The sequence below is a fragment of the Indicator indicator genome, chromosome 15 (assembly GCF_027791375.1).
Source record: "Indicator indicator isolate 239-I01 chromosome 15, UM_Iind_1.1, whole genome shotgun sequence".
Lineage (NCBI taxonomy): Eukaryota > Metazoa > Chordata > Aves > Piciformes > Indicatoridae > Indicator > Indicator indicator.
The window spans coordinates 22810120-22881544 of NC_072024.1; positions in this window are offsets into that span (position 1 = coordinate 22810120).

Below are 71425 nucleotides of genomic sequence, written 5' to 3' on the forward strand. Positions count from 1 at the left end.
CTCAGCCCTGTTCTCCAGACCCTTCCCCAGCTTGGTTGCCCTTTCCTTACTCTGAGTGGTTAGGGTTTGGTATTATCAGCATCTCCAGGAATAATACTTTTACTTGTTTCTAAAGATAGGTGATGGTGGATGACACCTACAAGAAAAACCTAATTCTCATCACCATCTCCATCCGTGCTTCCAAAATCTGTGCAGGACCAGTGACTGCATGGGCTAAAAGAACATGTGATAGCATCATCAGCAATAAGTGAGATGCTCTGGGGTGGTTTGTGGGTGGGTTGGGCTTTGGTTTTGGTTTTTAAATCATTCCTGCAGCATTACCCATGCAAAAGGGATTATCTATTAAACAGTGCAGAGATCTTTTCAGCTCATGTCCTGATACAAGAATAAGAATCCCAGCATGGTGTGGGTGGGAAGGGACCTCTGGGGATCATCCAGTCCAACCCCCTGCTAAAGCAGGGCACCCACAGCAGCTTGCCCAGGAGCACAATGTCCAGAGGGGTTTGGAATCTCTCCAGAGAAGGAGACTCCACAACCTCTCTGGGCAGCCTGCTCCAGGGCCCCAGCACCCTCACACCAAAAAACTTTCTCCTCCTGTTCAGATGGAACCTCCTGGGTTCCAGTTTGTGCTCATTGTCCGTTGTCCTGTCCCTGGGCACCACTGACAAGAGTCTGGCCCCAGCCTCTTGCCCCCTACCCTTTAGCTCTTGCTGAGCATTGCTCAGATCCCCTCTGGGGCTGCTCTTCTTCAGGCTCAACAACCCCAGGGCTCTCAGCCTGTCACAGAATCCTGGAATCCCAGCATGGTGAGGGGTTGGAAGGGACCTCTGGAGGTCCTCTAGTCCCAACCCCCTACTAAAGCAGGGTCACCTAGATCAGGTTTCAAATCCAGCCCCCTCATCATCTGATGAGTTGAGTTTGTCCACTGATTCCCAAGGAGATCTGGACAAACCAAGGTATCCCTCCACTAAACACACATTAATTCCATAGGGAATGGCAGGTCCAAATTTGGGACCCAGAACTGACAGACCACCTGCAAAGACAAAATCATCTAGCTCCAGAAAATTCTGAATGCTATGCAAATCACATCATGAGTTAATAGCAACGACTCCAGTTGTAGCTAATGAGCAAAGACTTCAGTATTTCAGTTCCATGATTACATCCAAGATGTAAATAAATGCTGCTTATTCTGAAAGGGGCTACAGGAGAGCTGGGGAGGGACATCTGACAAGGGCTTGGAGTGCCAGGATGAGGGACAATGGCTTTGAGCTGGGAGAGGGGAGGTTGAGGCTGAAGATTAGGAAGAAATTCTTTCCAGCGAGGGTGGGGAGATACTGGAACAGGTTACCCAGGGAGGTTGTGGATGCTTCCTCCCTGGAAGTGTTCAAGACTAGGCTGGGTAAGGCCTTGAGCAAGCTGGGCTGGTGGGAGGCAACTGGATGATTTTTAAGGGTCCCTGCCAATGCAAACCACTCTGTGATTCTGTGATTCTGGTGTAAATAGGAAGAAGACACTGCTGCAAAATGCTCCTTGAAAATGCTCTTTGAGAGGCCTTCTCAGACAGAACAGCATCCAAAAAGCTTCAGGAGGGCAGAGATGACCATGCAGGATTTGCCCAAGCAGGTCCTAATCTCCTCATAGAATTATACAATGGTTTGGGTTGAAAAGGATCCCAACCCCCCTGCCATGGGCAAGGACACCTCCCCACCAGCCCAGGCTGCTCAAGTCCCCATCCAGCCTGGCCTTGAACACCTTCAGGGAGGAGGCATCCACAGCTCATGGCTGCTGGTCCCTGTGCACACACAGATGTGAGGACCTGGTGATTCATCCAAACCTGTCCCTCACCATGGGCTGCCTCTGCCAATCCCAGCTCCTTTGCTCTGTGATTATGGAGGAGGCAACAGAAGGGATCACAGGATGGAACCACAGCACCATTGCACTATCCATGGCTGGAGGAAACCTCTGAGTTCAGCCAGCCCAACCGTTGCCTACAGCTCACAATCCCACTGCTACTGCTAAGCCACTACCTCTCCTCCACGTCCCTCAGCACCTCATTCAAGATATCAAGGGGGAGCCTGACTGATCAAGCATTTTGTCCTGTCAAGAAAGCCCTTTTCAGGACTAGAAGAGCTGTACTGTGTCCATTTCTGGAGCCTCTATTTCAAGAAGGATCTGGAGGTGCTGGAACATGTCCAGAGAAGGGCCACGAGGATAATCAGAGGGCTGGAGCTGCTCTGCTCTGAGGACAGACTGAGAGAGTTGGGGTTGTGCAGTCTGGAGAGGAGAAGGCTCCCAGGAGACCTTCTTGTGACCTTCCAGTATCTGAAGGGGGCTCCAAGAAAGCTGGGGAGGGACTTTTGAGGGTGTCAGGGAGTGATAGGAGTGGGGGGAATGGAGCAAAACTAGAAATGGGTAAATTCAGATTGGATGTTAGGAAGAAGTTCTTCCCCAGGAGGGTGGTGAGACACTGGAACAGAGACTTTTCAAACCCACCTGGATGGATTCCTGTGCAGACTACCCTGGGTGATGCTGCTCTGGTAGGGGGGTTGGACCTGATGATCTCTTCAGGTCCCTTCCAACCTCTGATATGTTGTGAGACTGTGAGGTGGTGGAAGCCTCATCCCTGGAGGTTTTTGCAACCAGGCTGGATGTGGCTGTGAGCAACCTGCTGTAGTGTGAGGTGTCCCTGCCCATGGCAGGGGGGTTGGAACTGGATGATCCCTGAGGTCCCTTCCAACCCTGACAATTCCATGACTCCCCTCCAGCCTGCCTGTCCCTTTCGTCCTAGCGGTTCCAGTGCCTCCCTGTGCCGGCAGTGACACCTCCCTGCCTGCAACTCGGCACAGACTAGCATATCAAATGATCTCACTGTTTTGAAGCCTTGCTTGCTGTCTCTGTAGGACAAGTGAAGAAGAGCCCCAGCTCTGCAGGGGCCGTTTGGCACCGTGCCTGTCTTCCACACGCATTTTCCACTCCCTCCATCAATCAGAAGCTGTTGTGGCCATCCCGGCGACAATCTTCTCCCACAGGGACAGGGCTGGCCAAGGAATCCCAGCCAAGCCCCCAGCCAGTGGGGTGGTAACAAGGGCTGTTTGGAGACAGTTGCTGGTTTATTATTCCTCCTTGGGTGTGGCCATGAAAACTTTAGTTATCTCTTCCCCTTGAACTGAGACAACAGATTCCATTCAGAGGACATCACTGCATCCACCCAGCCACGCTGCGTGTGGGACCTGGCTCTGCAAGGCACAACGCCCCAGACAGGCTTCCTTTGCTGGGGTTTTTGTCTCCTGTTGCACCCCTGGACATCTTTATTAGCTGTGACCTGCTTGTGAGCACACAATCACAGAATTGTCAGGGCTGGAAGGGACCACAATTATCTTCCTGCTTTTATTGCCACGCATTCCCTTTGTCACTAGCAAAACATGCACTGTTCATACAGAGTCATAGAATTGTCAGGGTTGGAAGGGACCTCAAGGCTCATCCAGTTCCAATGCCCCTGCCATGGCCAGGGACACCTCACACTCCAGCAGGTTGCTCACAGCCACATCCAGCCTGGCCTTAAAATCCTCCAGGGATGAGGCTTCCATCACCTCCCTGGGCAACCTCTGCCAGTCTCTCACCACCCTCATGGGGAACAACTTCTTCCTAACATCTGATCTGAATTTCCCCATTTCTAGTTTTGCTCCATTCCCCCCACTCCTATCACTCCCTGACACCCTCAAAAGTCCCTCCACAGCTTTCTTGGATCCCCTTTCACATCCTGCAAGGCCACAAGAAGGTCTCCTGGGAGCCTTCTCTTCTCCAGACTGCACAACCCCAACTCTCTCAGTCTGTCCTCACAGCAGAGCAGCTCCAGCCCTCTGCTCATCCTCACGGCCCTTCTCTGGTCACATTCCAAGCACCTCCAGATCCTTCAGAGGCTCCAGAACTGGACCCAGAGCTCCAGATGGGGTCTTGGCAGAGTGGAGCAGAGGGGGAGAATCACCTCCTTTGACCTGCTTCCACCACCTCCCTGGGCAGCCTGTTGCAGTGTCTCACCACCCTCATGGGGAAGAACTTCTTCCTAACATCCTGATGGAGTTTTTCAACCACTACAAGAAAGCTGGGGAGGGACTTTTTAGGGTGTCAGGCAGGGATAGGACTGGGGGGAAAGGAGCAAAACTGGAAGTGGGTAGATTCAGATTGGATGTTAGGAAGATGCATTCCCCTGGAGCTATCCCCTCCCTGCTGAGGGGTTACGATACTGCTACCCTCCACAAAAGGCAGCCCAAAGGCAGCCCAGAGCTGCAGATGTGGTGAGCTGTGCATGGGAGACAAAACAATTGGAAGAACTGATCAAGATCTCTAGAACACAATTCACTAGAAGTTGTTGGTCAGAGCCTTCAGTCTGGCCACCTCCAAGCACATACCACACATTTCAGTGACAATAATAGGATTCTCCCAATGATTTTGACTGCTAGGAGATCCCCCAGCAGCCACTCTCCAACTGTGTGATGTTGTACTTCAGGAAGTACTTCAGAAAACTTAAACAAATCATAGTGGAGGGCAGGGTAGGGAGATAATGGACAGAAAAAAATTGGAAGGTTTTAAACTATTGTCTAATTTTTGCCATAGATTCATAGAATGGTTTGGGTTGGAAGGGACTTCAAAGATGATCCAGTTCCAAACCCATGGCAGGGACACCTCCCACCAGCCCAGGTCACTCAAGGCTTCATCCAACCTGGCCTGGAACACCTCCAGGGAGGGGGCAGCCACAACCTCCCTGGGCAACCTGTTCCAGTGTCTTACCACCCTTCACTGGCAAGAATTTCTTCCCAATCTTCCCTCTTCTAGCATAAATCTGCCCTTTTCCCAGCTTTCACACTGGAGACAAAGCTGCTGCAGGCAAAGATGTTACAGAGGACACAAACCAGCCTAGGTATTTAAAATTTCCTAAGTAAGAGAAGCTCTGTGTTTAAGGGAATGTTGTTGAAGGTTCTTTTTTGAAACAGAAATGCAAATGCAGAGAGGTCTCATCAGATACAACTGCTGAGTGACAAACTGAGGAGAAGAGATCTAATATCTAAGGAGAAACAACATGTTAAAGAAAAAGAAAGGCAAAAAAAGAGAAAAGACAGGGGAAAGATTCACAGAATCACAGAACATTAAAGGTTGGAAGGGACCTCTAGAGATCATTGAGTCCACCCCCTCTGCCAGAGCAGCATCACCCAGGGTAGTCTGCACAGGAATGCATCCAGGTGGGGTTTGAAAGTCTCCAGAGAAGGAGACTCCTTGTTTTTTCTTTGGTTTTGTTTTTGCTTTTTCCCCTCTGCCAGTTTAATTGCTTCCAGGAAGCACTGGTGGGAAAAGAAGGCCAACACCAAGCTCCAAATTTAGGGTTCAGATCTCATGGAGGGGCACCTGAGACTGATGGACCTGGGGAGCTTTAGTTCCCCCACAGCTTTTCTTACCTACGGCTGTGAATGGGACCTGCTTTAGCAGAGGGGTTGGACTGGATGATCTCCAGAAATCCCTTCCAACCCCAGCAGCCTGGGATTCTGTGGCAAAAAGGTGGGTGTAACACTCCTCAGGGCCTTATTCTGCTCTGCCCCAGGCTCACTGTGCTCTCAGTGGAACCATTTCTTGCGGTGCTGTGGTTCAGCACCCAGCATCAGCAACTGGGAAACTACCAGAGCTATGGTTCCTTTACAAGGTGTGGGTGCTGCATTACTTTTAAAAGCTATTAATAGCAGGGCAGCACTTATTTGGGAGTCTCACATTCTATTATTCTCCCCCTCTCCTGAGATCCACTCCTATTCGGCACTAAAGGCTGCAGGATAAGCAGAGGCTCTGCTGGTACAGCCATGGAGAGACGCAAGGAACATCCAGCCCCTGGCAAGGGAGCTGCTGTGAAGCTGCTCAGAGGAGCCCAGCACCCAGGACACCTTATCTGATCTGCTTTGTGATAAAGCCCTGGGCATTGCTTTGCACATCACAGCCAAGATAATCTTCCTGCTGGAACTGTGCAGAGGCTCAGTCTAAATTAGGTCAGTGTAACACTCCTGTGATGCTGCAGCCTCGCCGGTGCAGAAGGCAATTTGCTTATTTCCCTGAAGCTTCTAGGATCCTAGGATCACCTGAGAGAAGGAGAGGAAATGGCCTGATATTGGGCAAGGGAAGGGTTAGGTTGGAGATGAGGAAAAATTTCTTTGCTGCAAGAGTGCTCAGGAGTTGGAAGAGGCTGTCCAGGGAGGTGGTGGAGTCCCCATCTCTGGAGGTGTTCAAGAAACCTGTGGCCATGGCACTTGGGGACATGGTTTGGTGGCTATGGTGGGGCTGGGTTGAGGGTTGGACTCAGTAATCTTAGAGGGCTTTTCCAACTCTATGGTTGTATAAAATTATCAGGAAAGAGAATTTAACAGCATTTCTATTATTAAGCAGACTACATTTATAGGTCATCTGACAAAAGGGGAATGTAAGCATGCTGGAGCTAGTGTGGGTTTGCTTGTCAGGACAGTTCCAGACCTATTTTTAACTTAGGTAGCATTTCCTTGCCACAACAGCTATTCCCAATTAAGGACTGAAAGGAGCCTTACAAATAGATGGGGAGGGTGGGGGGTAAAATTTGTAGATTGAGAAGCATTCTGGCTTTTGAGACAACTTGAGGTGTCCTTAAATCTTATGTTTGCACCAAGTCCACAAGTAGATAGGAGAAACAAAATATTTTCACCACACTTTTTCCCCCCCTGAGCCTTCACTGTATTTTCTTTCTTCCTTTCCCTTTTAAACCTCCTTTTCTGCTTCTCCACAAACATTCCTAGGAGCCTGCAAACCACCCCCCACCATTTCCTGGGAGTTCACAGCAGTGCCACCCACCTGGCAGTCCCTCTGCAGAACAGTCAGCCTGGATCTGGCATTCTGAGAAAGGGAATCCCAACAAGCTGGCAAGTTTGTGCTGCTTGGGAGAGGCCCCTCCAGCACCCTTCCAGCTGCAGCTCCTGACAGGCTCCTCATATGTCTCCAGGTCTCCACTGTGCTCCCAGACTCCCTCTTCTGTGACTTAATCTTGGAAGGCTATCAAAGGAAAGGCAGAAAGCTTCCAATCCCCCTCTGCAGGGCACAGAGCCAAGGGCACCATTAAAATGTGACTGCTCCAGGGGCTGCCCATCAGTTCCATCTCAAGACAGGAGAGAGCAGCCATGGAAAGAAAAGCCTGGCAGACAGTGTGCTCTCCCAGGGCACAGCTAAAGGGCAGGTCCCAGCAGCTCTGTGGCTGAGAGACTCCCAGCCCTGATACCTTGGTTCTTCAAAAGCCCAGCATCAATCTCTGCAGCTCTGTTTAGCTGAAGGTTAACATCTGTATGAGTGTGAAGAATGGAGAACTTGAGGCCTCACAGATGGTTGCTGGGTGAGAGGGAAGAGGGTGAGGCAAAGGAAGGTTTTGGGAAGGTTAGAGACTTGGCTAAGAGAAGACAGAGGCAAAAAAAAGGCAAAAAGAGGCAAATAGGCAAAGAAGTGTCTCCAGCCTGGAAACAAAGTTATCAGTCCTAGCAGCCCTCTGTATTTATACATCTCCATTTATCCCTGCGCAGGATTCATGCTCAGCAATGCCTAGACCCACAGCACACCTCGGAGAACCCAGGGGATGGACAGTCAGGGGGTCCTGTAAGATGGAGAAACAGCCCAGGAATTTGAGAGAGACCAGAGAGATGAGTGTGAGGCAGGTGAAGAGTGTACCAGGTGAACAGTGTACTCTGAATGCCTGCAGGAAGCCTCTTTCAGGTACAAAGCAGCACTAATGACCTTCCAAGGAAGGCTTCATCCAGATGAGCAGCTATTTGGAGTCACCTCATTTAGATGTCTCAGCTTGAAATCACCTTGCTGTCCTAAGAGCAGACAAGTCCTCTGATTGTTCCTAAGGCATTCTGCCATTTCATTTATTTATTTGAGGGTTTCACAGCATCCCAGCATGGTGGGGAGTTGGAAGGGACCTCTGGGGATCACCCAGTCCAACCCCCCCTGCTAAGGCAGAGGCACCCACAGTGGCTTGCCCAGGATCACAATGTCATAGAATCACAGAATGGACAAACACATCCAGAAGGGCCTTGGAAGTCTCCAGAGAAGGAGACTCCACAACCTCTCTGGGCAGCCTGTTCCAGTGCTCTGTGACCCTTACAGTAAAGAAGTTCCCCCTTGTGTTGAGGTGGAACCTCCTGTGCTGCAGCTTACATCCATTGCTCCCTGTCCTATCCCAGGGAGCAAGTGAGCAGAGCCTGTCCCCTCCCTCCCAACCCCCAGCCCTCAGATATTTATAAACATTTATTAAATCCCCTCTCAGTCTTTTTTTCCCCCCCCCAGACTAAACAGCCCCAGGTCCCTCAGCCTCTCCTCCCCAGGCAGTGCTCCAGTCCCCTGATCATCCTCATAGTCCTCCACTGGACTCTCTCCAGCAGGTTCCTGTCCCTCCTAAACTGGGGAGCCCAAAACTGAAGGCAGTACTCAAGATGAGGTCTCAGCAGGGCAGAGTAGAGGGGGAGGAGAACCTCCCTGGACCTGCTGGCCACACTCTTCTTAATCCACCCCAGGATCCCATTGGCCTTCTTGGCCACAAGGACACATTGCTGTCCCATGGAGAACTTGTTATGTACCAGGACTCCCAGGTCCCTCTCCACAGGGCTGCTCTCCAGCAGATCACCTCCTAACCTGTACCTCTTAAGCTTTTTTATGCTCAGTGCAGGAATACTGCAACCTGCACTATTTGCAGGCTGTGCTTCAAGAGGATTTTGAAGGATAAGGAGAAGGAGAGAATTCCAGGCTTGGAGCCGCTCTGCGGTTGCAGACACTGCCAACACCAACCTCTGGAGAGAGGGAGCTGCACTGTAGGCATATGACTCAGCCCTGCTCTGGATGAAGTCACTGTCAAGTGAAAGCAAACTGTTTGTTTCCAACAATACATGTGGTGAACTCCGGAGGCGAGGTCAGGCAGCGCCTCAGGAATTTTTCCCACCCGCTCCGCGATCGTCTGGTTCGAGATGTCGCAAAGGAGCTCCTCACTTGAATGAGAGGAAGAAGAAAAGCAACCCAACTGACATCACTGTCTGCAAGGGAGCAACAGGGAGGTGGTGGAAGCCTCATCCCTGCAGGTGTTTAAGGCCAGGCTGGATGAGGCTCTGTCCAGCCTGATCTAGTGTGAGGTGTCCCTGCCCATGGCAGGGGGCTTGGAACTGGATGATCCTTGTGGTCCCTTCCAGCCCTGACAGTTCTGTGATTCTGTAACAGACCTTCCCTGCTCCCAGCAACTAGAATGTGAGGATGTTTTCCCCCTGCTCCCTGTTACCTCAGATTTGTAGCCGGCTGCTTCCAGGAGTACAGGACTGTGTGTAACATGCTACCTACTTTGTCCTTTATTCATAGAATCAGGGAATGCTTCGGGTTGGAAGGGACTTAAAGATCATCCAGTTCCAACCCCCTCCCACCAGCCCAGGTTGCTCAAGGCCTCATCCAGCTTGCCCTTGAACACCTCCAGGGAGGGGACCTCCACAACCTCTCTGGGTGACCTGTTTCAGTGTCTCACCACCTTCACTGGAAAGAATTTCTTCCTAATCCACTCTCAATCTCCCCTCTTCCAGCTTAAAACCATTTGCTCTCACACTAACATAAGAAGCCCTTGTCAAAAGTCTGTTTTTACTGAATGTAAGAGTAGCACTTCCTGTCACTCTGCAGTAACACATGGCCATTGAGTCTTTTATGCTGCATTCTACATGAAGGAAACAGCTCAGTGCTTATTAGCAAGCACCTTCCCTGGCACATCTGAACCCACCTCACATCATCCTAGAAGCAGAGCCCCTGCTGTTAGCACCAGGAGTGAGGAACAAAGACCATCAAAGCAGCACAGCCTTTCCCACAAAGAGTTAACCCAGGGGACAGTCCTGCCATAGATCAGGGCAAGCACCCGCGCTGGCTTTGAGACTGCATCTAAATGAAGGCTGGCAATTCCTTTAATGGCTTCAAAAGCCACAGATTTGTCTTGGATAAGAGAGAGGGGGGAAGCAGATGAGCAGGAGGGAGCTGCAGGTGCCCCGCAGAGTGCGATATTGGAGTGGCTCTAAGTAGCTCCTGCCCTGTCCTTACTTTGTGATATTCTCCTAGGGCAGCAATGAACTGCTCCCAAGCAGCAAATCCATGGAAGCACTGTCATTTAGAATCATTCCTGAAACATCCCTGAATCATGTGCCAAAAGACAGACCTATTCTTGCCCAGTTTAAGCATATGATTCAGTCTGTCCTGAATCACACTGCTGGAATTGTTAGTCCCACCCGGAGACCAGCAGAAACAATTCCAACTAATTCCTGGTTCAGAAAAACCCAAACCCCAAGCATCTCTCATTTATCTTATGCCATCCAAGGGCGGGCTGGAAGCAGAAGCTTGTTAGAAACGGCCCTGACTGTTCTGTGAAGGGCTCAGGCCTCCTTTAGAGAGACCACATTGCTGAGAGGAAAATGAAAAGTGAGAAGAAATCATTCAAAAACTGATTTGTCACCCAATTGGAGCCCAACAAACAAACTTGGCACCTTCTGTATGATTTTTCAAATACTCTCAGGAAGAATGTCTGGGAGGAAAAAAATCCCACCCCCCAGATTACAGTTGCCTCCACTGCACAGTCACCAATGTGCTCCCCTTCTGCTTTATCTCTAATGCAATGCTAATGGCAACGATTTCTGCCTGGGCTATTACACACCAGCTGGCAGGAGCACAGCAGGATGTGCCCACAGGTTGCAGGACATCTTCACTTGCACGTGCTAAACCTGAAGCCACAGCACTCTGTAATCATCCACTGAGCAAAGCATGAGGCACTCAGCATCCAAACCCCACTGAGACCCAGTAATCTGCTCACAGAATCATAAAGGCTGGAAAAGACCTCTAAGATCACCCCACCCAACTTTCTACCCAACACCTCCAAGACCACCAGACCATGTCCCAGAGTGTCTCCAAGCACACCTCCAGGGATAGTGACTCCACCACTTCCCTGGGCAGCCTGTTCCAACGCCTGAGCACTCATTTTGCTCTTTAATCTGTTATAGAAATACATCTCTACACTCAGCATTTGTGTTCCAAGGATACCAAAAACTAACAGTGACCCCCTCAGGCTGTTCTTCTCCAGGCTCACTAGCCCCAGGGCTCTCAGCCTTTCCTCCTCACAGAGATGCTCCAGGCCCCTCAACATCTTTGTAGTGTCCCCTGGATTCTCTCCAGTAGTTCCCTGTCTCTCTGGGGAGCCCAGAACTGGACCCAGTACTCCAGATGCAGCCTCACTAGGGCAGAGTAGAAAAGAAAAGAATCTCCCTTGACCTGCTGGCCACACTCCATGCAGCCCAGTGTGCTCACAGAGGACTGCAAAGTGTGCAGAAGGCCTCAGCTCTGTGCTGAGTGTGTGCCCTTAGCTGGGCATCTCTTTAGGCATGTCACCTGCACAGCTCACAGTTTGGGAATTGGGTTTGCACCTGCAATTCCTGAACACATTTGAAAACTAGCACCTAAACCACCCTAGTCTTCCTCTGTCCCACCATCCAGAACCATCACTTTCTTGCAGTGCCCCAAACTGGCACTACAGCTACCAGCAGGGTGTGGCACAGACTCATTGCCACTGTCTCCAAACCTGCTCCCAGTCCCACAGCTCTGGGGAACACCAACAAGCCACCACTTTGGTCTGCCTGAGCCTCTCACTCTAACCTTGCTCTCAAAATTCCCCAAATTCCCAGTTCCCAAAACAGCAACACAGTCTGATGGCCCTGCCCTGCCACTCAGCTCTGTAGGTTTGGGGTGCACATGCTGAGTGCACTGCACAGAGCCAGAGAACTGTTTTAGCTGGAAGAGACCTTTCAGGTCATTCAGACCAACCATTAACCCAGCACTGCCAGCTCACCACTAAACTGTGTCCCTCAGCACCACATCTGCATGGCTCTGAAACCCCTCCAGGAATGGAGACTCCACCACTGCCCTGGGCAGCCTGGGCCAGGGCTTGACAATGCATTTGGGGAAGAAGTTGTTCCTCAAGTCCAACCTAAACCTTCCCTGGTGCTGCTTGAGGCCATTTCCTCTTGCCCTGTAACTTGTTTCTTGAGAGAAGAGAACAACTCCCACATCACTCCAGCCCCCTTTCAGGGAGTTGTAGATAGCAATGAGGTCTCCCTTCAGCCTTCCTTTCTCCAGCCTGAACATCCCCAGTTTCCTCAGCCACTCCTCACAAGACCTTTCCTTCAGACCCTTCATGACCTTTGCTGCCCTTCCTTCTCTGGACCTTCTCCAGCACCTCAATGTCCTTCTCCTAGTGAGGGCTCCCAAATTGAACCCAGTACTCCAGATGTGGCCTCACCAGTGCAGAGTACAGGGAGACACTCCCTGCCCTAGTCCTGGTGGCCATACCATTGCTGATCCAAGCCAAGATGCCATCACATAACCAGCACATCAGCAAACACCCCAATGCCAGAAAGCTGTGAGACATAACACACCCTGCATGGACTTCTCCTGAAGTCCATGGATTTCAACACAGATGCAGAGTTCCAAGGAAGTGGCCCCACTGCAAGGCATGGATGAGAACTGTGCAGGTCAAGCAGAGACAGGGTCTCCCCAGTCCTCCTGAGGAACAAACCACAGCTCGATTTCTGACTGTGGAGCAGCCAACCACAGAGCAACAAGAAACACTTACCAGCATGCTGAGGCCTGGCTGCAGCTGAAAATAAAAGCCCTGCTCTGCCCACAGCCCACAAAAGGAAGAGAGCAGTCACACTTCTTGTCACGTAGGGCTTGCTGAGCACTGCTGGGGTGGCAGAGCACGAGGAGCGATGAGCAGAGCTCCCGTGGCCAGGCAGTGAGCCTCTGAGTCACCCCACAGGACACATGGCTGAACTGGGAGGTGGGCAGCAGCCACTCCACAGCATTGCTGGGTCTCCTCTGAAGAGTCTTCTGCTGCCACAGCACTACCTGTGCGTGGGGGAGGTGAAGGGGCACTGCATCCCCCATCACTTACTACTTCACCTCTGCACCTGGAGCCACGGCTGGTCACAAAGGACAGTGGTGGCAGGAGGGGATGTCACACAGGGATGTCTGAAGTTTGCTCTTGCCTACATTTCCTGGCACATCTTCCCCTGCATCATCATCAACAGCCAGCAGTGTGCTCAGGTGGCCAAGAAGGCCAACAGCATCCCAGCCTCTATCAGGAATAGTGGAAGCAGCAGGAGCAGGGAAGTGATTGCCCTCCTTCACTCAGCACTGGTGAGGCCATGCCTTAAGTACTGAGTTCAGTTTTGGGACAATATCTCCAAGAAGGACATTGAGGTGCTGGAGCTTGCCAGAGGAGGGCAACAAAGATGGTGAAGGGTCTGGAAAACAGGGCTGGGGAAGAGCAGCTGAGGGAGCTGGAGGTGTTTAGTTTGGAGAAGAGAAGGCTGAGTGGAGACCTCATTGCTCTCTACAGCTCCCTGAAAGGAGGCTGGAGCCAGGTGGGGGTGGTCTCTTCTCCCAAGTAATGAGTAACAGGACAAGAGGAAATGGCCTCCAGCTGCACCATGGGAGGTTTAGGTTGGACATTAGAAGAAACTTCTTGCCTGAAAAGGCTCTCAAAGCCTGGCACAGGCTGCCCAGGGAGGTGGTTGAATGCCCATCCCTGGAGGTGTTTCAAAGAGGCAGAGCTGTGGTGCTGAGGGCCATGGTTTAGCCCCAGCCTTGGTAGAGCTAGAGAATGGTTGGGCTGGATGATATCAAAAGTCACATCAGAGTGTAACAGAAGGGAGGCAACAACCTTGAGCTCAATAAGACAATTCCTGAAGTAAGACCCATGTAATAGAGACAGTGCTTGAGTCCTGATTTGGTTATCTCCATTTCATACAAAAATATAAGCAAGAAATACACCTAAGGACACACAACCCCCTTCCCCACAGCCCCTTGGCTGTTTTCCAAAAGGATTTAAACAATAAATAAAACTACTAATAAAAAATAACTGAAAGTAAGTCCCAAGAAAGAGTTTTGTTTTGTTTCGTTTTTTTTTTTTTCTTTTCAACATGAGCTTCCTTGCATTTCAATTTGTTATTCTGGACCATTTGCTTTTCACCCTCCTTTGTCACTGAACCAAGGATGGTGGAGTCACCATCCCTGGAAGTGTTCAAGAGGGGGCTGGACATGGCACTTGGTGACATGGTTTAGTAGTCATGAGGTCTTGGGTGACAGGCTAGACTTTAATGATCCTTGAGGTCTTTTCCAACCTTGTTGATTCTGCGATCTCTTGGGTTTTAAAACCTGAGAAAGCTGTAACTTTCCTTCCATTTCTAGTCAATGAGAGCAAAGTGGCTCTGATATTGAAGTGCTCCAGCCCTCTTTGCACTCCTGCTCACAGCCACACACCGCTGGAGAAGGGCTCAAGTACCCCCGGGTTTTGATGACAAAAAAATTAACTCTCGGGAAGGCACTGAATGGCCAGTCCTTAGCTAGGGGAGAGGTTTTCCATTGGGAGATGTGGAGTAACTCCACAGCAACTCCTTCACCACAAAGCTGGGATTGGGCCAGGAATCCAGGGCATAAAGCTCCACTTCAGTTGTATTTATTTGTGTCTAAACAGCCTGGTGTCGTTTCCATTATTCGCTGCGGTTTCTCAGCAAGGAAGGGACATCACAATGGGCCGGGAAGAGGTTGGACATTTTTTGGCTTGGAAATGAAATCTGTGAAAGGCTGCAAGAGGAGGAGAATAAAGCTATCTTTTGAAACTTCAGAAGGCAGTGGTCACAGCTGAGGGTCCTGCATTACTCACTGCCAGGAAGTGTGGGGCACCCCCTAAAACCTTGAGAAGGGCTGGAAGCGTTCCCTTCCCCAGCCTTCAGTCACCGCCTGAAAAACTCAGCTGTAATTAGCATGGAGGACAAAGCACTTTCTGTAGGCTGACAATAGGTAGCCAGACCACAAAGTCTACATGGCAAGAGCAGAATCAAGGATCCCAGGGGTTTTGTTAGCCAGCGAAGAGACCCCCACTTTCTTTCCCCACCCCTGAGAAAATCCAAACAGAGGACAACTCCCCCTGCTCCGCAGTGCAAAGCACACAGCGAGGGGAGAGAAGCTGAGATGAAACAGCATCGGGGCAAGTTCAGGGCCATGTGGGGTGGGATGGAATTGCTTCTTTTGCTGTTCCATTAAATCAGGGGCTGAATGCCCCTGCTGCCCTGCCCCATTCTCTGGGCTCACTATTCACCATCAATCAAACCTCAGCCCTGCCCAAGCCTGCTGCCCGTTGCTTCCAGCGATTGCGATGTGCACTTGGTGCCGGGTGGGAGCTGAAAGAGGAACTATTGTATGACTAAATATCTCAAGGGGGAAGGAGAGAAAAAAAAAAAAAAGAAATCTTCTCCCTGTGACACAAATGTCTGTGCTGAATCTCGTGGTGCTGCTTGCAGTCTGTATGCTACAGAACAGCACCCACTGCACCCCACAGGAGAGCAGCAGGGGAAGAAAAGTATTAACTGAGCCTTAGGTGAGACACTGGAACAGGTTGCCCAAGGAAGTTGTGGATACCCAATCCCTACAGGTGTTCAAGGCCAGGCTGGAGAAGGCCTTGAGCAGCCTGGGTCAGTGGAAGGTGTCCCTGCCCAAGGCAGGGGGGTTGGAACTGGATGGTCTTTAAGGTCCCTTTCAACCCAAACCATTCTGTGATTCTATGACGTGACTCATAGCAAACATTCAGACCAAACAGCATCATCACCTTCCACATCTGCACACAGAGAGGCACAAGTGGCTGATAAGGAAAGCGATCCAAAAGCAGCTTTGCAAGCTTTGTTCCAAGTTCTCATTCATTCCCCACCCTCTCCCCTTCCCCTCCATGCAGACCGCAAGCGCCAGGAGCGCTCCCAGCGACACTGCAGGCAGGCAGCCGGCTCTGGAGAGCCTTCCAGCCTGCCTGCTTCCTTACCTTTTATAGAATCCGTGGAGAGGCTGGAGGCACAAAAACTGCCAGTAATCCAAGCAGAAGGCCTTTAACTTCAGCATTCTCAAGCACTGCTCCTGCAGCAGCTGCAGGCTGCGGCGGGGGGGTTGACACCACGAGAAGCCTTTTTGTTAGGAGTGGAAGGACCGGAACCCAGCCGGGCACGCTGCTCTCCTAACTGCTGCAGCATGAAGTGCTCCCAGTGGCTCCCAGCACGGGCAGCTCCCCGTGCACATGGCACAGCACCTGCCCCGGTGCCTGGATCCCGCTGCAATTCCGAGCGGAGCCGCACAAAGGACGCAGCTTCATGTGCGCCCTCCCGATCCCGGCAGCAGGCTGTCCTTCCAAAACTCCGGGAGAACTGGGATCACACAGAAATCCCACTCCTCCTTTGGGCTGCTTGAGGCCATTCTAAAAGCCCTCTGCTCGCACTAGATATTCCGGGGAAGGTTTTGGAAGGACCTTTGGAAAGCATCCTTAGAGCTGACGGGACTCGGGAAAACACCAGCGATTATCCCAATGGGATGTGACACCGAGTGCCCCGCAGTCACAGCAGGGCTGTGATCCCATCACATGGCAACTGCAGCCTTTCTTCCCAGCTTTCCCCCCCCACCCCTCCTTTTCTCAACTAGAGCAGCTCACAACTCTGCTGATCGGCTCCTCCCGTGCAAATCCCACCGGCTTCCATTGTCTGCCAGCACCTCTGGAAGCTGGGGGCTGCTTATGACAGGGGAGGGGAAAGAGACCAACAGCAGCAGCGTGGACCCTCCCTGCTCACAAACCAGATTATGCTTATCTTATTCCCAGCACACTCCACCAGTTAGCGCTGAGAAAAGGAAAACTAATCACCGGAGCCACATGGTGCTCAGCGGGGCAGCCCCCGCCGCGCCGCCGGCCACCGCCGTGTGCCTGCAGCTCCCACGGGACACGCCGCGGGGGGGGCTTCCACACAGGACACGTCGGTGCCATCACCTTTGCTCCCTGGGTAGACAGTGGGCAGCGATGCTCTAGGCACCCCAGCGGCACGGCTGAGGGTTGGGAGTGGCGATGGGGCCAGGGCTGGGCTCTGGAGCGGGGATGGGCTTGGGAGAAGGGATGGGGCTCAGCTCAGGAGCAGGGATGAAGTCTGGGAGAAGGGATGGGGTCTGGGGCTGGGCTCAGAAGCAGGGATGGGGTTTGTGGCTCAAGACTGGGCTCAGGAACAGGCATGGGGTTTGAGTTTCAGGGCTGGGGTCAGGAGAAGGGATGGGCTTTGGGGTTCAAGAGCAGTGATGGGGTTCAAGGTTCAAGGCTGGGCTTGGGAGCAGGGATGGGATTTGGAAGAATGGATGGGGTTTGAGTTTTGGGGCTGGGCTAGGGGGCAGGGAGAGGGTTTAGGGGGCAGGGATGGGGTTGGAGGTCTGAAGATGGGCTCAGGAGCAGGGATAGGGTTTGCGGTTCAAGGGACAGGAATGGGGTTTGAGTTTCAGGGCTGGGACCAAGAGCAGTGATGGGGTTTGGCTGCAGAGATGGAGTTGGGATTCAGGGATGGGGTTTTGGGGTCTGAGGACAGGTTTGGGAACAGGGAGGGAGGTTTGTCATCTGAGGCTGGGCTCAGGAGCAGGGATGGGGATTGGGGCTGGGCTTGGGAAAAGGAAAGAGGTTTGAGCTTGAGCTCAGGAGCAGATATGGGGTTTGGAGTCTAGGGCTGAGTGGAGGAGCAGGGGTGGGGCTTGAGGTTTGGGGCTGGGCTCAGGAGCAGGGGTTAGGCAGCAGGAATAGGGTTCTGAGGTTGGCGCCAGGCTCAGGAGCAGGCATGGGGTCCAGGAGCAGGGCCAGGGTGCAAGGATGGGGTTTGGGACTAGGAGCAGGGCTGGGGCAGCACCAGCTTTCTAGGCATGCCAAGTGTCCAGCCAAAGCCCCTGGCATTACACAGGGCACACAAAGCAATTAGTGAGGAGCTGCTCTGAAGGCAATGTCAAAATTAGCATAATTTACTACTTAAAAGCTCTGGCTAGACACAATAAAAGCAGATTGCTTTTATTATGAAGAGACAGGAGCCTAGATTTCATTTTTATCTTTTATGAAAGACACCGGCCCAGTTCTCCCACCCTTCTGTTTCTCCTCCTCTTATTGTTTCCTTTCTACACCAACATGCAAGGTGACTTTTAAGGGGCTCCCCTCAGCTCATAGCTTAGCCTGAGCAAAACTTAACAGCATAAAACTCCTATTTTGCATGAAAAGTTCCTGACACAAGGGAAGACTTCCATAGTATTTGGTTGTTTGGGGTTTTTTTTTTTTTTGCAATTTTGGTTGTTGTTAAACTCCAAGAAGTGTCCTAGTGGAGCCTGAGCAATTTTTGTGGCCACTTTGCTGTTCAGTTTACTTTCCAGGAGCTACAGTTTGGATATTATTCATTCTGTGGAGTTTTGGGGAATCACTAGGATGCATTAGATGTATATAAGGAGATCTATATGAGGACAGACTGAGAGAGTTAGGGCTGTTCAGTCTGGAGAAGAGAAGGCTCCCAGGAGACCTTCTTGTGGACTTGCAGTATCTGAAGGGGGCTCCAAGAAAGCTGGGGAGGGACTTTTTAGGCTGTCAGGGAGTGACAGGACTGGGGGGAATGGATCCAAGCTAGAGGAGGGGAGAGTTAGATTGGATGTTAGGCAGAAGTTCTTCCCCATGAGAGTGGTGAGAGACTGGCAGAGGTTGCCCAGGGAGGTGGTGGAAGCCTCATGCCTGGAGGTTTTTGCAGCCAGGCTGGATGTGGCTGTGAGCAACCTGCTGGAGTGTGAGGTGTCCCTGGCCATGGCAGGGGGGTTGGAACTGGCTGAGCCTTGAGGTCCCTTCCAACCCTGACAATTCTATGATTCTATATATCCTAAAACATATAGGATACAGCTTGCAACAGTATCAAAAAGGTATTGGAAAATAAAGAGTTCATCAGATCCACCAACAAAACCAAACTCAGAACCTGTAAAAAAATACTTGAAAGCAAAGATTCTGGCACCTGGGCAGGTGGGGCTTTGGATAAAAAAGAAATAATTTTTAACACTGCTTAAAACCCATGAAAAGGAAACCATACTCCTAAAGCTGAGCTGGAGGCTCTCATCCCTATGGACATATCTTGTTCCCAAGTGCCTGGATAATGAGCTATATTTAGGGATCCTTTGGGTCTCTGCGTTTGCTCATTGTCACTGATCAGTGACACCAGTGCCTCACCACCTCTTAGAGACGTGATTTGTGTAACTTGAATTGGAATTATAAATGAGGGAGACTTGGCAGCTTCTGTAGGGAGGCAAAACAAACAAACAAACAAACAAACAAGAGGTAAATTATACCCAGATGACATTCAAGAATGTCCATGCCACACTTTGTTTGGTATTTCCCTAAAAATACCTGGCACAGGGGGATTGGTGGAAAGGAATGGTTCATGGGAAAAGCAACTGGCATGAAAAAACCCACAAACCTCATGTGCATTTGATTCGGGCTTTGTAAAAGATGGTTTCTTTGAAAGAGTAGAAGAAAACTCTTCCCTAAAAGGGCTTCTGAAAGCCTGGCAAAAGCTGCACAGGGAGGTGGTTGAATGCCCATCCCTGGAGGTGTTTCTAAGATGATAGATCATAGAATGGTAGGGTTGGAAGTGACCTCTGGAAATCACTGAGTCTAACCCCCATCCCTTGCAAAGCAAGGTCACCCAGGGCAGGTCACCCAGTAATGCAGCCAGATGGGACTTAGAAGTCTCCAGAGGAGACTCCACAACCTCTCCAGGCAGCCTGCCCCAGGGCTCCCTCACAGTTTCTCCTCATGCTGGGGCTCCAGCACCCTCACAGTAAATGAGTTTCTCCTCCTCCTGGGTTCCAGGTTGTACCTGTCCTTGTCCTGTCACTGGGCACCAAAGGAAAGAGCCTGGCACCTCCATCCTGACACCCACCCCCCAGATATTTACAGACAGTGGAAAGGAAGGGAGGCAGAGGGAGGCAGAGGGAGGCAGAGGGAGGCAGAGGGAGGCAGAGGGGAAAAAGAGAGAGAAAAAGAGAGAGAAAAAGAGAGAGAAAAAGAGAGAGAAAAAGAGAGAGAAAAAGAGAGAGAAAAAGAGAGAGAAAAAGAGAGAGAAAAAGAGAGAGAAAAAGAGAGAGAAAAAGAGAGAGAAAAAGAGAGAGAAAAAGAGAGAGAAAAAGAGAGAGAAAAAGAGAGAGAAAAAGAGAGAGAAAAAGAGAGAGAAAACGAGAGCAGCAGCAAGGTCTGCCTCGCCCCATACCCAAGAACAGCCACTCTGAGGATCAAGAAAGGAGAAGGGGAAGGGCACACTGAGACAATTAACCCCCAGAGGTGCCAGCCAAAGCCTCGATCCTGAAATGAGACCTTTCTGAGAAGTTATCCCTTAGCTGCTGACATCACAGGCAGTTTCTTTCCCTCCACCATACCCTTTCCAGAGGGAAATTATCAAGATTACTTTTTTCTCCTTTTGTCACCGGAATTCCCTCTAAATCCCAGACTTCCAGTGAGGAGAGGCTGTGTACCCGTGGCTTTTCTGTCAGCACCCAACCCTGCCGGTCCTGCCCAGCATGCTGAGCAAATGCTAATGAGGACTTTTGCAAATGAAAAGCACCCTGCTCTCAACGTGGGCTTCATTTTCCCTTGTCTTCCAGAGGCAAACAACAAAGGAAATTAAGCTGCATCTCACGTTCTCTCCCTGGATAGAAAACTACTCCATTCAGAAAGGCATTTACTGAAACCTTTGACTTGGAATTCCCAGGCCTAAAATAAAGAGCAGGAATGTTTGGATGTGCTGCAGCCTCCCAGCTCCAGCGCTGCTGGTACCATCAGGGAGCAGACAAAACCTGTACTCACTTACTAGGGTGCAGGGGCAGCTCTGGCAGCAGCAGACCAAAGCCTCTGATGAGTCTTTCAAAAAACAGCCCCCAGAAAAAAAGAGGCCAGAGGGAAAAGCACAGAATCAAGCAGGTTGGAAAGGAACTTTGAGATCAAGTCCACCCATTCACCCAACACCATCTAATCATCATCAAGTCCAACACCTTCTCTTTTCAGGGCTCCATCCCCCCCCTCTCTTTTCAGGGCTCCACACCCTCCCCCTGCCCTCTCTTTTCAGAGCTCCTTTCCCCCTTCTCTTTTCCCCTAACCCTAACCTATCCCCCCTCTCTTTTCAGGGCTCCAGCCCCCCTCTCTCTTTTCAGGGCTCCAGCCCCCCTCTCTCTTTTCAGGGCTCCAGCCCACCCTCTCTCTTTTCAGGGCTCCATCCCACCCTCTCTCTTTTCAGGGCTCCATCCCTCCCCTGTCTTTCCAGGGCTCCATCCCACCCTCTCTCTTTTCAGGGCTCCATCCCACCCTCTCTCTTTTCAGGGCTCCATCCCACCCTCTCTCTTTTCAGGGCTCCATCCCACCCTCTCTCTTTTCAGGGCTCCATCCCACCCTCTCTCTTTTCAGGGCTCCAGCCCACCCTCTCTCTTTTCAGGGCTCCATCCCACCCTCTCTCTTTTCAGGGCTCCATCCCACCCTCTCTCTTTTCAGGGCTCCATCCCACCCTCTCTCTTTTCAGGGCTCCATCCCACCCTCTCTCTTTCCAGGGCTCCATCCCACCCTCTCTCTTTCCAGGGCTCCATCCCACCCTCTCTCTTTTCAGGGCTCCATCCCACCCTCTCTCTTTCCAGGGCTCCATCCCACCCTCTCTCTTTTCAGAGCTCCACCCCCATCCTCTCTTTTCAGGGCTCCACCCCCCCCTACCCCCTCTTTTCAGGGCTCCATCCCACCCTCTCTTTTCAGGGCTCCATCCTTTTTGGGGTGGCTGTCTTGTCAATCCAAGAAGCTCTGAGGCTGAAGTAAATCAGTCTGAGGGGGAGCACTGCCCAGCACAACCCCAGCATGAAGTCAATGCCTGCTGGAGATACTGGGGTGCTAGGTGAACCTGCTGTAGCAGTGGGCTTGGACTAGATGATCCTCAGGGGTCTCACCCTGCTGGGATTCTGCACTGATTTCAAATGCTGGGATTGGGGAAAGCAGGAAAATTAACTAATCTAGGGACATAATCTTTGACACTTCATAAAATACACAAATTCAGCTACTGCTGTCAGGTTACTTCCACCCTCACAGGGATATCACACAGAATGCCAGGGGCCAGAAGGGACCTGGAAAGCTCATCCAGTCCAACCCCCCTGCCAGAGCAGGGTCACCTAGAGCAGATCACACAGGAACACATCCAGGTGGGTCTTGAATCTCTACACAGAGGGAGACTCCACACCCCCCCGGGCAGCCTGTTCCAGGAACATTCCTGACAAGTATTCCTCTTGCCCAGCAAAACAGTGTATCCACCTACAGGAAGAAAATGGTTTTCCAGGATTCTTTCATGACTCCATGGCCTCAAGTTGTGCCAGGGGAGGTTTAGGTTGGATATTAGGAACAATTTCTTCGCACCAAGGGTTCTCAGGCACTGGAACAGGCTGCCCAGGGAGGTGGTGGAGTCACCTTCCCTGGAGGTGTTTAAAAGATGCATGGATGTGGTGCTGAGGGATGTGGTTCAGTGGTGACCTGGCAGTGCTGGGTTAAAGGCTGGACTCAATGATTTTAAAGGTCTCTCCCCACCAAAAGAATTTTGTGATCCTATGATTTCCTGGGTTGCTCACACAAGGAACTAGGAAGACTTCCATGTTAAAAATCTTGGCAAACCAGATTTTTCCTCCTGGCCCTCTTATAGACCCCTAGAATGGTTTGAGTTGGAAGGGACCTTAAAGATCATCCAGTTCCAACCCCCCTGCCATGGGCAGGGACACCTCACACTCCAGCAGGTTGCTCAAGGCCTCATCCAACCTGGCCTTGAACACCTCCAGGGAGAGCTCTGAGACATTTCTGGGTACCCAGCCAGCCACTATCCCTTCCCAATCAGGGAAAATGGAAGAGCTGTGTTCACACAGAGCTCTTGGGCTCTGCCATACCATGGTGACACTGAAGGCTGTTGGTGACATGCTCTACAGAGAATGAATGATGCAAAATCAATCTCTCTTTACCCAAAGGGAAGCTCTGCTGCCTAGAAGTGTTCCAGCCACTCCAAACAGAGTTGTTTTGCTCCAGACAGCTCTCAGATCCATGCACTCCCCCCCTGCAGATGAATATTCATCATTGTTTGATGCCACCCTTCAGTTTTGGTTATCAAACCTCCAAGCTGCCAGAATTTCATGCAGCGGAACAGGGAGAGATTTGCTGTTCACTTAATGCTGAATATTTTTTCTGCTCCCTAAGCTCACACAAACAGTAGCTGATCAATTTGTTACAGAAGATGACAAATAGAGACTCGTAGAACTAGTTGGAAGAGGTCTTAAAGATGATGTAGTTCCAACCCCCCCTGCCATGGGTAGGGACATCTCCTGCTGGCCCAGGTTGCTCATCCAACCTGGCCTTGAACACCTCCAGGGAGGAGGAGTCCAGAACCTCCCTGGGCAACCTGTTCCAGTGTCTCATCACCTTCACTGTAAAGAATTTTTCCTAATGTCTAAACTCATCCTGCTCTCATTTAAAACCATTCTCCCTCATCCTGTCACTCCCAGCCCTTCTCAAAAGTCCCTCCCCAGCTCTCCTGGAGCCCCTTCAGGTACTGGCAGGCTGCTCTAAGGTCTCCCTGGAGCCTTCTCCTCTCCAGGCTGAACAACCCCAACTCACTCAGCCTGTCCTCATAGGGGAGGTCCTCCATCCCTCTGACCACCTTTGTAGCCTCCTCTGGACCCTTTCCAACAGGTCCATGTCCTTGTGTTGGGGGCTGCAGAGCTGGAGCAGTACTCCAAGGTGAGGTCTCACCACAGCAGAGCAGAGGGGCAGAATTCAAAAAGGACTTAGCAAATGCAAGGACATTTATTTCCAAAGAACTTTTTACACTGATAATCCTGTAAAAAAAAAAAAAACAAAACAAAACAACACCTAAGATAATAACTGTGCAGCCATCCTGCAGGCCCTCTGTTTGCCTTTGTTTGGGCAGTGTCTGAGCACAGAGGTTCAGAGTGGAAAAAGGGAAAAGTCTCAAACTCTCTTAACTTGCAGCTTAAACTTTTTTTTTGGGGGGGGTAAAAGAAGGTTGAACCTAAGCTGTTCCAAAACAGCTTGTTTGGAGATACAAAGCAGCATGATCAGGGATTCTGCACCAGCCTGCATCTCTCTGCTGCAGGCTTCAGAAAGCGTTGCCCACCCAGTGCATACTGATGAGAGCCAAGGCCAAGTGAGGGAGCACAGCCACCAGACACCTCCTGGCTCCTCAAGGGCAATGGCAGTGGCCAGGTTGGTGGATGTGACATCACAAGCTCTCATTTTATTGCAAACAGTTTCAAACAAGGCCACACTGCCATGCTTTGGGGATTCCAGAGCAATTTAAAACAGCTCAGCCACTGCAGTTTCTAGAGAGCACATCTAGTTGGTGCAGCTATAAACCTATCCCAAGAACATTCCCTGCCCCTTCTCCTACCAAATTCAGCCACTTCTTGCATCTAAGTCTTCATTGATCACACAGAATCACAGAGACATTCAGGTTGGAAGAGACCCTCAGGATCATCAAATCCAAGCCAGAACCCTACTCTGCAAGGGTCACCATTAAACCATGTCCAGTCTAACCCTGCAGCTTGAGGCCATTCCCTCTTGTTCTAGCACTAATTACCTGAGAGAAGAGACCAGCACCAACCTCTGCACAACCTCCTTTCAGGGAGCTGTAGACAGCCATGAGGTCTCCCCTCAGCCTCCTCTTTCTCACACTAACCATCCCCAGCTCCTTCAGTTGCTCCTCACAAGATTTATTCTCCAGGCCCTTCACAGCTTCCTTGCCTTCCTCTGCCCTGGCTCCAGCACCTCCATATCTCTCTGGGATTGAGGTGCCCAAAACTGGACACAGCACTCCAGGTGTGGCCTCCCCAGAGCTGAGTCCCAGGGGACAATCACCTCCTTATGCTTGCTGGAGATATCCTGATACCCTCCCATGGGAAAAAAAATCCACCAGAAGGAAAACCATTGCACTAAACCCTGCTATTTGCACCCAGATTTCTCTCTCCTGGAATGAAGAGGGCACCAACACCTGGTTCTGCAATCCTGCTCCCAGAGAACATCAAATCCCAACCCAGCTACACCTTGCTCCTGCTACAATAAGCCTGCAGAGAAGCAGGGTGAGGAGGGGGGAAAGCTGATGTTGTTTCCTGCATTGTCCCACCACACAAAGGAACAGTGTTCCAGTCAGCCTGGGAGATGGGAACAAAGCTCCTGTCATGGCTGCACAGTGCCCAGTGTTGCTATGCTGGGCTGGAGACAAAGATAATATTGCAACAAGGGGGGCTGGGTGTGTGCTTAGGAAATGCTAATAAGGCAAAAGCTTCACTGTCAGAGGACCATGCACTGGGAAACAGTGGAGGAGTAATAGGAGAGAGGACCTTCCACTGGAATGAGCTTAAACCAAGCAGTTCCCCCACTCAAGCTTTGTTCCAGTAAGGTTAGAACTACACAGCGTGGGAAAAACAAAGTCACAGCCTCAACGCCTCCAGCCCTCCCCCTCGCCGCCTCCAGCCCTCCCCCTCGCCGCCTCCAGCCTTCCCCCTCAACGCCTCCAGCCCTCCCCCTCGCCGCCTCCAGCCCTCCCCCTCGCCGCCTCCAGCCTTCCCCCTCAACGCCTCCAGCCCTCCCCCTCGCCGCCTCCAGCCCTCCCCCTCGCCGCCTCCAGCCCTCCCCCTCAACGCCTCCAGCCCTCCCCCTCGCCGCCTCCAGCCCTCCCCCTCAACGCCTCCAGCCCTCCCCTCGCCGCCTCCAGCCCTCCCCTCGCCGCCTCCAGCCCTCCCCTCAACGCCTCCAGCCTTCCCCCTCGCCGCCTCCAGCCCTCCCTCTCAACGCCTCCAGCCTTCCCCTCGCCGCCTCCAGCCCTCCCCCTCGCCGCCTCCAGCCCTCCCTCTCAACGCCTCCAGCCCTCCCCCTCGCCGCCTCCAGCCCTCCCCCTCGCCGCCTCCAGCCTTCCCCTCGCCGCCTCCAGCCCTCCCCCTCAACGCCTCCAGCCCTCCCCTCGCCGCCTCCAGCCCTCCCCCTCGCCGCCTCCAGCCTTCCCCCTCAACGCCTCCAGCCCTCCCCCTCGCCGCCTCCAGCCTCCCCCTCAACGCCTCCAGCCCTCCCCCTCAACGCCTCCAGCCTTCCCCCTCAACGCCTCCAGCCTTCCCCCTCGCCGCCTCCAGCCTTCCCCCTCGCCGCCTCCAGCCCTCCCCCTCGCCGCCTCCAGCCCTCCCCCTCGCCGCCTCCAGCCCTCCCCCTCAACGCCTCCAGCCCTCCCCCTCAACGCCTCCAGCCTTCCCCCTCAACGCCTCCAGCCCTCCCCCTCGCCGCCTCCAGCCTTCCCCTCACGCCTCCAGCCCTCCCCCTCAACGCCTCCAGCCCTCCCCCTCGCCGCCTCCAGCCTTCCCCCTCGCCGCCTCCAGCCCTCCCCCTCGCCGCCTCCAGCCCTCCCCCTCGCCGCCTCCAGCCCTCCCTCTCGCCTCCAGCCTTCCCCCTCAACGCCTCCAGCCCTCCCCCTCGCCGCCTCCAGCCCTCCCCCTCGCGCCTCCAGCCCTCCCCCTCAACGCCTCCAGCCTTCCCCCTCAACGCCTCCAGCCCTCCCCCTCGCCGCCTCCAGCCCTCCCCCTCGCCGCCTCCAGCCCTCCCCCTCAACGCCTCCAGCCTTCCCCCTCAACGCCTCCAGCCCTCCCCCTCCCGCCTCCAGCCCTCCCCTCAACGCCTCCAGCCTTCCCCCTCAACGCCTCCAGCCCTCCCCCTCAACGCCTCCAGCCCTCCCCCTCAACGCCTCCAGCCTTCCCCTCGCCGCCTCCAGCCTCCCCCTCGCCGCCTCCAGCCTTCCCCCTCGCCGCCTCCAGCCTCCCCTCGCCGCCTCCAGCCCTCCCTCAACGCCTCCAGCCTTCCCCCTCAACGCCTCCAGCCTCCCCCTCGCCGCCTCCAGCCTTCCCCCTCAACGCCTCCAGCCCTCCCCCTCAACGCCTCCAGCCTTCCCCCTCGCCGCCTCCAGCCTTCCCCCTCACGCCTCCAGCCTTCCCCCTCGCCGCCTCCAGCCCTCCCCCTCGCCGCCTCCAGCCCTCCCCCTCCAGCCTCCGCCTCCAGCCCTCCCCCTCGCCGCCTCCAGCCTTCCCCCTCAACCCTCCAGCCTTCCCCCTCGCGCCTCCAGCCTCCCCTCACCGCCTCCAGCCCTCCCCCTCGCGCCTCCAGCCCTCCCCCTCACGCCTCCAGCCTTCCCCCTCAACACCTCCAGCCTCCCCCTCGCCGCCTCCAGCCTCCCCTCACCGCCTCCAGCCTTCCCCCTCAACACCTCCAGCCTTCCCCCTCAACACCTACAGCCTTCCCCCTCAACACCTACAGCCTTCCCCCTCACCGCCTCCAGCCTCCACCCATACCACCTCCAGCCTTCAGCCACACCAGCTCCAAGGGAAGGCTTGCACCCCTGCACCTGTCAGCTGGAGAGGAAGGGGCTCAGCCCCAGCTTAATCAAAGGCAGCCTGGGACTTTGATGAGTTCTTTAATGTGCAGATAGGAGAAGACAAGATGCAAGGTGCCCATGTGATATGCAGCAGGAACAGTGCTGAGCCCTTCCTTCTGAATGGAGTGATCAAAGCCAAGCCTCTCTTACTGCAGTGACTCAGATGTCAGCCCCCCCCTCAAGGTTCTGCTGCTGGCAGAATGCTGAGCAATGGTGAACACAAACCACACTTCAACACAGAATCACAGAATTAACCAGGCTGGAAAGGACCTCTGAGACTATAGAATCAGTCAGGGTTGGAAGGGACCTCAAGGCTCAGCCAGTTCCAAGCCCCCTGCCAAGGGCAGGGACACCTCACACTCCAGCAGGTTGCTCACAGCCACATCCAGCCTGGCTTTAAACATCTCCAGGGATGAGGCTTCCACCACCTCCCTGGGCAACCTCTGCCAGTGTCTCACCACCCTCATGGGGAACAACTTCTTCCTAACATCCAATCTGAATCTCCCCATTTCTAGTTTTGCTCCATTCCCCCCAGTCCTGTCACTCCCTGACACCCTAAAAAGTCCCTCCACAGTTTTCTTGGAGCCCCCTTCAGATACTGCTAGGCCACAAGAAGGTCTCCTTGGAGCCTTCTCTTCTCCAAACTGCACAACCCCAACTCTCTCAGTCTGTCCTCAGAGCAGAGCAGCTCCAGCCCTCTGCTCATCCTCATGGCCCTTCTCTGGACACCTTCCAGCACCTCCAGATCCTTTCTGGAACAGAGGCTCCAGAACTGGACCCAGAGCTCCAGGTGTGGTCTCAGCAGAGTGGAGCAGAGGGGGAGAATCCCCTCCCTGGCCCTGCTGGCCACACTTCTCTTGCTGCAGTCCAGGCTCTGCTTGGCTCTCTGGGCTGCAAGTGCTCACTGCTGGCTCCTGTTGAGCTTCTCATCTCCCAGCACCACCTAATAACTAATCCATGGCACTAAGTGCCTCATCCAGTCTCTTTCTATACGCTTCCAGGGACAGTGACTCCACCACCTCCCCTGGCAGCCCATTCCAATGGCCAACCTCTCTTTCTGGGAAGAATTTCTTCCTACCATCCAGCTCAAACCTGCCCTGGCACAGCTTGAGATGTGTCCTCTCATTCTGTCACTGGGTGCCTGGGAGAAGAGACCAATCCCCACCTGGCTCCAACCTCCTTTCAGGTAGTTGTAGAGAGCAATGAGGTCTCCAGGCTAAACACCCGTAGGCATTGCTCACTCAGAGCAGTGTGAAGGTCAAACATTTTCAGGACAAACTGAGGTTAGAAGAAGCTGAGGGAGAGGTGGTGTGGCCATGTGTGTGCATGTACACACCTTCCCTCCCTCCCCTTCATGCTCCTCACACAGGGTTTGGAGCTAGAGCTGAATTTCAAGGTGGGAATAATGCAAGGTTCTGTGATTCTGCCCCCTCTGGTGAGAGCTCATCTCCAATGCTGTGTCCAGTTCTGGTGTCCCCAGCACAAGAAGGACACAGAGATGTTGGAGAGAGTCCAGAGGAGGCCACAAAGATGATCCAAGGGCTGGAGCAGCTCTGCTGTGAGGACAGGCTGAGGGAGCTGGGGGTGTTCAGCCTGGAGAGGAGAAGACTCCAGGAGGACCTCAGAGCTGCCTTACAATAGCTGAAAGGAGGCTGCAGGAAAGCTGCAGAGGAACTTTTCATCAGGGTATTCAGTAACAGGACAAGGAGGAATGGTTTGAAGCTGAGGGAGAACAGGATTAGCCTGGAGCTGAGGAAAAAGTTCTCCAGTACAAGGGTAGTGAGACTCTGGAATAGGTCTCCCATCGAGGTTGCGGCTGCCTCCTCCCTGGAAATGTTCAAAACCAGGTTGGATGTGGCTCTGAGCAACCTGGGCCAGTTGAGAGGTGTCCCTGCCCATGGCAGGGAGGTTGGAGTAGGTGATCTTCTTGTGGCCTTGCAGTATCTGAAGGGGGCTACAAGAAAGCTGGGGTGGGACTTTTTAGGGTGTCAGGGAGTGATAGGACTGGGGGGAATGGAATAAAGCTGGAAGTGGGGAGATTCAGACTGGACATGAGGAAGAAGTTCTTCCCCATGAGAGTGGTGAAAGCCTGGAATGGGTTGTGCAGGGAGGTGGTTGAGGCCCCATCCCTGGAGGTGTTTAAAGCCAGGCTGGATGAGGCTCTGGCCAGCCTGCTGTAGTGTGAGGTGTCCCTGTCCATGGCAGGGGGGATGGAACTGGCTGATCCTTGTGGTCCCTTCCAACCCTGTCTGATTCTATGATCTCTGAGCTCCCTTCCAACCTAAGCCATTCAATGAGCGCAAACTAGCCCTTCCCAAACAGAAGAAATCCAGCTTTGTAAGATCCACTTGAGTGCCAGACAGCTGGCAGAGAAGTCATGTGCATGATTCCACACCCAAAATGCCCCCCTGGATGGCTACAGTACCTGAGTGGGTCAGTGGAGACACTGCTTCCTGTTTCCAATGATGTCCTGAGATGACAACAAAAGAATGAAATTATAGAGGATTAAAGCTCTTCCAAAACATCACATCCTGAAACATCAAGTGCTTCATGACCCTCTGCATTTTCTTCCCTTTTATTGACGTTGGGTAATGGAATCATAAGATCACAGAACTGTCAGGGTTGGAAGGGACCTCAAGGCTCAGCCAATTCCAACCTCCCTGCCATGGGCAGGGACACCTCACACTCCAGCAGGTTGCTCACAGCCACATCCAGCCTGGCTGCAAAAACCTCCAGGCATGAGGCTTCCACCACCTCCCTGGGCAACCTCTGCCAGTCTCTCACCACCCTCATGGTGATACTTAGCATGCCATTAAACATGGATGCAAGAGCATGGAAGCAAATTTCATGGCATAGTCAAAATGTGATCAGTTTTCAGTACTCTCCAGGCACTCTTGAGCCATGTGAGTGACCCTTCCTGTGCCTGACACAAACCATAGAACCACAGAATCATTAAGGTTGGAAAAGCACTCTAAGATCAGCCAGTCCAACCTTCTACCCACCACCACCATGACCACTAAATCATGTCCCCACGTGCCATGGCCACAGGTTTCTCGAACATCTCCAGGGATGGGGACTCCACCACCTCCCTGGACAGCCTGTTCCAGTCCCTGACCACTCCTGCAGCAAAGAAATTGTTCCCACTGTCTAAGCCAAATTCCACTGTGTGCACATTGAGCACCTCCAGAACTGTCTTCTGCTTTCACTCTTGCACTGTCTGCCCTTAGCCTCACAAACATCAGCTCCCTTCACTTGTACCACAGAACCATAAAGTTGCTTAGTTTGGAAGACACTTTTGTCATCACCAAGGCCAACCATGAACACAGCACTGCCAGGTCACCACTAAACCATGGCCCTTAGCACCTCACCTGCACAGCTTTTAAACCCCTCCAGGTATGGTGACTCCACCACCTCCCTGGGCAGCCTGTTCCAGGGCTTCGCAACCCTTTTTGGGGGAGAAATTGTTCCTCATGTCCAACCTAAACCTTCCCTGGTGCAAGTTGAGGACACTGTGGTTAGAAAAGTCCTTCAAGCTCATCCAGCCCAACCATGCTCTAACTCTGCCAAGGCTTGGAGCTAAACCATGGCCCTCAGCACCACAGCTCTGCCTCTTTCAAACACCTCCAGGCATGGGGATCCAAACACCTCCCTGGGCAGCCTGTGCCAGGCTTTCAGAACCCTTTCAGGGAAGAAGTTTCTTCTGATGTCCAACCTAAACAGCTCCTGTAGCAACTTGAGGCCATTTACTCTTGTCCTACCACTTGTCACCAGGGGGAAGAGACCAACTCCAACCTCACTCCAGCCTCCTCTCAGAGAGCTGTAGAGAGCAAGGAGGTCTCCTCTCAGCCTCCTTTTCTCCAGACTGAACACCCCCAGCTCCCTCAGCTGCTCCTCCCCAGCCCTGTTCTCCAGACCCTTCCCCAGCTTTGTTGCCCTTCTCTGGACCTGCTCCAGCTCCTCAATGTCCTTCTTGGAGTGAGTTGCCCAAACCTGAACCCAGTACTCAAGGTGTGGCCTCAGCAGTGCTGAGTACAAAAGGACAATCTCTGCCCAGGTCCTGCTGGCGACACCATTGCTGACCCAGGCCAGGATGCTGGAGGCCTCCTTGGCCACCTGGGCACAGCCTGGATCATCTCCTGAAAGCTGTGCATCAACACCCCTGAGGGCTTGCTCTCCTGGGCAGTTTTCCAGCCACTCTGCCCCAAGCCTGGAGACTTCATGGGATTATTGTAACCCAAGTGCAGGACCCAGGACTTGGCTTTGCTGAACCTCCTCCCATTGTTATCAATGTGGAACCTCAGAATATCCTAGAGCATATGCAAGTACTACACCACTGCAGACAGTCTGGCCCCATCCTCTTGCCTCCCAACCCTTTAGCTCCTGCTGAGCAACAAGAAGATCCCCCCTCAGGCTGCTCTTCCCCAGGCTTTCCTCTTCACAGAGATGCTCCAGGCCCCTCAGCATCTTTGTAGCCTCCATTGGACTCTCCCCAGCAGCTGTGTGAACAGCTCTGTTCCTAGCCCCATGGCTTGCATTGCTGTCATGCCAACCAAGAAAAAATAAGACAGCTGCATGGAACATGGAGCTGAGGACAATTCTGCAGGAAGAGCCTCCTGAAGTCCCTTCCTGCCCTCTTGCTGGCTTTCCTCTCCCTGGGCATCAGATTATGTCATTTATTCACTACCAGAGCAGAGATCCTTACATTCTGTGGCCTGGTGTTCTGTACCCAAAGAGAGACCTTCTGAGTCCCCCCAAGGATTTCCTGCAGCAGAAAGTTTAGTTGAGATGCTTTGAGTACTGAGGTACATGAGCCAGCAGTGTGCCCAGGTGGCCAAGGAGGCCAGTGGCACCCTGACCTGGATCAGGGATAGTGTGGCCAGCAGGAGCAGGGAAGTCATCCTGCCCTGTGCTCGGCACTGCTCAGACCACACCTTGAGTCTTGTGTCCAGTTCTGGGCTCCTCAGCAAAAGAAAGATGTTGAGATGCTTGAAGGTGTTCAGAGAAGGGCAACAAAGCTGGGGAGGGGTCTGGAGCACAGCCCTGTGAGGAGAGGCTGAGGGAGCTGGGGGTGTTCAGCCTGGAGAAGAGGAGGCTCAGGGCAATCACAGAATCAATCAGGTTGGAAAAGACCTCAGAGATCATCAAGTCCAACCTATTACCTAACACCTCCTGACAACTAAACCATGGCTCCAAGGGCCACAGCCAAGCTTTTTTTGAACACCTCCAGGGATGGTGACTCCACCACCTCCCTGGGCAGCACATCCCAATGGCAAATCTCTCTCTCTGTGAAGAACTTCCTCCTAACATCCAGCCTAGACCTCCCCTGGCACAGCTTGAGACTGTGTCCTCTTGTTCTGGTGCTGGGTGCCTGGGAGAAGAGCCCAACCCCCACCTGGCTACAACCTCCCTTCAGGTAGTTGTAGACAGCAATGAGGTCTCCCCTGAGCCTCCTCTTCTCCAGGCTGAACACCCCCAGCTCCCTCAGCCTCTCCTCACAGGGCTGTGCTCCAGACCCCTCCCCAGCCTCATTGGCCTTCTCTGGACACCTTCAAGTCTCTCAATGTCCTTCTTCAACTGAGGAGCCCAGAACTGGACACAGCACTCAAGGTGTGGCCTGAGCAGTGCTGAGCACAGGGCAGGATGACTTCCCTGCTCCTGCTGGCCACACTATTGCTGATCCAGGCCAGGATGCCATTGGCCTTCTTGGCCACCTGGGCACACTGCTGGCTCATGTTCAGAAGAAGACCTTATTGATCTCTACAACTACCTGAAAGGAGGTTGTAGCCAGGTGGGGGTCAGTCTCTTCTCCCAGGCACCCAGTGAGAGAAGAAGAAGACACAGTCTCAAACTGTTCAGGGGAGGTTTGGGCTGGATGGTAGGAAGAAATTCTTCCCAGAAAGAGAGATTGGCTATTGGGATATGCTGCCAGGGGAGGTGGTGGAGTCACTGTCCCTGGAGATGTTTAAAAAAAGCCTGGATGAGGCAATTAGTGCCTTGGGTTAGTTGATTAGATGCTGTTGGGTGAGAGGTTGGACTTGATGATCTCAGAGGTCTTTTCCAACCTGTTAATTCCAACCCAACTTAGTGCCTTGGGTTACTTGACTAGATGGTGTTGGGTGAGAGGTTGGACTTGATGATCTCAGAGGTCTTTTCCAACCTGGTTAATTCTGTGAATCATTGTGGTTGGAAGAGACCTTTAAGATCATTAAGTCCAAGCATTAATCCAGCACTGCCAGCTCACCACTCCACCATAGCCCTCAGCCTCACAGCTACACAGCTCAAACCCCTCCAGGGATGGGGACTTCACCATCCCTGGGCAGCCAGGGCTTGACTACCCTTTGAGGGCAGAGGTACACAGGACACTGAGGTAGGTAACGAGGGTGAAACCAGATTTCCCCACAGGCTGCAACAAAACATCAGCTAAAGCCTCACCATGAACACTCCTCCACCACATTTTGAAGTGTGGGGATTTGCACTTCACCTCATTTCTACCCTTTCCAACCCAACCTTTGCTCAGAGCTGTGTTTGGTCCATGGGGGGGTCTGTAAGGCTCACACCAGAACTGCCTTAGTGACCTTTACAGTGGTGATTTGTGAGTCAATGGCAAAGCCTCACTTTTAATCCCAAGATTACCACCCTGCTTACAAAAATAAACAGGATTGTGTGAAGGGAGAGGGCCAGAAACTGCAGCATGTGCAGGGCTGAGCCATCCAGGAGTGGAAACAAACCATATTGTCCAAATAGCCTTTAACTAAAGCACTAAAGCTTGGAAATAGCTTCCAGGAGCTTATGGCAGCCTGTAATTTGTTTGCTTTCAGAGTTCAGCATTTGTCAATAGGGCTGAATTTGGAAGGGGGGGTGGGGAGTGACTTACATCTGTTGGCTTTGTGGCTCCTTGTTGGTTTAACAATTGAGAAGGGTGAACTTCATCTCCTTGCAGTTCAGCTGAGTGCTCAGCACAGCCTGCTGGGGAAGCACCAACCTGCTCCCTTGGCCTGACTTTTTTTCCCTTGCTTTTGACAGGGGATTTTAAGACAAAACCCAATCTTCTCTTAACAGTTTTGGCACTCCTCAGTATCAACAAATAGGCCACAGCCCCAGGCTTTGTGCAGTGACAGTAGGTTGTGCATAAAGAGGAGATGGTAATGAGGCAGGAGGCAGCCTTGATCAGCCCCCAGCCCAGCCCTGATCGTGGTGCCGAATGCCAGGCAGCACTTGGGGACCTCAGGGACTCCTTAAGCAATCACAAGGAGCAGGATTACAGCTTCATTACAATCCCCTCGTTTGTCTTCCTGCAGACAGACCCCTAAGGGAGGCTCCCAGCCACTCAAGCTTCAGGCAGGAGAGGCACAGATGAGGAATGCAGCAGAAACAGCACAGCTCTGACAGCAAACCATCCCATCCTGGCCTGAAACATGGCTCAAAGGCTCTGGCTTCCACAGAGTCACAGAATGGTTGGGGTTGGAAGGGACCTTAAAGACCAACCAGTTCCAAACCCCTGCCATGGGCAGGGGCACCTCCCACCAGCCCAGATGGCTCAAGACCTCATCCAGCCTGGCCTTGAATACCTCCAGGGAAGGAGCATCCACAGCCTCCCTGGGCAACAAATTCCAGTGTCTCCCCACCCTCAGTACAAAGAATTTCCTCCTATTCTCCAGCCTCAATCTCCCTCTTCCAGCTCAAAGCCATTCCCCTTGTCCTGTCACTCCCAGCCCTTGTCAGAAGTCCCTCCCCAGCTTTCTTGTAGTCCCCTTCAGGCACTGGAAGGCTGCTCTAAGGTCTCCCTGGAACCTTCTCTTCTCCAGGCTGAACAGCCACAACTCTCCCAGCCTGTCCCCATAGCAGAGGTTCTCCAGCCCTCTGATCATCTTTGTGGCCTCCCCGGATCCACTCCAGCAGTTCCAGGTCCTTCTTGTGCTGGGGGCCCCAGAGCTGGAGGCAGTGCTGCAGGTGGGGTGTGAGCAGAGCAGAGGGGCAGAATCCCCTCCCTCCTCCTGCTGGTCACACTTCTGTTGGTGCAGCCCAGGTGACAGCTGCCTTCTGGGCTGCAAGTGCACACTGCCAGCTCATGTGGAGGTTTTTTCAGCAGCTGCCACCTGCTTTGCTGAGTTGGTTTTCCCTGCAGTTTTCTGCTCTGTTGGTGGCTGTGGATATACTTAGTCCCTGAGCACCAAAAGCCACAGATCTGATCAATCTGGGAGCTGAAAACAGAGAGCTGCAATGGCTGCAAGGGCACCCAGAATGTCTCAGCAGTGCTAGAAGGGCTTCAAACATTCCATGTGGTGGGCAGCTCATGCCATTTACATTGGAAAAGATCTCTAAGATCATCAAGTCCAACTGCTAACCTGCCACTGGCAGGGCACCACTAAACCATCTGCCTCAGCACCACACCTCCAGGGCTTTGAAAACCCTTCAGGGATGTGGACTCCACCACTGCTCTTGGCAGCCCAGGGCTTGGCAAAGCCTTGAGGGGAAGAAATCATTCCTCATGTCCAACCTAAACCTCTCCTGGCACAACTCAAGGACAGTTCCTCTTGTCCTGTTGCTTACTACTAGGGAGAGGAGACCAACCCCCACTTCACTCCAACCTTCTCTCAGGGGGTTACAGAAAGCCAGAAGGTCTCCCCTCAGCCTCATTTTCTCCATGCTGAACAACCCCAGGCCCCCCAGCTGCTCCTCAAAAGATCTGTGCCCTAGGACTTGAGCTGTGTGGAGGTCAGATATGACAACAGTGTCAAACACAGGGACACATGAGCTGAAGAACTCTGCCTGGATGAGAGCCATGCACAGATCACTGCTGGGGAGCAAGATGGAAACCCATCCATATCCTAAGGAGGGCTTCAAGCCCAGGAGAAGCTGTAACTCAGCCTTTTTAGCCTCAGCACCCACTCACAGATTCAACTTGGCCCAGTGGAAAACCTCAAGAGCAGACTGACAGCACAAACCCCAAAGCTTAGTGGCCAGGAAAAGAAGCCATTAAAGACGGGAGAAATCAAGTTTAAAATCCTGAAAGATCTGGATTTGGGGTACAGAAAGTAAGTGAATCCTTCCTGAACTCACTGAGTAATTTCAGTGTAATCAGAGAAGAGGGAGTAGAAGAGGGAGTAGAAGAGGGAGTAGAAGAGGGAGTAGAAGAGGGAGTAGAAGAGGGAGTAGAAGAGGGAGTAGAAGAGGGAGTAGAAGAGGGAGTAGAAGAGGGAGTAGAAGAGGGAGTAGAAGAGGGAGTAGAAGAGAGAGTAGAAGAGAGAGTAGAAGAGAGAGTAGAAGAGAGAGTAGAAGAGGAAGACTCCAGGCCAGAAGGGACCTCCAAAGCTCATCCACTCCAACCCCTCTGCACTCAGCAGGGACATCCCCAGCTAGATCAGTTTGCCCAGAGCCCTGTCCAGCCTCACCTTGAATATCTCCAGGGATGAGACCTCAACCACCTCCCTGGGCAACCTGTTCCAGTGTTCCACCACCCTCATGGTGCAGAACTTGTTCCTCACATCCAATCTCAATCTGCTCTGCTCTAGTTTGAAGCCATTGCTCCTGGTCCTGTCCCTGCAGGCCTTTGCAAACAGTTCCTCTGCAGCCTTCTTGCAGCCCCTTCAGGTCCTGGCAGGCTGCTATGAGGTCTCCCTGGAGCCTTCTCTTCTGCAGGCTGAACACCCCCAGCTCCCTCAGTCTGTCCTCAGAGCAGAGCTGCTCCAACCCCCTGAGCATTTTCATGGCCTCCTCTGGACCTGCTCCATCAGGTCCATGTCCTTCCTGTGTTGAGGGCTAATCACTTCCTTTCTTCCTTTACATCTCAAACCTCCATCAAAATCTTTTGGTTTCTATCCAAACACTGCTCAAAGATGGAAAGTTAATTCAAACCAGAAAACCACCCCAAATCCTGAAGCCAGCATCATTAAGCTAGAGCAAACAAAACACCTCACTCCCCACCAAGTAATTCCAGGAATGTCTGTTGCAGGCAAAATTAAAATCTCTCTGTTTGAGGTTAACTGAAAACCAGGTTTGTCTTTTACAAATTTAACTGGCCAGGGGGAAAAAAATGAAACAAACAAACTACTGCATTGCTCTTCAGAAAGCAAGCAGAAGGTATAAAAATCACAGAATCACAGACCAGTTTGGGTTGGAAGGGACCTTCAAGGTCATCTAATCCCTGCCACAGGCAGGGACACCTCCCACTAGACCAGATTGCTCAAGACCTCATCCAACCTGGCTTTGAACACCTCCAGGCTGAAGAATCCTGTTTGTTTGTTCCCAAAGGGCACTGGCTCAGTCCATTTCTAGTCCAGATAAAAATCCATGCACTAGCTAATGAGAAAGCTAATCAAAACCTAATTAAAAATATATAGGGGGTTAATCAGGCTGGAGAAGAGAAGGCTCTGAGGGAAATTCTTGTGTCCTTCCAGAATCTGAAAGAGGCTACAAGAAAGCTGGGGAGGGACTTCTGAGGGTGTCAAGGAGTGATGAAGCAAAACTAGAAATAGGGAGATTCAGGTTGGATGTTAGGAAGAAATTCTTCCCCATGAGGGTGGTGAGAGACTGGCACAGGTTGCCCAGGGAGGTGGTGGAAGCCTCATCCCTGGAGGTTTTTGCATCCAGGCTGGATGTGGCTGTGAGCAGCCTGCTGTAGTGTGAGGTGTCCCTGCCCATGGCAGGGGGGTTGGAACTGGATGAGCCTTGAGCTCCCTTCCAACCCTGACAATTCTATGATAACAGACCTGTGTACAGTTTCCACTCTGTGCATACACAAGAAACTTAAAGAAAAAAAACCCCAAACTACTATTAACTGTAGAGCTGTGCCTGGGGAACTGCCTGAAAATTGAACCAGGACTTAGATTTCCACTAAAGAGAAGAAAATGAGCTGCAGAAGCCATTCTGCATTATCAGGGAAAAGCTCTGAAGCACCCTGCAGGCTGTCTGGTTTCCATGGAGTGTCCAAGATCCCTTCTAGGTAAGGAGCTGAGGAACTCTGCAGTGATTTCCCTGATGAGTCAGTCCAATGACATCTCTTTGTCATGCCAGCTCTAGAGAAGAGGCAGAGGAATCCTTGCATGAAATGTAACTAAAATTGGCACTGGGCGTCTTCCCAGCTGGATTAGCTGGCACTAATGTGGCCAGTGTGAAACCTGAGGGATGGGGGTGATTGTGGGGTAATAACAGCCTCTGTCAAGGCTCAGAGTTATGCACACAGCTCCTGATTCACTTTGAGCTGTCCATCTGCTAGCACAGAAGTCATCAACAGCTCCCTTCTGTAGTGCATCAGAGAACCACAGAATGGGTTGGGTTGGATGGGACCTTAAAAATCATCTAGTTCCAACCCCCCTGCCATGGGCAGAGCCACCTCTCACTAGACCAGCTTGCTCAAAGCCTCATCCAACCTGGCTTCAAACACTTCCAGGCTTGGTATTGTGCAGGAGGAAATAATATTATAAAGAACCTTCTGGTCTAAAACTCAGACAGCTGCTGTCTTATGCAGTAGGCTTTAGGTATCCATATCCTGAGGTCCCAGCAAATGGGTATGGAAAAGATGATCACATTCCAGAAATGGGTATTGAAAAGATCAGATTCCAGAGTGCTCAAGCAGGTTTAAGTAAGACACACAATGAGCTCCTTGGCACCTTGAGCTTGTTCATGGTGACATGGACAGAGGCATTGAGTGCACCCTCAGCTGGTTTGCTGCTGACACCAAGCTGTGTGGTGCAGCTGACAGGCTGGAGGGAAGGGATCCATCCAGAGGGACCTGGACAGGCTGGAGGGAAGGGATCCATCCAGAGGGAGCTAGACAGGCTGCAGAGCTGGGCACAAGCCAACCTCAGGAGGTTCAACAAGACCAAGGGCAAGGTCCTGCAGCTGGGTTGAGGCAATCCTAAGCACAAATCCAGGCTGGGCAGGGACTGGCTGGAGAGCAGCCCTGAGGAGAGGGACTTGGGGGTGCTGGGGAGGAGAAGCTCAGCAGGAGCCAGCAGTGAGCACTTGCAGCCCAGAGAGCCAAGCAGAGCCTGGGCTGCAGCAAGAGAAGTGTGGCCAGCAGGGCCAGGGAGGGGATTCTCCCCCTCTGCTCCACTCTGCTCAGACCACACCTGGAGCTCTGGGTCCAGTTCTGGAGCCTCTGTTACAAGAGGGATCTGGAGGTGCTGGAAGGTGTCCAGAGCAGGGCCATGAGGATGAGCAGAGGGCTGGAGCTGCTCTGTTGGGGTTGTGCAGTCTGGAGAAGAGAAGGCTCTGAGGTGACCTTCTTGTGGCCTTGCAGTATCTGAAGGGGGCTCCAAGAAAGCTGGAGAGGGACTTTTGAGGATCTCAGGTAGTGACAGGACTGGGGGGAATGGAATAAAGCTGGAAGTGGGGAGATTCAGGCTGGATGAGGCTCTGGCCAGCCTGCTGTAGTGTGAGGTGCCCCTGCCCATGGCAGGGGGGTTGGAACTGGATCATCCTTGAGGTCCCTTCCAACCCTGACTGATTCTGTGAGTCTATTCTATGATCACACGATCAGAGCCTGGAAGGGGTTGGAAGGGTCATCAGTTAAAACCATCCCCTCCTATTCTGTGTGAACTTGCTCTAAGGCTCTTCCATGAGCAATAGCAAGATTCCAGGATGTCCACCCTGACATCCAAGTGCAAGTCATAATCACCAGGGTACCAAGTGCTGCCCAGCACCATGCCTTCTTCCCAAACCTGCATCTCAGCAAGATGCAGAAAGCTGTGCCATCGTCACCCTGCCCCCCTCTGCTCTGCTGCTTCATGACCAAGCTCCCAGAGCACCCACAAAAGGGTGAAATTACTTGACAGAGGATCCCAGCATGGTAGGGGTTGGAAGAAACCTCTACAGATCATCCAGTCCAACCCCTCTGCTAAAGCAGGGCACCCACAGCAGCTTGTCCAGGATAACAATGGCCAGGAAGGTGTTGGAAGGTCTCCAGAGACTCCACAACCTCTCTGGGCAGCCTGCTGCAGGGCTCCAGCACCCTCAAACCAAAGAATTTTCTCCTCCTCTTCAGAGGGAACCTCCTGGGTTACAGTTGGTGCCCATTGCTCCTTGTCCTGTCCCTGGGCACCACTGACAAGAGCCTGGACAGACTGAGACTGAGTGTGGGCAGAAAAGAGAGAGTTTCTTATGCCCCACAGGCACACAGAAGGCAAAGAATGAATGCTGTGAAGAACTGACAGCCCCAAATCTTGCTTTGCTCAGCTGTGATAGTAAACAAGGAGTGTTCCTGATCTGGGAGACTGTTTTATTAAAGAGACTTGGATTTCACAGTTGTCAGAGGTGGAAGGGACCTCAAGGATGATCCAGTTCCAACCCCCCTGCCCTGGGCAGGGACACCTCACATGAAAGCAGATTGCTCAGAGCCACAGCCAGCCTGGGCATCCATCCAGGGATGGGGCTTTCAACCATTCTGTCTCTCAGATGGGACAGGGACAGTGGGGAGTCATGAAGACACTTCTGGGGAGGATGCCAGTGTGGCTGCAAGAAGCACTTCTGTAAGAGAAGCAGGCAGGAACTGGGCTCTTGCTGATAAGCAGAACATTGCCACTCCAGCAACTGTGTGCTGCAAGTCCTCACAGAGTGCTTGGTAATGCTTTTGATGGAGTGCAAAGTTATTCAGAGGTTCTTACTACTCTGAGTGGATGGAGACTGGGAGTCCCCACCCTGGGATAGCTGCTTCTCCTTCTGTTGGCCAAGGAGGCCACCAGCACCCTGGCCTGGATCAGCAATACTGTGGGCAGCAGGAATAGAGAAGTGATGGTGCTCCTGTACTGGGGAGGGTACTAGAGAGGCCACACCTTGGGTACTGGGCTCAGTTTTGGGGCCCTCACTACAAGGACATTGAGGAGCTGCAGCAGGTCCAGAGAAGGGTAATGAAGTTTGGTGAAGGGTCTGGAGAACAGGGCTGGGGAGGAGCAGTTGAGGGAGCTGGGGCTGTTTAGCCTGGGTAAGAGGAGGCTGAGGGGAGACCTCATTGCTCTGTACAGCTGCCTGAAAGGAGGTTGCAGTGAGGTGGGGTTGGTCTCTTCTCCCTAATCTCAGGGGGAGAAGGAGAAGAAATGGCCTCAAGTCATGCCAGGGGAAGGATAGGTTGGAAATTAGGAAAAATTTCTTTCTTGTAAGAGTGGTCAGGCATTGGAAGAGGCTGGCCAGGGAGGTGGTGGAGTCCCCCAAGAAATGTGTGGCCATGGCACTTGGGGACATGGTTCAGTGGCCATGGTGGTATTGGGTTGATGGTTGGGCTCGATGATCTCAGAGGGCTTCTCCAACCCAAACAATTCGATGATTCTCAGAGTCCCCAGGGCAACCTCCAGCCCTGCAGGCTCAGTCTGAGTGCTGACAGAGCCTGCACACAACCTTGTCCCACGAGCAGACACTGCACGGGCAGCAGTTTGAGGCAAGCCAAGAGATCCTTCTGGCATGAAAATGCACAATGGTGGCAGATTCACTAACTGCAGCTGAAGCAGAGCCCCAGCTTGATCCCAAATAAAGTCTGTCCCAGTGTCTCATCTCCTGGCTCTGAAGTGACACTCTGAAGTGTCTCTTCTCCCTGCTGAGGAAAGGGATGTGGAAGAGTGCATTAAATATTGAAGACACTGTGCTAAATATTGCTCAGTGAGTAATTGCTGCTTGTCACAGGTCCTTCCTGCACGCTGGCAGCAGAGAGACCAAGTCTGCAGGCTGATGCTGTGGCACTCCACAAAGGAAAACCAAATGACTTCTTTGTGTTCCAAAGGGAGGCTTCAATGCAATGGGAATATTTCCCCTTGCTTGAGCAGGGCCTGAAACAGAGCTCTGATGAAGGCTTTGGATCCCAGCCTCAGTACTGCATTTGGTAGCTAACCCAAAGCACCTGATCCCTAAGAGGCAAGAAGAATCACGGAATTATTTGGCTTGGAAAAGCCTTCTAAGATCACTGAGTCCAACCATCAACCCAACACCACCATGGCCACCAAACCATTTCCCCAGGTGCCATGGCCACACATTTCTTGAACACCTCCAGGGATGGGAACTCCACCTCCTCCCTGGGCAGCCTCTTCCAATCCCTGACCACTCTTGCAGCAAAGAAATTGTTCCTAATCTCCAACCTGAACCTCCCCTGGCGCAGTTTGAGACCATTTCCTCTCCTTCTATCACCTGAGACTAGGGAGAAGAGATCAACCCCCACCTAACTGCAACCTCCCTTCAGGGAGCTGTAGACAGCAATGAGGTCACCCCTGAGCCTCCTCTTCTCCAGGCTGAACAGTCCCAGCTCCCTCAGCTGCTCCTCCACCAGAACTTCTTTCTAAGCTCAAGCCTAACCTTGACCCTGCACAGCTTGAGACTGTGTCCTCTTGTTCTGCTGCTGGTTGCCTGGGAGAAGAGCCCAACCCCCACCTGGCTACAGCCTCCCTTCAGGTAGTTGTAGAGAGCAATGAGGTCTGCCCTGAGCCTCCTCTTCTCCAGGCTGAACACCCCCAGCTCCCTCAGCCTCTCCTCACAAGGCTGTGCTCAGTTTTTTAGGTGCCATGCCACAATCTTAAAGCAGGCAGAAGGTCTCAGGGCACCTGCAGTGCTTCTGGCAGCTGCATTCACATGTGGGTGTGATTCACAAAACCTGCCTCACACCAGCCTTGTCTGAGCTGGAGATCTAAAAGTAGAGCAGCCCAACTGCAGAGGTCTCTGCAGGATTGTGTGGGTAAGTAGGGCAGAGCTAAACATGGCTCACCTGATAGTAGTCATTGGAACAAGACAGAATCTCAGAATCCCAGCAGGATGGGGGTGGGAAATCTGAGGATCAACCAATCCAAGCCCCTCCTGCCAAAGCAGGGGCACCCACAGCAGCTTGCCCAGCACCACAATGTCATAGCATCACAGACTTGGAAGGGACCTCAAAGCTCATCTAGCCCCAGTCCTTCCCACCATGGGCAGGGACACCTCCCACCAGCCCAGCTTGCTCAAGGCCTCATCCAACCTGGCCTTCAACACCTCCAGGGAGGAGGCATCCACAACCTCCCTGGGCAACCTGGTCCAGTGCCACCCCACCCTCACTGGAAAGAATTTCTCCACAATCTCCTGACTCAATCTCCCCTCTTCCAGCTCAAAGCCATTGGCCCTCATCCTCTCACTACAAGCCCTTGTCAAAAGCCCCTTCAGGTGGGTTTGGAATCTCTCCAGAGAAGGACACTCCACAACCTCTCTGGGCAGCCTGCTGCCAGAGCTACATGAGGACCAGATGTTTATGAACAAGCTTCAAGACTGTTTGCAGCTCACATTCAGAGCCAACCCCATCCATGCCACATGGGAACTGAGGTTTTTCCAAAGAAGGGAGGGAAAGTGCCTTGCTGATAGCAGCAGCCAATTGTGGGTAACTCAATTTGAAGACATGAAAAGTTTCCAGATCCATGTTTAAAGCCCCTGGGAGGCAAAGGTCCAGCCCCTTCTAATGTAATCTGAGAGCTGAAGTGTTTGAAAACTTCATGTTCAAGAGGAAGCCTGGACAAACTTAGTGCCCATTAAAAGCTCTCCTTTGTGCCTACTGGCCAGAAGCAGCTACCTCTCCCTTTTTCTGGGTGCAAAGAAAGTGATGCTTGTGAGTCACAGATCCAAAAGCACTGCAACCACAAGTGGAAGGTTTCTTGATTACAGTGAATTAAGCACCCACTTAATTCAGGCTAACTGCTCTCCTTTGCACAGCTGTTTACCCCTCACAGGGTAAGCAAAAGCCTATCACCTGCAGGGAAAAAAAAGCACCAAAGCTCCAGCAGAGACAGAAAGGCACAGAAAGTGCCCAGAAAGGACAGAAAGTGCCCACACCAGTATCACAGAGATCTAACTTCTACAAGTATCCTTGCATGGCCTCTGAGATCACTTGGCTGCAAAGCAGCAGCCAGCAAAGTAACCTGAAAGGGATGTGTAATTTAGAACATGCTTGACTATCAGGTGTCCTCTGGCCAGCTGTAATGCTACTGCTGTCCTCCTCAAACAGCCAGCAGCAGCTCTGGGCAACACTGAGGCAGCAAAGTAGAAAACACATCAGGTGGAATGCAAAAGAGAACACACCAAACTGGCCCCACTGCATCCTATCCTTACAGCAGAGACCTAGGGCTTCATCCATCCAGACTGCTTCTGTTGGCTATAGCTCCTTCATATGTACTCAAGAATGTTAGCACAACACCACAGTGGTGGGGGTGGGAAGGGACCTCTGGAGCTCATCCAGTCCAAGCCCCCTACTAAAGCACTCTCAGCAGCTTGCCCAGGATCACAATGCCCAGGGGGGTTTGGAAGCTTTCCACAGAAGGAGACTCCACAACCTCTCTGGGCAGCCTGCTCCAGGCCTCCTGCACCCTCACAACAAAGAAGTTTCTCCTCCTGTTCAGATGGAACCTCCTGGGTTCCAGTTTGTGCCCATTGCCCCTTGTCCTGTCCCTGGGCACCACTGACAAGAGCCTGGCCCCAGCCTCTTGCCCCCCATCCTTTATCTCTTTCTGAGTATTGCTTAGATCCCCTCTGGGGCTGCTCTTCTCCAGGCTCAACAGCCCCAGGGCTCTCAGCCTTCCCCCACCAGAGAGATTACAACTGCAGACAGTTCACAGCCTAGAAGACCTGTGGGCACGGAGCAGGTCATGGCTGCACCACAGCACTGGTTCAAGGACAGACTTTACTCTACTTTTCATAATGGTTTAAGGACTAAGAGCTTGTTCCTTACCTTTGCATCAGCAGGTCTGAAATCCTCCACTCAGAACGAGTGCTCTGAGTGAAGCCTGCAGCTGAAGGGTGGAGGTCATGAGGAGGGGGCTGGGCTCTTCTCAGTGCTGCCCAGTGATAGGACAAGGGACAATGGGCACAAATTAGGACACAGGAGGCTTCTCTTGACCATTAGGGAAGAACTTCTTTGGTGTGAGGGTGCTGGAGCCCCGGGGCAGGCTGCCCAGAGAGGTGGTGGGGTCTGCTTCTCTGGAGAGATTCTAACCCGCCCTGGCCGTTGTGATCCTGGCAAGTTGCTGTGGGTGCCCTGCTTTAGTGGAAGGGCTGATTTGGATGATCTCCACAGGTCCCTTCCCACTCCCATCCTGCTGGAATTGTGAGATTCAGTGAGACAGTTTCCACGTGTGACCCTACACTGCAGGCAGCTCCCTGCAGTCTCCATATTGCAAACACTCAACACCTGTGTAGGACAACAAAAGGCTTGGAGAGCAGCCTTACTGCCCTGCCCAGACCTGCAGGCAGGCAGGCAGGCAGGGAGGTGGTGGAGTCACCATTCCTGGTGCTCTCTACAACTCCCTGAAAGGAGGCTGGAGTGAAGTGGGCATTGGTCTCTTCTTCCCTAGTCTCAGGTGACAGACGGAGAGGAAATGGCCTCAAGCCATGTCAGGGGAGGGTTAGGTTGGAGATTAGGAACAATTTCTTTGTTGCAAGAGTGGTCAGGGATTGGAAGAGGCTGCCCAGGGAGGTGGTGCAGTCACCATCCCTGGAGGTGTTCAAGAAATGTGTGGAAATGGCATCTTGGGACATGGTTTAATGGCCATGGTGGCATCAGGTTGATGGTTGGACTGATTGACCTTGGAGGGCTCTTCCACTGAAACAATTCTCTGGCTCTAAGCTAATTTCTCAGCACACCACAAAGCTCTCCTTCTGTAGCTGTCCAGAAACATCACCATTATGGCACCACAGATCCCAGGCTCACAGGATGTTAGGGCTTGGAAGGGACCCCTGGAGATCTTCCAGTCCAACCCCCCTGCCAGAGCAGGACCAGAGAATCCAGCACAGGTCACACAGGGACACATCCAGACAGGGCTGCAAAGGCTCCAGAGAAGGAGACTCCACAACCTCTCTGGGCAGCCTGCTCCAGGGCTCTGGGACCCTCACAGTCAAGAAGTTCTTCCTCATGTTGAGGTGGAACCTCCTGTGCTGGAGTTTCCATCCATTGCCCCTTGTCCTATCCCAGGGCACAGTGAGCAGAGGCTGTCCCTGTCCCTTCCTTCCTGACCCCCAGCCCTCAGCTATTGATAGACATTGATCAGATCCCTCTCAGCCTTCTCCTCTCCACACTAACCACCCCCAGGGCTCTCAGCCTCTCCTCCCCAGGCAGTGCTCCAGTCCCTTCAGCATCCTTGCAGCCCTCCCTTGGACTCTCTGGAGCAGGATCAGGATTCCCACACCTTCCACCCTGTCCCAGCACAGCCACCTGCAGTCGATGGCTCTTGCTCTGCACACCCCTGATGGTTTGCTTTTATTGGGAGCATTTCACAAGGAGCAGCAGATGATAACCTACCACAGATCAATGTGCAGAGCCCTTTTGCCTCCCACCAAAGGAAACAGAATGGCAGAAGCTGTTAAGTGGCTGCAGAGCCCCTGGATCAATGAGCTGTTTGCCTGTTCCTCAGGAAAGCTGCAGCAGCTCTGTTAATCATTTCTGCAGAAGAAACCTGACAGAGATGTTCACAGAGACAGATTCATTGATCTAAGCTGTCAGGCAATGATCAGGCTGTCAGAGCTCATGAAGCTGCCTTTAAAACCAGCAAACAGCCTTCTCACCACTGCCCAGCCCAGTGGCTCAGGGAGTCACAGAATCATGTTGGTTAGAAAAGCCCTTCAAGCTCCTCCAGCCCAACCATGCTCTAACTCTGCCAAGGCTGGGGCTGAACCATGGCCCCCAGCACCACAGCTCTGGCTCTTTCAAACAGCTCCAGGGATGGGGATCCAAACACCTCCCTGGGCAGCCAAACACCTCCCTGGGCAGCCTGTGCCAGGCTTTCAGGACCTTTTCAGGGAAGAAGTTTCTTCTAATGTCCAACCTAAACAGCTCCTGTGGCAACTTGAGGACATTTCCTCTTCTCCTATCACTTGTCACCAGGGAGAAGAGACCAACCCCAACCTCACTCCAGCCTCCTTTCAGGGAGCTGAAGAGGGCAATGAGGTCTCCCCTCAGCTTCCTTTCCTCCAGGTTAAACACCCCCAGCTCCCTCAGCTGCTCCTCTCCAGCCCTGTTGTCCAGACCCTTCACCAACTGCTTTGCCCTTCTCTGGACCTGCTCCAGGACCTCAATGTTCTTCTTGCAGTCAGGGCCTGAAAACTGACCCCAGGACTCCAGGTGTGGCCTCAGCAGTGCTGAGTACAGAGGGACACTTCCCTGCTCCTGCTGGCCACACCATTGCTGATCCAGGCCAGGCTGCTGGTGGCCTTCTTGCCCACCTGGGCACTGCTGGCTGATGTTCAGCTGCTATCAACCAGCACCCCCAGGGCTTTCCCTACTGAGCAGTTTCCAGCCACTCTGCCCCAAGCCTGGAGCATTCATGGGGTCCTTGGGACCCAAGTGCAGTACCCAGCACTTGGTCCTGTTGAACCTCCTCCCATTGGTTTTGGTCCAGCAATCCAGCCTGTCCAGGGCTCTGCCTCTTCTTCTGTAGGCTACAAACCAACCAAAAATGGGATGAGATTGTTTAAAAGCATCACTGTTTCCTGGAAGAAAAGGGTCATGATAGGTGATAGGTTAGGTGATAGGCAGCCAGCAGCTCACCACAGAATCTGACCACAAGTGCAACTGGAGCTACTCCAGCATGCCTGTGACATAGCCAACAGGGGGTCAGCAGGAGGCATGCTGGAACCAGGACAGGGAAGTTCCAGAGCCACCAAATCATAGAATCAGCCAGGTGGGAAGAGACCTCCAAGCTCCTCCAGTCCAACCTATCACCCAGCCCTATCCAATCAACCAGACCATGGCACTGAGTGCCTCATTCAGGCTTCTCTTGAACATCTCCAGGGATGGTGACTCCACCACCTCCCTGGGCAGCACATCCCAATGGCAAATCTCTCTCTCTGGGAAGAACTTCCTCCTAACACCCAGCCTAGACCTCCCCTGGCACAGCTTGAGACTGTGTCCCCTCCTTCTGCTGCTGGGTGCCTGGGAGAAGAGCCCAACCCCCACCTGGCTACAACCTCCCTTCAGGTAGTTGTAGACAGCAATGAGGTCTTCCCTGAGCCTCCTCTTCACCAGGCTGAACAATCATGATGAAAGGAGAAGTTTTTTAGCTAAGTGGCACACATTTACTGAGTGAACTCACAGAGGGACACTGAGTTTTCTGGGAAGCTGAGACAGGCACGTCCCTGACAGCACCACCCAGATCCTGTAGGTCCAGGCTCTTCTGCACCAGTGCTGGGCACCACCACGAGCAGACACAGGAGGAAAAGCCCAGGGCTCTCCACAGGGTCTCCTCATAGGAGTGCTGGGAAAGCCCAGTGTCAGGAAGCTATGCCAACAGCAGGGTGTTTAAGGAGCACATTTGAACATCTAACATTTCAGTGTAGTTCTGTGCCCATTTGCAGTGCATGTATGCACTGACACACACTACAGCACACACACCAACTGAGCTTACTGCAGTGGTCACTGTCACTACCCTGACTTCTTGTAATAAAAAGAGCCAGCAGAAACCACAGAAAGATCACAGAATGCATTGGGCTGCAAGGGACCCTCAGAGCTCATCTTGTCCAACCCCCCTGCAGTCAGCAGGGACACCTCCAACTAGGTCAGGCTGCCCAGGGCCACATCAAGTCTGGTCTTGTCTGTCTCCAGGGATGGGGCCTCAACAAATCCCAGGGCAGCCTATTCCAGTGTTCCACTCCCTCATTGTGCAGAACTTCCTGCTGATGTCCAACCTAACCCTGCTCCAGTTTAAAGCCATTGCTCCTTGTCTTATCTCTACAAGCCTTTATCAAAAGTCCCTCCCCAGCTTTCCTGCAGCCCCTTTCAGGTACTGGAAGGCTGCACTAAGGTCTCCATGGACCCTTTGTGATGGTTTGAAACTCTCTTTTTAATTTTTCCTTGCAAAGTTCAGAACAGAGAAAGTGAAAGAATGTAAATAAGTCACTATTGGGTGTAAGAAAGCAAAATAACGATTGTTCTAAACACTTCCATTGGATAGATAGAAATGTTTAAGAACTATTACCCAAAACAAAGTAGGCACTCTGCACATTCTGCGTTCGGCAGTGGGGGCAGTTGCTGGGCTGTCTGGCTGCTGTTTCTTCTTCTCTTCTGGCTGAAGATAACACACTGACCTTGGCAGCTAAGTTAACAACTTTCTGCTTAACTAACTGTGCTTCTCTGTCCAGGGGGGTCTGGGGGGGAAGCTCCTGGGAGAGAGAGGCCCCTTTGGGAGGGTCCCCTTGGGGGGAAGCAAAGGGAGATCGGTTGTGCTTTTTCTGTTGATTGTATATATTTGTGAATGTTGTGAATTTTGTATATTTGTACATATTCATTGCATTTCACTGTAGATTTTAGACTCTGCTTGTAAATACAGCTTTTCATTTGCTTCCAGACTGGGCTAGCCTGGTTATTGTTGGTGGGGGGGGAATTTCAGCTCACACCGACACACTTTTTATTTTTGGCGCCCAACGTGGGGCAAACGATTGCTTGTGATTTATTTCTGCTCAGATTAGGAAGCAAAATGAAGCTGTTTTGGATTTTGAGTAATTTTATTTCCTCTGTTATCAGTGTGATTGTCTACAGATGGGCTGTTTCCTGCATGATAGACAAGATTGTGAGATATGTGGCATATAAGTCGTTTCTTTGGGTTAAGAACAAGTTACTGAATGTTGGTGAATTCTGTTATGGTCTTATTGGGCTAAGAAGCTATGGTAACTCAACTATGGATCTGCTAGCAGACACATATGAGTTTGTTACTCCTCTTACAACTACAGAGGGTCTTTGGAACCAGTGGTACCCTAGATATCTTGTACTAGCCTTAATCTTAAATTTGTTGCTTCTTGGAATAATCATATGGCTACTGATAGCACTGTGTCAAGAAAGACATAAGGCTACTTGCTCTTCCAACTCTGCTGTGAATGTGAAAACCAAGCCAGTAAATTTGGTGGCCACTGTAACCAGAAAGCGTAAAGGAGATGCAGATGCTGCAGGAGATGGTGCAGATGGAGATGAGGGTCCTTCTACTCAGGGTCCCTCTCTTAAGAAAGATCCTTCTGATGAGGAAGAGAGGGTTAGCCTTAAAACTCTGGTAGACCTCTTGAGACCCCACATGGATGATGGAGATGTAGGTCAGGATGTAGACCCTGGTAGATTAGCAACTGCTGGTAGTGCCTCTGAACTCAAAGAAATTCAACGGAGGATTAAAATAGGATTATGGGGACAGCGACCTCAGGATGATGATGATGATGATGATGAGGATGACATACAGTCAGCTAATGCACCCAGACAGGAAATTAGACATGTGAGGAAGGATTACATCAGAGGAGATAATGAGCCAGTCCTGTCTTGGCTAGCCAGGTGTTTTGATATGGGAGCCCCAGCATTGGTGGTAGGCGACAAGTCGGCCTCTCAGTTGGGGATGCTCTCAAAGGATACAGGCATAGACAGGCACCTAGGCAAGTGCATTGGTAAAGTTTCTCTGTGGGCACGCCTCCTACTGGCAGTCTCGCTGAGGTACCCCAGCAGAGATGATTTACCATGGAACCCTAAGCCTTGGACCACAATAGCTGAGGGAATCAAGCGTCTGAGAGAGTTTGCTGTGAGAGAAGTAATGTATGGAGATCATAAGACTCTGAATCCTGATGAAATTCCTGTTGGAACAGGCCTTGCCAGAAAGCTCATTAAGCTTGCTCCTCCTAATTATGCCACTATTCTGGCAAGCAGGATTGTGGCAAGAAATTATGGTGGAGTGCCTCCCACTGTTGGCCATTTCACTGACCAAATGAGGCAGTTGGAGGATAGTCTTGCACGTACTTCTTTGGTTTCAGCCATTGAAACTCTGTCTGGAAAGATGGAGAATTGCATGAAAGAGCTGAAGGAGGAACTTAAAACCTCCATATCCAACTTGATGAAGGGGGATGATTCTGATTCCTCTTCCTCCAGATGGATACAAGTTTCAGCTGTTAGAAACAGACGTGCTCCAAGGAGGCCATTCCAGAATAGGTCAAACCAAAACAGACAGCAGAGGCAATCACGTGGCAGTATCTGGATAACTCTGCGTGATCAGTTTGGTGAGAACATGAACAGATGGGATGGTCAACCAACTTCTGATCTTTTCAAGAGGTTACGGGAGCTGCAGAGGGGCAGATCCCGAGGTTGCAATACCAGGAGGGTAGCTGTCGCTTCCTCAGTTTCCCAGAACAACTCTGATAGCTCCAACAGTGATCCTAATTCTGGTGCTGGACGTTGTGCCAGCTGTACATGTGGATGTAATCCCCACCATTAGGGGTGCCCTGCCTTCTGCCAGGGGGAGGTAAGGGATAATGGAGATAACAGAATCTATTGGGATGTGTACATCCAGTGGCCTGGCACTTCAAAATTTCAGAAGTACAGGGCCTTGGTTGACACAGGAGCTCAGTGCACCATAATACCATCAAATTATCAAGGGGGAGAATCTATAACTATTCAGGGAGTCACTGGTGGATCTCAAGAGTTGTTTAAGATAGAGGTTGATATAAGCTTAACTGGGAAGCAGTGGAAGAAACATACTATTGTAACAGGTCCTAATGCACCTTGTATTTTGGGAATTGACTTTCTGAGAGAAGGGCGTTTTAAAGACCCTAAGGGTTACAAATGGGCTTTTGGAATAGCAACTGTAGAAATTGATGGAGGAAAATTGAAGTTGTCCATTAGACCTGAGCTTTCAGATGAATCTGCAGTTGTGGGACAACATGAGATAGAGGATGTAAAGCTGCCGGTTGCTTCTCAAACTGTGCATCACAGACAATACAGAACCAACCGTGACTCTTTGGTGCCCATTCAAAACTTGATTCGTCAGTTGGAGAGTCAGAAGGTCATCAGCAAAACTCATTCACCTTTCAACAGTCCAATCTGGCCTGTGAGAAAGCAGAATGGAGGGTGGCGTCTGACAGTTGATTTCCGTGCCTTGAATGAAGTAACTCCACCTATGAGTGCAGCTGTACCAGACATGATGGAACTCCAATATGAGCTGGAATCCAAGCAGGCCAAATGGTATGCTACCATAGACATTGCTAATGCTTTCTTCTCTATTCCCATAGCAGAGGAATGCAGGCCTCAGTTTGCTTTCACCTGGAGAGGCATTCAGTACACATTCAATCGTTTGCCCCAGGGGTGGATTCACAGTTCAACCATCTGCCATGCAGTGATCCATGATGCTTTGGAGAAAGGTGGAGCTCCAGAACACATTCAGTTCATCGATGACATCATCGTCTGGGGTGAGACTGCTGAAGAAGTCTTCGAGAAAGGTAACAAAATCATTGACATTCTCTTGCAAGCTGGTTTCGCTATCAAGCGAGACAAGGTGAAAGGACCTGCCAGAGAAATCCAGTTTCTGGGAGTGCGGTGGCAAGATGGTCGCCGTCACATCCCAATGGATGTGATAAACAGAGTCTCCACCATGGCAAATCCCATCAACAAGAAAGAAACTCTGCGTTTCTTAGGCATAGTGGGATTTTGGAGACTGCACATTCCTGGATACAGTCAGATTGTGAAACCTCTCTATGATGTGACTCGAAAGAGAAACAGTTTCCAATGGGGTCCTGAGCAACAAGCAGCCTTTGACCAGATCAAGCGAGAGGTAGTCCAAGCGATGGGCCTGGGACCTGTCCGAGCTGGTCCAGACATTAAGAACATTCTGTACACAGCCACGAGTGACAATGGTCCAACCTGGTGCTTATGGCAAAGAGCTCCAGGGGAGACACGAGGACGTCCTCTTGGTTTCTGGGGTCGTGGCTACAGAGGCTCAGAGGCAAACTACACTCCAACAGAGAAAGAGATTTTAGCTGCTTATGAAGGAGTGAAAGCTGCTTCTGAAGTGATTGGAACTGAGTCACAACTTCTTCTAGCTCCTAGATTGCCAGTTCTGAATTGGATGTTCAAAGGCAAAGGTTCTTCACCACATCATGCAACAGATGCTACCTGGTCTAAGTGGATGGCTCTGATAACACAGAGAGCTCGAATGGGAAATCTCGAAAGGCCTGGTTTGGTGGAGGTGATCACAAACTGGCCAGAAGGCACAAGCTGTGCAAAACCTCCAGAGGAGAGAGTAACTCGTGCAGAGGAAGCTCCTCCTTACAGTGATCTGTCTGATGATGAAAAGAGATATGCTTTGTTCACAGACGGTTCCTGTCGTCTGGTTGGGAACAAGCGAAGGTGGAAATCTGCAGTGTGGAGCCCAACACGCAGAGTTGCAGAAGCGAGAGATGGAGAAGGAGAATCCAGTCAATTCGCAGAGGTAAAAGCTGTCCAGCTAGCTCTTAACATAGCTGAACGTGAGAGATGGCCAAAGCTTTATCTCTACACCGACTCGTGGATGGTAGCCAATGCCTTGTGGGGTTGGCTGAAAGACTGGAAGAAGAATGGCTGGCAGAGGAAAGGAAAGCCAATCTGGGCTGCAGATCTGTGGCAAGACATTGCTGCTCGCATTGAGAGAATCCCAGTGAAAGTGAGACACATCAATGCTCACATTCCTAAGAGCAAAGCTACTGAGGAACAACACCACAACCATCAGGCAGATCTAGCTGCAAGAGTTTCCCAGGTGGACACAAACTCTGATCCTGATCCTGATCTTGACTGGAAACACCGAGGTGAGCTGTTCTTAGCTCGGTGGGCCCATGACTCGTCAGGACATCAAGGCAGAGATGCAACCTACCGATGGGCTCGTGACAGATCCATTGACATTTCCATGGATGCTATCACACAAGTCATCCATGACTGTGACATTTGTGCTGCTATTAAGCAGGCAAAGCGGATCAAGCCCTTGTGGTACGGTGACCGATGGTCCAAGTACAAGTATGGTGAAGCCTGGCAGATTGACTACATCACTCTACCTCGTTCTCCATCTGGTAAGCAGTATGTGCTGACTATGGTAGAGGCAAGCACTGGATGGCTGGAAACTTATCCAGTTCCTCATGCAACTGCACGTAACACCATTCTTGGCCTGGAGAGACAAATCCTGTGGAGACACGGAACTCCAGAGAGGATTGAGTCAGACAACGGAACTCATTTCAAGAACAATCTTGTAAAAAACTGGGCCAAAGAGCACGGCATCGAGTGGATATTCCACATTCCCTACTATGCACCAGCTGCAGGGAAGATCGAACGCTACAACGGTTTGCTGAAAACCACTCTCAAAGCCATGGGGGGTGGATCTTTGAAAAACTGGGAGAAACATTTAGCACAAGCAACCTGGTTGGTGAATAGTAGAGGTTCAGTGAATCGAGCTGGACCTGTCCAATCAGATTTGTTGCGAAAGGAAGAAGGTGATAGAGTTCCTGTTATCAGAGAAAAGAATCTGTTAGGCAAAACTGTTTGGGTATTTTCTCCTTCAGGAGAGGCCAAACCTGTCCGAGGGGTGGTTTCTGCTGAAGGTCCTGGTCACACCTATTGGGTGATGCAAGAAAATGGTGAAATTCAGTGTATTCCACAAAGAAATCTAACTTTGGCTGAGAGAGGTTAAATTCAGAGTGTTGCGCAGATACAGCATCGCGCCCAAGAGGAGAGTCCATGAGATCTATGGTGCACGAACCCTGAGAGCCCTGAGTCACCTGAGAGTCCCTGTTCCTTTCTTCGCTCCATCTGCGAGGAAACAAGCTGTTTGCTGTTTTTCCTGTGATTTGACTCTTTTGAATCATCTACATCTGAAATAGCCGGAATGGACTATGGTCTTTATTCACCTATTGTTGTAGATATTATTTTAGATTAGATAAATGATAGTAGCAGCCAATGGAATTGTTTAGAAGGGGTGGACTGTGATGGTTTGAAACTGTCTTTTTAATTTTTCCTTGCAAAGTTCAGAACAGAGAAAGTGAAAGAATGTAAATAAGTCACTATTGGGTGTAAGAAAGCAAAATAACGATTGTTCTAAACACTTCCATTGGATAGATAGAAATGTTTAAGAACTATTACCCAAAACAAAGTGGGGCACTCTGCGCATTCTGCGGTCTGCAGTGGGGGCAGTTGCTGGGCTGTCTGGCTGCTGTTTCTTCTTCTCTTCTGGCTGAAGATAACACACACTGACCTTGGCAGCTAAGTTAACAACTTTCTGCTTAACTAACTGTGCTTCTCTGTCCAGGGGGGTCTGGGGGGGAAGCTCCTGGGAGAGAGAGGCCCCTTTGGGAGGGTCCCCTTGGGGGGAAGCAAAGGGAGATCGATTGTGCTTTTTCTGTTGATTGTATATATTTGTGAATGTTGTGAATTCTGTATATTTGTACATATTCATTGCATTTCACTGTAGATTTTAGACTCTGCTTGTAAATACAGCTTTTCATTTGCTTCCAGACTGAGCTAGCCTGGTTATTGTTGGTGGGGGGGGAATTTCAGCTCACACCGACACACCCTTCTAAGCAGCCCCATCTCCCTCAGCCTGTCCCCGTAGCAGAGGTGCCACCTCTGGACCCTCTCCATCAGATCCAGGCCTCTCTTGTGTTGAGGGATCCATAGCTGGACACAGCCCTGCAGGTGAGGTCTCCCCAGAGCAGAGCAGAGGGGCAGGATCCCGTCTCTCCATCTCTGGCCATGCTGCTTTGCTGCAGCCCAGGCTGCCACTGGCTTTCTGAGCTGCCAGTGCCCATTGCTGGCTCCTGTCCAGCTCCTCATCCACCAGCACCCCCAAGCCCTATTCTGCAGGGCTGCTCTCAATCTCACCATGCCCCAGGCTGGACCTGATATGCCTGCATGCTTTACGTATCTTCAGAGTTCACAACTGCTTCCCATAGCCGTTCTTAGTTCCAAACTGTACTTAGAGCAGAACAGCTCAGGCTGTTCTTTGTACCCATGGGGACCAGCACAGCTTCAGTGTGAACCAAGTGGGAACCAAGACATCAGACTGTGAGACTGTCTGCTCCTTAAACTAAGCCAAGATGTTGCTGAGTATCCCAGGTGGCCAAGAAGGCATCCCAGGTGGCCAAGGAGGCCAGTGGCATCCTGGCCTGGATCAGCAATAGTGTGGCCAGCAGGAGCAGGGAAGTCATCCTGCCCTGTGCTCAGCACTGCTCAGACCACACCTTGAGTGCTGTGTCCAGTTCTGGGCTCCTCAATTGAAGAAGGACATTGAGAGACTTGAAGGTGTCCAGAGAAGGGCAACAAGGCTGGGGAGGGGTCTGGAGCACAGCCCTGTGAGGAGAGGCTGAGGGAGCTGGGGGTGTTCAGCCTGGAGAAGAGGAGGCTCAGGGCAGACCTCATTGCTGTCTACAACTCCCTGAAGGGAGGTTGTAGCCAGGTGGGGGTTGGGCTCTTCTCCCAGGCAAGCAGCAGCAGAAGGAGGGGACACAGTCTCAAGCTGTGCAGGGGGAAGGTTAGGCTTGAGCTTAGAAAGAAGCTCTTCCCAGAAACAGAGATTGCCCTTGGGATGTGCTGCCCAGGGAGGAGGTGGGATTGACATCCCTGAAGGTATTTAGGAAGAGACTAAATGAGGCACTTAGTGCCATGGTCTGGTTGATTAGATAGGGTTGGGTTGGACTTGATCTTGAAAGTCTCTTCCAACCTGGTTGATTCTGTGACTCTGTGCAGGTCCAGATGTGTCTGACTGCCACCTGGGTGCAGCTGGACATGTCTGGAGAACAGCCATACTTGGGAAAGTGCTACAAATCATGGAATCATAGGATCATAGAAGGCACTAGTTGGAAGGGACCTCGAGAGGTCATCTGGCCCAACCCCCACAATACTGTGAAATTGCTTTGGAAAATCCCTCACAACATAAAGAACATGGAAAGAAAATGGCACAGAATTACAGCCTGGTGGAGCTGGAAGGGACCTCTGGGGATCATCCAGTCCAACCCCCCTGCTAAAGCAGGGCAGACACAGCAGCTTGCTCAGGATCACAATGCCCAGGGGGGGTTGAAGTCTCTCCAGAGAAGGAGACTCCACAGTCTCCCTGGGTGGCCTGCTCCAGTGCAATGGCCCTTCAAGAGATGAATTGTTTTCTGATGTTTATGTGGAGCCTCATGGGTTCCAGTTTGTGTCCACTGCCCCTTTGTCCAGTCCTGGCACTGCACAAAGTCAAAGTACCTAAAGAAAGCAAGCCCTCAGTCTTCCCCATTCATGATTCTACTTGCTAGCCAAAGATACAGAATCACAGAACTGCCAGGGTTGGAAAGGACCTCAAGTCTCAGCCAGTTCCAACCCCCCTGCCATGGGCAGGGACACCTCACACTACAGCAGGTTGCTCACAGCCACATCCAGCCTGGCTACAAAAACCTCCAGGCATGAGGCTTCCACCACCTCCCTGGGCAACCTCTGCCAGTCTCTCACCACCCTCATGGGGAACAACTTCTTCCTAACATCCAATCTGAATCTCCCCATTTCTAGTTTTGCTCCATTCCCCCCAGTCCTGTCACTCCCTGACACCCTCAAAAGTCCCTCCCCAGCTTTCTTGGAGCCCCCTTCAGATCCTGCAAGGCCACAAGAAGGTCACCTCAGAGCCTTCTCCTCTCCAGACTGCACAACCCCAACTCTCTCAGTCTCTCCTCATAGCAGAGCAGCTCCAGCCCTCTGCTCATCCTCATGGCCCTTCTCTGGACACCTTCCAGCACCTCCAGATCCTTCCTGGAACAGAAGCTCCAGAACTGGACCCAGAGCTCCAGGTGTGGTCTCAGCAGAGTGGAGCAGAGGGGGAGAATCCCCTCCCTGGCCCTGCTGGCTATGCTTCTCTTGATGCAGCCCAGGATGTGATTGGCTTTCTGGGCTGCAAATGCACTCTGCTGGCTCATGCTGAGCCTCTCATCCACCAGCACAGACAGAGAGATAGATAGATAGATAGATAGATAGATAGATAGATAGATAGATAGATAGATAGATAGATAGATAGATAGATAGATAGATATAATTTAGCTGTCTAGTACCACAGCATCAGATGAAACTAATAACTGCCAGAAACTTGCACATCTGGCTGGAGCAGGCACCACTGCACCTCAGGTGTGATGCCAGGTGATGACAAACTCCCCAGGAGCCAGCAATGGTCCCTGGCAGCCCAGAGCCAGCTGTGTGCTGAGCTGCATCCAGAGCAGGGAGAGCAGCAGCACAGGGAGGGGATTCTGCCCCTCTGCTCTGCTCTGCTCAGACCCCACCTGGAGTGCCTGAAGGGGGCTATAAGAAAGCTGTGGAGGGACTTTTGACATGGACTTGTAGTGATAGGATGGCTTTGAGGTGGAAGAGAGGAGATTGAGACTGGAGATGAGGAGGAAATTCTTTCCTGTGAAGATGGTGAAGCACTGGCACAGATTGCTCAAGGAGGTTGTGGATGCCCTCTCCATGAAGGTGTTCAAAGCCAGGATGGATGAGGCCTTGAGAAACCAAGTGGGAGGTGTCCCTGCCCATAGCAGGTGGGTTGGACCTGGATGATCTTTGAGATCCTTTCCAACCCAAACCATTGTATGATTCCATGATTCAGTTCCAGTCTCCAGAGCTATGCATTTTGCCACACCAAGTTGTGACAGATAGAGCATCTTAAACAAAGGCTACAAACAATGTTCACCCCAAATGCTCCTGGCTATGGCTAGCTGTGGACTTTCTCAAGCTGGGCTCCCTTTCCTTGCAGAGAAAAGCACCTAATGAATCATGAGAGCAAAGCAGAGGATTCATTTAGCCTCATCTCTTACAGGCTTCCTGCTGCTCCTCTTACACACCTAGACCTTTGCCTCCCTTATTGGCTCTTTGATCAGCCTTTAAAGCCTGTGATGGAGAATGCTGAAGGGCTTGACAAGGTCTATCATTCAGTTTTCATCTTCCATTTAAAAACCACTGGCTATTTTCTTGCCTTGAAGCACTGGGATAATCTAAGCAGGCAGTTAGTGGGGAAAAAACTGCTGCTGCTGTTGCCTTCCTTAGAATCTACCAAGTATTGGCACCACTAAAGAGATTTTCATGAAGATGCTCAAAAATCAAGATGAAACTAAATCTCAAAGCAGCCTTCAATAATCAAGCCTGGTTATAAAACAGAAGGTGTGTCTCTGTGGGCTTCTGGGAACCACAGAAGGGTAGGGGTTGGAAGGGACCTCTGCAGATCACCCAGTCCAAGCCCCTTGCCAGAGCAGGATCACCCAGAGCAGGTCACACAGGAGCACAGCCAGGCAAGCCTTGAAAGTCTCCAGAGATGAAGACTCCTCAATTTCATGCTGAATCCTAGAGGCAGCATCAACAATCTCACAGAATCACAGAATGTGAGGGGCAGGAAGGGACCTCCAAAGCTCACCCAGTCCAACCCCCTGCCAGAGCAGGAGCACCCAGAGCAGATCACACAGGAACACAGCCAGGTGGGCTTTGAATATCTCCAGAGAGGGAGACTCCACAACCCCCCTGGGCAGCCTGCTCCAGGGCTCTGTCACCCTCACAGGGAAAGAATTCTTCCTCCTGTTTCCATGGCACTTCCTCTGCCTCAGCTTCCACCACTGCCCCTTGTGCTGGCATTGGGCATCACCCAGCAGAGCCTGGCTCCAGCCTCTGGGCACTCATCCTGCACATCTTTATCCCCAGCAATGAGGTCACCTCTCAGGCTCCTCCTCTCCAAGCTCCAGAGCCCTCAGCTCCCTCAGACCCTCCTCCTCATCTGGTGGCTTTCAGGGCCAGCTGAGAGCAGCAGGCACAGCTGAGAGCTCACCCAGGAACAAAGAACAGAGCCCAGCAAGATGCTTCCATCAGGCACCTCATGACCACCAAGCAAACAAACTTGTTTGTCAGAACCATCTGCTGCATGGGGGAGCCTGGGCCGTGGGCTGGCTGCCTGCTCTCTGCTGTGTCAGAAGATGATTAACACCACTGGTAGGATCACCAAATAAAAGCATTTGAAGTCCTGTTTCCTGATGGAGATTAATTCATAGTCTCACAGTATATCAGAGGCTGGAAGGGACCTCCAGAGATCATCAGGTCCAACCCTCCTGCCAGAGCAGCATCACCCAGGGCAGTCTGCACAGGAATGCATCCAGGTGGGGTTTGAAAGTCTCCAGAGAAGGAGACTCCACAACCCCCCTGGGCAGCCTGCTCCAGGGCTCTGTCACCCTCATCGTTAAGAAGTTTCTCCTCATGCTGAGCTGAAATCTTCTATGTTCAAGTTTGAACCCATTGTTCCTTGTCTTATCACTGTGAACCACCAAAAAGAGCCTGGCCCCCTCCCCTTGACCCCCACCCCTCAGCTATTGATAGACATTGATCAGATCCCTCTCAGCCTTCTCTTCTCCACACTAAACAGCCCCAGGGCTCTCAGTCTCTCTCCACAGGGGAGATGCTCAAGTCCCCTAAGCATCCTCCTGGCTCTCCCTTGGACTCTCTCCAGCAGGTCTCTGTCTCTCTGGAACTGGGGAGCCCAGAACTGGACACAGGATTGCAGCTGTGGTCTCACCAGGGCAGAGTAGAGAGGTAGAAGAACTTCCCTAGCCCTGCTGGACACAGCCTTCCTGATTCATCCCAGGATCCCATTGGCTCTCTTGGCCACAAGGGCACTTTGCTGTCCCCTGCAGAACTTGCTGCCCACCAGCACTCCAAGGTCTTTCTCTGTGGAGCTGCTCTCCAGCAGGGCAGCCTCTAACCTGTCCTGGTGCCTGCTGTTGCTCCTCCCCAGATGCAGGACCCTGCACTTGTCCTTATTGAGGTTTGTCTGCACTCAGCTCTCAGCCTGTCCAGGTCACACTGGAGGTCAGCACAGCCTGAGGGGTGTCAGCCATCCCCCAGGTTTGTATCATCAGGAACTTGCTGAGGGTACTCTCAATGCCCTCAGCCAGGGTCATTCTCTGTATTGCACCAGCCTCAGGCAAAATCTTGTTGTAAAACACCAATTAAGGACTCATTGAATTTGCCAGAGAGATGATTTTCATGGAGGAAGAGAGTAAGCTTGCTTTCAGGTGTGGGATGCTCCAGTGATTGGCTAGAAAAAAAAAACATTTCAGAGGTGAATGAGAGGTGGCACAGTTCCTTTAAGGAAAAATGCCTACATGAACAGGTCATAGAATCACAGAATTGTCAGGGTTGGAAGGGTCCTCAAGGCTCAGCCAGTTCCAACCCCCCTGCCATGGGCAGGGACACCTCACACTACAGCAGGTTGCTCACAGCCACATCCAGCCTGGCTGCAAAAACCTCCAGGGATGAGGCTTCCACCACCTCCCTGGGCAACCTCTGCCAGTCTCTCACCACCCTCATGGGAAGAATTTCTTCCTAACATCCAATCTGAATCTCCCCTCTTCTAGTTTTGTTCCATTCCCCCCAGTCCTATCACTCCCTGACACCCTCAAAAGTCCCTCCCCAGCTTTCTTGTAGCCCCCTTCAGATACTGCAAGGCCACAAGAAGGTCTCCTGGGAGCCTTCTCTTCCCCAGACTGCACAACCCCAACTCTCTCAGTCTGTCATAAATTGGGTTGATTTTATGCATTTGTTCCACAGATGCATCAGCCACAAATCATGAAAGGCCAAAGAGCATAAAAATAACATCACAAAAGGAAACCAAATCACTCCACTGGCTATGGAAACGAAAGGACTTGCTTGGAACATCAGAAACTAGAAAAGGATAATTTTTTTTTTTCTTTTCAATGAAGAATAGGTTCAAATTGTCCCTTGCATATGAAGAGTAAGCATAACTGAAGGAAGAAATGGGCTTTGGTTCTTGGGATTCCAGCTTCCTTAGTAAATGCAGAGCGTTATTTTGCCATTTCCCAGAGTCTCATCCCCAGCTCCAAAGGGATAGCAGTGACACACCCACATCCTGCAGCCAGAGCCAAGGTAAAGGATTAATTGCAGATAAAGATGTCAGCTGAGCACAGAGGAGGAAGCTATAGCAACCAGGAGCTCTGAAGACTCCCACATTGACTATCTTTATTTCCTAGCAGCATGAGCACCCAACTGTTTGCCAGACACTTCCTATGCAAACCAACCCATGACAGCTGCACAGCTGCTCTTTCTTTCCTTCTGACCCTGCAGCATCCAGTTAGGAAAACCAAAACTAATACACTCTGAGCCTGTCCCTCCCATCCCCAAGAAGGTCTCCACAGTCCCTTCCAAGGGTCAGTGATGGAACATCTCCGTGTTAAGGGGTGGAAATGGGATGGCAGCAGGACTGAGTCATAAAAAGGTCATCTGGCAGCAGAGAGCAGAGGCTGAATTCAACACAGGCATAGGAAGGAAAAGCCCTCACTGAACTCATCAGATGTTGTTTCTCCTTAGGGATTGACTCCATTAAGTTCTGGCTCCTCTCTATCCACCCATTTTTGTCATCCCTTCAGAAGAGGTGATCACAGCTGGGCACCAGGCTCCACAAGCACCAAGTTCACTCTCTGGCACATCCCAATAATCCTGCCTGGTGCCAGGGGCTCCTTTTGGTGCAGTGTCTTTCAGCAGGCAGGAGGGGAGGGGAAGGAAGGACATCATCATGCTCAGCTGAGTCACATTCAGCTCTCACTGCTGCCAGTGACTCACAGTGATTTCTGCCCAGCTCTGCTCACTCACCAGTTCCCACCCAGCACTGAGCACCCACTGTGCTCTCTTGGTGAAGGGAGAGTGTGAAACATTCCTGCAGGTGAGAGGAAAGCTTCACAAAGCCAAATACTCCAAGGCACACAGAGGTGAGTTGTCATCAGCAATTTGCTAGAGACACATCAGTAGAAGCAGGATTCCTGCTGCTTTGACAGCAGAAATGTCCACCTAGCACTTCTGAAACCATGGCAGGCTTTCCCAACAGTAATTATTAGCTGCTTGCTTTGAAAACCTACTCCACATCACCTGTGGATCACTTTCTTGCCAAAACCTGCTGGAGCCTAGGAGAAGTATCTCTGGATGTCTGTCTTGCTTTATACAAGAGGAATAGAAAAATCTTTATACAGGAGAGACAGGGAACTACTGGAGAGAGTCCAGCACAGGCTACCAAGGTGCTGATGAGGGGCCTGGAGCATCTCTGTGAGGAGCAAAGGCTGAGAGCCCTGGGGGTGTTGAGCCTGGAGAAGAGAAGCCCCAGAGGAGATCTGAGCAATGCTCAGCAAGAGCTAAAGGGTGAGGGGCAAGAGGACTCTTGTCAGTGGTGGCCAGGGACAGGACAAGGGGCAATGGGCACAAACTGGAACCCAGGAGGTTCCACACAAACAGAAGGAGAAACTTTTTTGGTATGAGGGTGCTGGAGCCCTGGAGCAGGCTGCCCAGAGAGGTTGTGGAGTCTCCTTCTCTGGAGAGATCCCACAGCCCCCTGGCCACTGTGATCATGGGCAAGCTGCTGTGGGTGCCCTGCTTTAGCAGAGAGGCTTAAACTGGATGGTCCCCAGAGGTCCCTTCCAAGCCCTACCATGCTGAGAGCCCATGATTCTATACCCCCTGACAGTCATACTCCATATGGCTGTCCATATATTGTTAACCACAGACCCCCCCTTGCCTGCCACAGCCTCTGCATTCCAACCTGAGAAAGGCAGAGGCAAACCAACCCACCCAAGCAAAGGATGTCTCTATGATGACAATGACCACATCTATCACCAACACTGCCTGCAGGGCATGCTGGCACACACATCCACTTTGTCACTCCTCATGACCAAACTACTTATGGACACGCTGGAAGGTGTCCAGAGAAGGGCCACTAGGATGAGCAGAGGGCTGGAGCTGCTCTCCTATAAGGACAGACTGAGAGAGTTGGGGCTGTTCAGTGTGGAGAAGGCTCCAAGGTGACCTTCTTGTGGCCTTGCAGTATCTGAAGGGGGCTCCAAGAAAGCTGGGGAGGGACTTTTTAGGGTGTCAGGTAGTGACAGGACTGGGGGGAATGGAATAAAGCTGGAAGTGGGGAGATTCAGACTGGAGGTGAGGAAGAAGTTCTTCCCCATGAGAGTGATGAAAGCCTGGAATGGGTTGTGCAGGGAGGTGGTTGAGGCCCCATCCCTGGAGGTGTTTAAGGCCAGGCTGGATGAGGCTCTGGCCAGCCTGCTGTAGTGTGAGGTGTCCCTGCCCATGGCAGGGGGGTTGGAACTGGCTAAGCCTTGTGGTCCCTTCCAACCCTGACTGATTCTATGATTCTACTTCTCCATCTCCAGTGCTAGCAGCACACAAAAATGCTACCTAAGGCTGGTGGCTTCCCCCCTTGTTTTCATCTGCAGGCCAGGTCTGTAGTGACTGGTTATAAAACAGAAGGTGTGTCTCTGTGGGCTTCTGGGAACCACAGAACCACAGAAGGGTAGGGGTTGGAAGGGACCTCTGCAGATCACCCAGTCCAAGCCCCTTGCCAGAGCAGGATCACCCAGAGCAGGTCACACAGGAGCACAGCCAGGCAAGCCTTGAAAGTCTCCAGAGATGAAGACTCCTCAATTTCATGCTGAATCCTAGAGGCAGCATCAACAATCTCACAGAATCACAGAATGTGAGGGGCTGGAAGGGACCTCCAAAGCTCATCCAGTCCAACCCCCTGCCAGAGCAGGTCACACAGAGCAGATCACACAGGAACACAGCCAGGTGGGCTTTGAATATCTCCAGAGAGGGAGACTCCACAACCCCCCTGGGCAGCCTGCTCCAGGGTTCTGTCACCCTCACACAGAAAAAAATTTTCCTCCTGTTTCCATGGCACTTCCTCTGCCTCAGCTTCCACCACTGCCCCTTGTGCTGGCATTGGGCATCCCCCAGCAGAGCCTGGCTCCAGCCTCTGGGCACTCATCCTGCACATCTTTATCCCCAGCAATGAGGTCACCTCTCAGGCTCCTCCTCTCCAAGCTCCAGAGCCCTCAGCTCCCTCAGACCCTCCTCCTCATCTGGTGGCTTTCAGGGCCAGCTGAGAGCAGCAGGCACAGCTGAGAGCTCACCCAGGAACAAAGAACAGAGCCCAGCAAGATGCTTCCATCAGGCACCTCATGACCACCAAGCAAACAAACACTGCCTAGGGCTGGTGGCTCCCCCTCATTGTTTTCATCCACTGGCCAGGTCTGGAGAGGCTGACTCAGAGAACACTTCCAGACAGGCTGCCTTGGAGCTCCCTCTAGCCCCCATTTCAGGGAAAAAAAACAAACCTGGAAAATGCTTAAAAACGTGAAAACTTCTACCCCAGCCCTGGCAACCAGGTGCCTCCCCAGATGATTGTGTCGAGATTGTTTGGGCTACGTTTTCTGAGACCCTCCTGCTGCGTGTCAGTATGGGAGGTGAAAGAGGACACAGCGCTGCCCTTCACAGAGGCCAGCTTGGAAAGCAATGCTATGCAACACCAACATCCTCACCCTTCCAAACCATGACTCAGGAGGTGTCAGAGGGGACTCAGCTTCCTCAGGCAGTGTCTTCTGAATGCTTGTGCTGAGCAGCCAAGTCCCCACCTCTTGGCTGTGGCCTCCATGAGTCACCTTCTACGCTGCTTCACTCTGACCAGCAGCTCTGCCATCCTCTGCTCAAGTCAGGAGCCTGCTCAGCCAGAAGCTCTATGCATAATTCACATTTCATTATGCAACACGAGTTGCCTGAAACTCTGGCAGTCAGTCCACATGCAATTACTCAGCTGGTGGGATGGCTAAGGGACCATTTAAAAAGCTTGGTTTCAGCCATGCTGAGGATCTACACCCCACGACATCTTCCAGGGGATTCTTTCTCCCCTTCATGTTACACAACATTTTGCTCCAGCTACTTAGAGTGATTTTAAAGCCTGCTTTGGGAGGTGACTGTCACAGCTGAGCTGGTTCTTTTTGCTCCATCTAGTGGTGCACAAAACTCCACAGCATTCAACACAAAGTGTTCACACACACCCTCACTCCCCCGCTCTGAGAGATGCTTTAATGACTTCCCCCCATTGCCTGTTCCAGAGAGAAGATTATACAAGTGCAGAAAAATGGCAGCAAGGCAGTGGCTGCTCTGCAAAACTGAAGCCTCACTCACTTCACTTAGGCAAAATCACCCAAAAGTATGTCATAGCTGAACATACTTGCAAGGGAAAACTCTGCATTGCAGGAGAAAAAAACAAAATAGCCTGATCAAGGTAAGTGAAATTCCCAGAGAGAATTCTCCCAAACCAAGAGCTTTTCCTCAGTCATTTGTGCTCCTTGATGAAGAAATTAGGTCTGTAGAAACATGGAAAAAAAATCCCATTTCTACTCCACCTTCCATAGTGGAATGGACAATATGACAGACTTCACAAAACCAGCACCAATTCAGCTAGGAGTCAGGAGAGAAAGGACATAGACTCAGAGAACTGTAGAATTGTTTCAGCTGGAAAACTCCTCTAAGAGACATTGAGTCCAACCATCAACCCACCACCACCACTGCCATTAGAACATGTCCCAGAGTGCCATTTCCACACATTTCTTGAACACTCCACCACCTCCCTGGGCAGCCTGTTCCAATCCCAGAAGCAGCAAAGAAATTGTTCCTAATCTCCAACCTAACCCTCCCCTAGCACAATTTGAGGTCATTTCGTCTCCTTCTATCACCTGAGACTAGGGAGAAGAGACCAACCCTACCTCACTGCAACCTCCTTTCAGGGAGTTGTAGAAAGCAGTGAGGTCTCCCCTCAGCCTCCTCTTCCTCATGCTAAACAAGCCCAGCTCCCTCAGCTGCTCCTCCCCAGCCCTGTTCTCCAGACCTTTTTCCACTGGTGCCTGTGGCTGCTCTGTAACAAGGTGCAGCATCCAGGTCATCGACTTCCAAAGCCTGGGTAAGTAAAAGAGAACCACAGAAGTGCCTGGATTGGAGTCCCATCATTACCCTACCACTGACAAGTCCTTGACAAGAACCCCAGCCAGGCTGTAGTGCTCACCCCTGAGATTCACAGCAGGTTTTATTTCACCAGCCATGATTTATCTGAACTGGGAAAATGTTCACTTCTGCCTTGCACTGCATTGGAGAAGGTCAGCTTCTCTGTTTGCTCCACGAAGAGTAAATGCCAGGATTTGATGATAGGATGGATACCAACTCCAATTCTTTCAGCTGCCAACAACTTCTAATGACACTGTTTTCCTTTAATTGGAAAACCAGTGGCTGGAAAACAACCCCTGAGAGTGTCCTGTTAGGGCTAATAACACTCATCACTCCCTGACTTCATTGTCTCCCAAGACACATCATTAATTACAACCATTCAGGATCATCAGCTGCTGTCTCTCCAAGGCAAGAGGCCTGGCACCTAGAGCTGGTGGGTTTCATTTTCATGCTTAAACAGTTGACTCTCTTTGTTTCCCTCTACACAAGCACAGAAAAGAGACTTATTGAAAGATTGGACAAACCCTACCCTGTGGAAGAGAATAATTACAGTGCTTCAGTTCAGCACATTGAGCAGAGAGAGTTAATTACTGTTTACACTGGGGAGGGAGATAAGCAAGTCAAAATATCAGAAATTCCTACTGGTTCTATCTTTGGGAAGCAACTCCCAGAAACTCTTCATTAGAGCAGTGAAAGACCAAAAACTGTGAGCAGCACCTCTAACCTTTCCACGTTTTACCCTGCCCAGCACACATCAGAGCACTTCCAGGGACATCAGAGACTGCAGGACTCTACTGCACCATTTTCCTCATCCATAATTTAGAACAAATGCAAATTTCTTCCAGTTTTACCACAGGAATAAAAGTAATGCCCAGAGAGTGAGAAACAGGAGGCTAAGGAGCATTGAATACCAAGCAGGACGAGCAGCCACACAGCGTTTCCAGTCTGCTGTCAGAACAAGGGACGTAGACAACCTTGCAAAATCATGAAGGCAGATGAGCCTTCTGCAAGCAAATTCTTCCTCAGGCCCTGGATGCTTCACAATCATACCTAAGGCAAGCACAAGAAAACTTTTAACAGGAAAGACAGAAACAGCCAACCTGAAAAGCAAATGAGCTGCGTTCTCCTTTTCATATGGATTGCTTCACCCACCCTACACAGGAGGAGTCTCATCCTACCTTCACAGTATCCCCTTCTTGATTCTGATGATTGTCACAGTCACCAGAATAATAGGGGTTGGAAGGGACCTTGGGAGATCACCCAGATGGTTCAGGCCCTTCACAGAGCCACAGAATTGCCTGGATTGGCAAAGACCTTTAAGGTCCTCAAGTCCAATCATCAGCCTGACACTGACAGGTCCTTAACTGAACCATAACTCTGAGCACTACATCTGCACAACTCTTGAACACCTCCAGGGGTGGACACTCCACCCCCTCCCTGGGCAGCCTGGGCCAATGCCTGAGAACCCTTTCAGTGAAGAAATTCTTCTTAATATCCAACCTCAACTTCCCTTGGTGCAGCTGGAGGCTATTTCCTCTTGTCCTATCACTTGTTACTTGGTTGAACTTGGTTCAGCTGCCAAGGGAAAACTAACTGAGGAATTGATCTTCATAAAAGGGGAAGCTTTTCACAGAATCACAGAGTGGTAGGGGTTGGAAGGGACCTCTGGAGATCATTGAGTCCAACCCCCCTGCCAGAGCAGGATCACCTAAAGCAGTTCAACCACAAATGCATCCAGGTGGTCCTTGAAAGTCTCCACCACTTCTCTGGGCAGCCTGCTCCAGTGCTCTGCTATCTCAAAGTTGTTCCACCTCATGTTCAGATGGAACTTCCCATGCTCAACTTCACACCCATGACCTCTTGTCCTGTCACTGGGGACCACTGAGAGGAGTCTGGCCCCATCTTCCTGACACCCACCCCTCAGATATTTGTAAGCATTAATAAGATCCCTCCTCAGCTTCTTCTTCTCCAGGCTAAACAGCTGCAGTTCTCTCAGCCTTTCCTCAGATGAGAGATGTTCCAGTCCCCACAGCATCTACATAACTACAAACAAACATCAGCTTTTCACTCCACACCCAACCCCCTCTGCCTTTATGTGAACCCCAGACAGTTTGGAGTAATATTTAAACTCATGATAGCAACAATAGGCTTAGGAGTTTATGCTTTGCCCCCACAAAGGCTTTTTTCTTTCTTCCTGGCTTCAGGTCAGTAAATGCCTCCTCACAGACATTCTGTCTCCTGATAGATCTGCTTGGAGTGTTCCAAGTTTGGAATATCCAACCTGTAGAAATTCTTCCATTATTTTAGAGCCACAAGAAGTGGCTGGGAAGATGGAATCAGCAAAGTGCCTCTTGGGTAACTTGGACTGTCCTTAGCCACCCATGGACACAGTCATGTTCAGCTGGTTGCAGTGAGAGGGCCAGGCCCTTACACCTCCATTCCTTGGGTGACCATCTCAGGCACAGCTTAGAGAGAAGTATTTTTGCAGTTAGATAACACAAGTAAAATCAAGAATCAAGAATCATAGAATCAAGAATCAAGAAGGCTGGAAGAGACCTCAAAGATCATCAAGTCCAACCTGTCACCCTAAACCTCATGACTATCTAAACCATGGCACCAAGTGCCACGTCCAATCCCCTCTTGAACACCTCCAGGGATGGTGACTCCACCACCTCCCTGGGCAGCACATCCCAATGGCCAACCACTCTCTCTGTGAAGAACTTTCTCCTCACCTCCAGCCTAAACCTCCCCTGGCACAGCTTGAGACTGTGTCCTCTTGTTCTGGTGCTGGTTGCCTGGGAGAAGAGACCAACCCCCACCTGGCTACAACCTCCCTTCAGGTAGTTGTAGACAGCAATGAGGTCTCCCCTGAGCCTTCTCTTCTCCAGGCTAAACAGTCCCAGCTGCCTCAGCCTCTCCTCACAGGGCTGTGCTCCAGACCCCTCCCCAGCCTCGTTGCCCTTCTCTGGACATGCTCCAGCAATTCAACATCTTTCCTAAACTGAGGGGCCCAGAACTGGACACAGTACTCAAGGTGTGGCCTAACCAGTGCTGTGTACAGGGGTACAATGACCTCCCTGCTCCTGCTGGCCACACTATGCCTGATGCAGGCCAGGATGCCATTGGCTCTCTTGGCCACCTGGGCACACTGCTGGCTCCTGTTCAGGTGGCTGTCAACCAGTACCCCCAGGTCCCTTTCTGCCTGGCTGCTCTCAGCCACTCTGACCTCATACTTTGGCTAATGCTTAGAATAGAATCATGGAATTGTCAGGGCTGGAAGGGACCTCAAGGCTCATCCAGTTCCAACTCCCCTGCCATGGGCAGGGACACCTCACACTCCAGCAGGTTGCTCACAGCCACATCCAGCCTGGCCTTAAACACCTCCAGGGATGAGGCTTCCACCACCTCCCTGGACAATCTGTTCCAGTGTCTCACCACCCTCATGGGGAAGAATTTCTTCCTAACACCCAATCTGAATCTCCCCATTTCTAGTTTTGCTCCATTCCCCTTCATTGCGTGACACCCTAAAAAGTCCCTCCCCAGCTTTCTTGGAGCCCCCTTCAGATCCCAGAAGGCCACAAGAAGGTCCCCTGGACTTCTCTTTTCCAGACTGAACAGCCCCAATAGCTTAAGACAAGACTTTCACAAACACGGGCAAGCAAAATGAGCAGTCAGAGGTCACAGCAGGCAGTGATGTAACCACTCCCAACTAGAGCATCTGCTGTGACCCCAGAAAGGTGCAGCTTCCTCAGAAGAACCAAAGAGCAATGAAAGAATGCTTCACCTCTATACAGTGCCCTTCATAGTCTCTCCTGTTGGTGTTTGTCCAAGCTCAGAACAACCTTCAAGGCCTGTGAGCAGCAAACCCAGCCTCACAGAGGCTCTAAGGGAGAGCTCCCTTTCCACCCCTTGCTCTTGATACCTGGGGAGAAGGAATCCCACCGGTTTGTCCCCTCCCCAGCACGGATATACAGTAACAGAAGGGGCAGCACACTCAGAGGCTTATGGTACTGTTTATTTCAGTTCCAAATCAGCTGTGCACTCGATGTGTTTGGTTACAGTTTGGTCGTGTTGTCAACAGCGGGCAGGAGGAAGCGAGCTGTAGAACAGCAAGGAGAGGAGATGACCAAGCATCACTGTGCCATCCTCAGCAACTCAGCCTCGACCTGCACCAGAATCCTAGGGCATCCATGCAAGTCTCAGTCCCAGACACACCAGTAAGAGGAGAGGAGAGATGGACTATACAGATGTGGCACTGCCTGCACACTTAGCGACCCCGAGCTCCGCTGTTATCTTGAGGACGGACTACTAGACCCCGAAGGCGGACAGCAGAACTGGTGCAGAACATTATCTTCCCTGCCAAGGAAGAGGGGGGGCAAGAAAGAAGAGAGACAGAAGGAACAGAATCACAGGGAAGAGCATTAGGAAAATTCAGCTTGAGGTTTGTATTTTCTTGTTTGATTGGTTTGCTTTTAAAGCCACAGAG